This window comes from Theobroma cacao, chromosome 9 (assembly GCF_053813885.1).
Source record: "Theobroma cacao isolate CCN51 chromosome 9, ASM5381388v1, whole genome shotgun sequence".
Lineage (NCBI taxonomy): Eukaryota > Viridiplantae > Streptophyta > Magnoliopsida > Malvales > Malvaceae > Theobroma > Theobroma cacao.
In genome coordinates, this window is record NC_142647.1 from 998,635 (window position 1) to 1,067,535 (window position 68,901).

Sequence of the window (68,901 nt, forward strand, 5' to 3'; positions counted from 1 at the left end):
AAGCATTTTTGGCCTTTTTCAGGGAGTAGGCCACCAACCTTTTCCTTGGCGCTCCTGGAAAAAAAGCATATTGCCTTTTGGATTTTTGCATGACTCACTTGATCCAACGCATCTAAAACAAAGATAAATACCCCATTAGGAAGACAATCTCAGCACACATAATTTTTGGGTTTTTTTTTAAATTTTTTTTAAAAGGTTTAAAGGCCATAGGATTGTCCCTTCCCCAACATTTCCACATGAGATTCTATACACCATGATTGGATACACCATGATTGGCTTTGACTACTTTTTCTTCTGAGGAAGATCTCACCTTTGACTCCTGAGTTCTCACCCTCCCTCTTTTTCACTAAGGTGTGCAATTCAAGGGAAGCCTTTTACAACGAGAGTTTGTACGACAAAAACGGTACTAAATTTTTTTTAACTAGGTTGATCAGAAGGGAGGAAGCACTCCACTTACACCAGACAAACTCTGTTATTTTCAACTCACAACTTGATTTTCAACATCAATCAATCACCAACAGGATTAATTGGCATCAACTCTTTGATTAGATATCTTACAACAGAATTACATCCTGGTAAAATTATTTTAACTGTCTCAACTTTTTTGTCCCATTTCTTAGTTGATTCGGGGGACAGTACTATCACCTCGTGACGAGTTCAAATTTCAAACAGGTTGGCAGGGCAATTTGTTGTTTTAACTGGTGCTAACTATGCATGTAATATTCTTTAAGAACAAGAGAGCAAACAAGTTAGAGATGATTGAGAAATCAAGGGTGTAACAGATGAGATACCATAAGGATATTATTGGATTAGCTATTCATAAGAGCCAAACATAGCCTAATAATGTAAGGGTTCTTGACTTGATTGATTGAGTATACAATGTATATATGTATGTGCAGCAAGAGGCGTTTCTTTGTTTGTTTTTTTTTCTTTTTTGGCTATATCTGAGAGATAAACCTGGAAAGCATGACTTGGGTGTTTCAAATCAAGGTATGTAGGGTACTCCACCCCTTTGGAGGGATACAGAAAAATCAGGGTAAAAACATGATTCTCTTTTGAAAGCCAATAATGGGAAAAGTCTTACTAGTTAATGATAAGGGGAGAGCCAAAATGTGTCAAATTGGCAAACTTATCAGCAATTGATCAGTTTATAATAAAGTGCAACGGACCATTTCTTTGAAACCAGTTACCAAAAGAACATATATATCAAAATCACTCTAGCAATAGCAGGCCATGGCTGTAACTGGTGGAGTTGCAGCATGTTTCTTGACGTAAGGAAAGTGGTAGGTCAGGTTAAAGATCAAGAGGCCAAAGGGTGGCAAAAGTTCAAACTCTTAATGATGGTAAACTCACTAACATGCCATGATTTAATCACCTTTGCTGAATCAAAAGTAAACCAATATAATGAGAGTAAACAACTTTATTTTTTGATGGTTGTGGGGAACAAAATCAATTTCCAAACAGGTGAACCATCATGAAGTTCCATTGATAGAGACTAGACACCAAAAACCAAAAAGCAAGCATTAATTTTATTACCACTTTATATACTTGACCATTAAGGTTACATAAACCATATATACATGCAAATTAATCAAATGTCAGGAGGTTAAATTGCGTAGGGAAGTTGTTTCTTTAACCAGGTAAAAATATCAGTTAAAGACAATTGTAAAACAGAAGGGAAAGAACTGAAAGGAAACAGGTTAATTAGGCCTGCAACATCTTCTTTTCTTCCACCAAATGTGCCAAAAATGGTTTGTCTGTCTTATTAGACAGTAGCTGTTCAGCCATGGAAGTGCTGCCTAATTAGTAATTATGCTGTTTACTGAAAGAAGTTCCAGACTACGAAATGAAAATGACTTTGAGTAAATTTTCAGCCATATTCTTAAAACGAAAGCACCTCATAAGAGGAAAATCGACATGAACCGAGGTGAAAAGAAAATTATCATAGACAGGTCAAAGTTACCATATCTCCTGTTGAATATATCCTTGCAGAAACTAATATATTATTGGTAAAAAAGGGCCAGGTTGTTTACAGATCACAAACATTATTGAAGCCAATCAAGATTTTAATCAATGTTTTTATTTAATAAGGGGTAAGATGTATATCCTAAGAAATGCTTTAGTTTCCTTATTCATGGGATTGTTTAAATTAGCCTACTTACCAAATTTAGAAAGTGGATGCTGCTATGTTTAGCTTACTGTTTTGATAAACTTAGAATAATGCTGGCAAGTGCTTGCCAGCTTACTTAATGTAGAAAGTGTGGGGAGGCGAATGGAAAAGAATTACTTGTCTTGGTAAGTGTGGGTTTGGCTTTGACAGGCTCCGAAACTATGTCTGATGATCAGAATGCATAAGATAATTAACATGCCTTCTTGACCTGAAAATCATCAGAGAGAGAGGGGAGGGAAAAGATGGGCCTACTAAAATCATTAGAACACCCACTCAATCACATTCAGTGTCCCTTTTCTTTAATCTTTAGCAGCAGCAATCCCCAACCAAAAGCCTGCTCTTGGTTGAAAAGGAACCTAAAAAAACCCTTTCAAACCAACAATCGAAACAAAAGTTGGTCAGTTTTCAAACCATCCGTGATCCATCAACAAGGAATTTGATCAAATTAATTTTGTCTAATCCACTTTCCTGTGCATCTCAAGAACTATGAAAGTTCTTTGGTTATATGGTTGTCTGTCAGAATGTCTAGTTCATATTATATCACGGTTTGTAATTAAAGTTTTCCTATTCCTGAAGAACTGCCCTGAAGTCAGTTTGATTTGTTACCCAAATGTGCATAAGACATCAACCTGTTCAACTTCTTTGCTATGATTATTCCCTATCAGCTGTGACAGAAAGAAGCATCTGTCCTTTATAAGTTTTCTAAGCCTTTATTCCGTATCAGTAAGTTCCTTTCATGATCATTGATTAATTCCCTGGAAGAAGTATCTTCTAAGTTCGAACTCTGCATGAGCAAATCATGTTAATGATTTCCCAAGTCCTCACCAACTCCAAAAGACTTAGTTAAGAGGACAAAAACAGAGATGTTTCCATCATTATTAGTTAAAACCGGTGAATTACACAACTTGTTAGAGAAGGAATAAAATTACTTTTAAAAAAATGATCCGCCCATCACGCAAGTCAGGGTGATAGTGAAATATTTTGTTCGATATTATACTTTGAAAATAATAAAAGGGTGATGGGTTTGTACTGTTGCTTTGAAAAGGACAAGCGTGACTTTGCCTAATTCTAGGTAGCTAGTTGCTTTGAATTGTGAAAACATGGCAATGTAAGTAAAGAACTAGCAGCTTCACCTTGCCAAGCACAAGAGTGAAAATGGAAATTCCACCAAATTCAATCGTAAAGAAAGAGAGAGCAGATGATAAATATCATAGTAAAATATATCATAACAGAGCTTACTGTACATTAAGCATATCATCCAATGGGGTCACCTGGTAGACACTTGGACCTAAAGAAAGAAGGGCCTACAACATTTGGAAAATAGTATGTGGGAAGGTTGCGACTAAGAGAAGAATGGGTTAAAATTAGCAAATCAGTGCCATTAGCAGGGAAGAAAATGCAAAGACCAACCAGCCTAAACTCCTCAAGGCTTGGTGTGACAGGGTTATCAAGCCTCAGCCCCAACGTTTTCAATGACTGGTGGAAAAAGAGAAAAGGGAAGAAACATAGAGAAATGAAGAAAGGGTGGTGCTTGATTTGACATCCTTGACACTAGACATTGCAAAGTTCAATGGAGCCATAGTCAAGCAGTTCCTCGATCATTTGCTGGATGTGATCCTCTTCGAGAGGTTTGAACTGCTGGGGGCTTTCAACCTGAGCTTTCTTGACAACCCAATTGGCTTCTGTCTCTTGCGCTTGCAACGGTTTCTTTTCCAGCACTCGAACTCCAATTCCACTGTCTCTCCCTGCAATGCCATTGTTGCTGAAAACATGTGGGGTCGGCGCCTTGTTATGCGGCTCGTGCGCTGATTGCTGCTTGGTCAATTGAAGTGAAGCCATGTAGCATTTGTGTAGTTTAGCCGTCAAAGTTGCCGACAGAAGCTTGGATGTGGACGATTGAGGTGCATTTGGATTGTAAGGGAAGTTGGTTCTGGCCCTCGGTCCGCACATAAGCCTTGCAGCTTCATCGTAGGCACGGGCCGCGTCTTCCGCAGTCTCAAACGTTCCTAGCCATATTCTAGTCTTCCTGCAACAAAACGTAAAAAGCGTTTCACTTAGTACTCATAAGGGAAAAAGACAAAACGTCCCTGACAGGCTGAAACCTCCATGGCTGTCCAAACTGAGGTTTAACTTACAAGAGGGGATGGCGAATTTCCGACACCCAAGATCCCCAATGCCTCTGTCGGACACCTCGATATCGTTGTTGTGGTCTGGCCATGTTAGTGAAAGAACAAAGAAACGTTTCCTTTGGGAAAAAACTTGTTTATGGAAAAAGCCTGAATGAGCAAATGAGGCAAGAGATTGATGATGCTAGGGAGGGAGGGAAGAGGGAAGAGGGAAGGGGGGCCTTTTGTAGTTGACAGACATATGAGGCAATTTACTGTCATCCAACTTGAAAAATTTATTTGGGTCCCACAAAAGGCTTCACTGGTATTCCATCTTTCTTCTTTATCAATTTTGTTACAGTTGGCTAATTGCCCAAGTGATAGATAATTTTCAAACTTAGACCAAATTCAATTAATTCAGATGGATATAATAATAGCTTTTCTTTCCAACAAAAAAAAATAGTTGTAAGAAATGTCGAACTGTTGCTTTTATCACCCTTTTCTTCCCTCATGAAAATCTAAGGTCACATTCCAATAGATTCTTCATGTGAATGGTCTTTTATAGTTCAGATTATGACTTCAGCAGAACCCACCAAGTTGCTCTATATAAAAACAGAGGATACAGAGCCTTTTTCTGTTCTTCTGAACTATAAACAATCTTTGAACATATCATGAAATCATTTTTATTATGCAATTTTGTAATGAAAAAGTTTTGGTTCTAGTGTGTTTGTTGGAACCAGTTGATGACCAAATTGGGTGTCATGTGGGAGTTTGAACAGATTAAATTTTTATTTTCTTTTCATATATAATTGCAGGGCAAATTGTGTTCCTCAAGAAAAGATTCTGTGCATCAATTTGCACTGGAATGATTGGGTCAATCCGATGTTGAATGCATTGAATTGAAGAATCTTGGACTGCAATAATTACCATACCAATCCAAATGATTTGATCAAATCCCCATTCACTATTATCAGATCAAATTTGCCCCCCAAGACTGTCATTCACCTGAGCTTTCATGCTTAAACTCAGCCAGAGAGGGTTTCTTTTTTGTATTTAATCCTTGACATAAACATCACTAACAGGGGTGATGATTCAAGAGAAGGACGATAGAATTTTCTATAAAGCAATGGTGGGCTACTTTACAAGTGGAATTTGTACCTTTTTCGTGTTCATGAAAATTCATTTCTGATAGTAAAGTTGCACAAATTTTTAGCAAATATCTCAACAAAGGGTCCTGATTTCTGCACCCACTACATCTTCTTTCCCCTTATTTTTCTCTATTTTTTTTTCTTCTCTGAGAGTTCTAATCCACCAATCAATAAACCTGGTATTTATTTTCATGAACAGGAGAAGAGATATTAGGTGGAAGGGTTGCTGCAAAATAGCGGCAAGTTTCAATGTATATGGAAAAAACAAAACCATGTGTGTCTGAGATTGCTATGTCCCATATATTTCTGTTTACCCACGTGCATGAAGCAAACCTTCCATGCTTTGAGTTTGTACTCTTTCTGCAACGTCCCTGCTCTCCCTTTAGCAATCCACCATCGTGAGAATAGCAAATACTACAAAATCTTCTATATCTGAACTTGTCTGAAGATTAATTTTCTACTTTTTTTTTTCTTTTTTCAGCTTAGGTTTCGACCCTCTTTGCTTAATTGATGGTTCCTTGAGACTCAAGTTTCTTGACATTTATTCCTGACATCAACAAATGGAACAATATTCAATAGGAACAGTTGTCCATAAATAAAGAATTTCTTTCAATAATTTTGTTTACTTAAAACATAACAAATAGATACCTTTCCTTTTCTCAAAAGAAATTCATTAGAACCAACATTAAATATACTACACCTTAAGCTCTAAGAAAACATGGGATCTCTATTTTATAAAAAATAAAAAGCAAAGCCTAAAATTAATTTTATTGCAGATAAGTTACTTGACTTCTTGGGGTTTTTTTTCCTATTTTCTGTTCTTCATGTTCTTGTATGTTGTTCTTTCTTTTCTTTTTCTTTTTTTTTTTGTGTGTGGTTACCATTAAAAGGCTTTGTTAATGCATGCCAACATTCCAAGTGAAAGGTAGGTGGCCGAGTCACAGAGACAGTTGCATGCAGCATAAATAGTCCTGGACTCCCTTCTTTCTCAGCTGCTATTTCTGACTCTTTTTCCTTCCTTGATGAATCCGCATGACACAAAAAGACACAGCACCTTCATGACAAAACACTTGCTACCTAGCTTTATTTTCTAATTCCTTGGCTGTTTTGTAGGATAATAAGACACGTATCAAGCGTGAAAACAGAAGATTTTTGTTTAACTTTTTGTTGACAAAATTACCAGTTTAACCTATTAAATTAACCCTATATATCCCTAATCTATGAGAGCTACTAGTATTAGCAGTACTATGAGTTTTTTCAAAGCGTATAATAACCGTTGCAAGTTCTTTCACGGATGGAAACAAAGAGGGACAACCACAGCAGCAAACGGCATGTAATTCGACTAGAAAAAACATTGAAAAAGTTGGTCTCACTCCTGGTTTACAGCTAACCTTCGACTGATACAACTCTATATAGCTAGAGAAAGAAGGAGAGAGGGAGAGAGATGGTTCAAAAATGAAATCAGCTAAGACTATAAGGATGAAGACAGATTGAAGAAAAAAAAATCCCAAACGAGAAGAGAAAGAGAGGACCCACGTTACAACCGCGTTAGGAATGGGACCCAAAAGCATAACATGGGTGATGAATGATGATGGAGATGGGTCTTGTAAATTATAAAACCTTCTCGAGGTTTCAAAGGCCCCCTGGTCTATTTGTTCACAAGTTCCCCTTTTTTTTCTTTTTTTTTTTCTTCAAATCCTTGCAAGCTGATCACATGCACACACGGTCCCGTCCTGCAAATGAGGGAAAAACGCAATAAAAAGTTATGAGAAAGTGCAGGGATAAGAACATGGAACATCGCCATCAATTACCAACATTAATTTGTTTGCGTCATGGAGTTTTTCTTTTCCCAGCCCGCATACACACACATCCTCGTAGCTTGCATACGCACATGAACAGTTTTACCTTCCAGCTTTGTTCTCATGGTAAGAAGCTTGCTTGGAAAGCAGCAGGTTTTTGCTTAGGCTTCCAACCCAATTACAATATCCTCATTTATGGATCTCTTCATATAGATCTTTTCTACTAATTTATGTTACATGATATATGATATAACAGTTTACTGTAACCTGTAACAGTATTTCACAAATTGAAGATAATATGAATATTTAAATTTACAACTCTTTTTTAATACTGTAATATCTACACATAAATTGGAATGTTTAGAATGTATAAATATATATGTATATATAACAAGTTTTTCAACAATTATATGTTTAAGTTTTGCTTAAACATGCTCAGAGTCACAGTTACATCTACGATTGTAGAACCCAAAGAAGATTGGGTATGTTTTTTTTCTCTTCTCCTTTTTCTTTTTTTCTTTGGGTCTTTTTTGGATTAGTCAAAATCCCAAAGGGAAAAAGAATTAAATTGGCAACTTAAATACGGACATTGTTTAGCCTGACGCGGTTTCATCAGCTAGCAAGAAAAAGAGGGGGGGAGAAATTTTGGGGAAGGTGATGTGATAGAATGATGCGTTGATGTGGTAGCCCCGCAGTCTATGGGATTTGCCCAGCCTGGTCCTTTGAATTTTTTTGCAAGCTTAGACCGCTTTCCTCATCATTAGCAATGGCATGACAAAGATATCCCAAAGCCCTCCATGTGCATGTCTCTGTTTTGTCTTACCTCTACTTCAAATTTTGGTTCATTTTGACTGAAACCAGAAACTGACAATCAGCTTTGCAATCTCCCCAGTGGAAGTTTGTAAAAAAAAAAAAAAAATCACAAATCAGTGAAAATACGTTTTAATTTCGATAAACATTAACATAATACATTTTCTCGTAAATTCAATGTAAATTTATAAAAAATTTATCAATTTTTCGTTAATATTACGTCCTTATAAATAAAAAAAATAGTAAAAAGTCAATAAATGAAGATTTATTCATGCAGTGATCCTTAACCTGAATATACAATGAAGGTGGTTTAATGTAACAATTTGGGTCAAAATACATATATATAATTGTGTTGTATTGTCTATTCTACTTTGATAAATATGAAAAGGAAAGTAAAAAATTAACTAGCTCCTAAATGGCTCCAAAAAAGTTGGTCAAGCTCATGCACATGTTTAGTAAACCGTGCAACAGTGCTAGATTGAAGGGTTGATGAAGACAATCATGTGGTTGGAATATTGCATATGCATTAAATTAATTACTCGAAATTAAGTTTATCTGTTTGTGACTTTGACATCTTCCTTTTATATTCCTGCTAGAAAGCTAGCATTGCTTAGTAAAATTAGGAAATAGGCCAAGGCCATGTGAATACAATTTTTTAATAAAATATATAAGAAACTTTTTATAAGTTTTCCCACAAAATAAGCATCAAAAGTTTTTATTGGTGTAATTTTTCTACCTTTTTTCACGATTTTACACACATCTAATTTAGCTATTTAACACACGATTGTATATCTAATTATACATTCGAAACAAGTTCGATAAAATTATTAGTAAATATGTGACTTGGATATAAATTCGGTAGTTGAAAATTTGAATAAACTAGTATTACGTGCAAATCAAATTTTGGGAAAAATTAAAATATTAAAAATAAAAATTCGAAATTATTCTTCAAAAAGCTGAAATTTCCTATAATTGCAATCCGTTGTGGGCTTTGTGATGTCTCTCGAGCGCCCATCAACCCTTTAATGGGCTTTTAGCCCATCTTCTTGTAATGGGCTTTGAGAAATCCACTTCTCCGATTGGGCATCTTAAAATGAATCGTTGGAGTCCAATGAGAGAGGTCCATTTTCTCTTTTCTTATGATAATAATTTAAAAAAGGAAAAAATAATTTTTTTTATTTTTTTATAATAATAATTTTAAAAAGAAAAAAAGAACCAGTAAAAAATAGGCGGGGAACAAATTGTTTGGATCTAGATCAAGTGTGTAGTAAAAGCTTCCAAGCATATCTAATAGCAATGAAAAATATAACTTATTTCTTTAAATAAGGAGAAATATACATTTATTATTAAATTAAATGTCTGGATGTATTATAAATTCAGATTTTAATTTTTTATTTTGTAAATAAATTATAAGTGAAAAAAATATTATTAACAAATTGAATTTTCTATGGTAATCAAAAGAAACTTTTTAATTACATGCTTTTTGATTTCGAATTTAAGTACCAACGATATAATTGAAATTTAAAGTATCTTCTAATTATAAATTGAATTTGGGTTTAAGTTATTCATGCTTTGATCTTACATTATGCTAATAATTCATATAATTTAATCCATAAATGTATTTTTATAGAATAAGTAAAACAAGTCCCATATTTTTTCCACTCTATTTCTCCCTTTATTTTTTTCCCAAAGAAAAAAAAATAGGGTATATTAAGTCTTTCTCTTATTTTTTTGGCCAAATTTTATTTTTTCTATTTAAGGACTCTTAAATTTTATTTGGTTTAAAATTCATTTTAAAATCCTATTATTAGTTAAAAAAAAGAAATTTAATCAAGAAAATATATTAATAGTTGGGTTTTTCGGACAAGTGGAGGCCCAAAATGTAACCGACCCAAATGGCTGTTAACCCGGGTCTCTATTCACATCCTATATAAACGGCCCATTTTCCATTTCCATCTCCCTAGGGTTTTCTTTTCTTACAAACGGGGTTTTTCGCTCCTCAGTCCAAACACAGCCGCAGCCGATCGAAAATGGTACTGAATATTTTATTTGATCGTTTTTTTTCTCTTCCGATGAATTAATTTGTTCGTTTACATGCTGAATATTCCATTCGATCGTGGTGAAATTAAATCGTTGAATTAATCTGGTATTGATTTGATGAATTGAACTTGAACAGCCGTCGCACAAGACTTTCATAATAAAGAAGAAGCTCGCCAAGAAGATGAGGCAAAACAGGCCCATCCCTCACTGGATTCGGATGCGCACCGACAATACCATCAGGTTTTTTCTTTTCTCTCTTTTACTCTCGCTAATTACGGTATTTTCTTTAAAAAAAGTTTTTAATTATTTTTATCTTTTTTTTTTCAGGTATAATGCAAAGCGCAGGCACTGGCGTCGTACGAAGCTCGGATTCTGAGGTTCTTGGTTGCTGTTTTGTGTCTCTTACCTTGTTTTTTGAACTAATTGCGGTTGTTTAGTTTGCTGTTGAAGACAATGATGATACAGAGCTTATGGTTTTGTGTTTAAATTAAGCATTGTAGTTTGTGTAAAGAACTCATATAAGTTCTTTTTAAAGAGCTTTTCTTTTGTGTTCAAGTTTTGTTTCAGTTATTTTAAATCATGGGTTAGTCTTTGTTTACTCTACTCTACTGGTTTTGTTTATATGATGATTAAGTATGATTTTGGTTGCTTGTTTTATATCCTTTAACACTGGCATCGAGAAGAGTGATTGGCATATACCAGTCGACAGTGTTTATCGTGTTCTTGAAGTTCTAATTGAAATTACAACTTGTTAGTAGGGTATATAGCATGTTTATTTCGTTAAGTGACTTGAAAGATCAGTGGTTTGATTTTGAATAACATTTGAGTTGTCTTTTGGATTAGTTGCACCTTGTATGATATTGCCCAAGAAGTTATGTAATTGCTGTCAGATCAGATCATATTTCTTGTTGTGGTGCATTATTTGCTGAATTACTTGAGTTTTGCTAGAGAAAAAGACATTTGATGAGCATTATGTTTTCGCGAGAAGTTAGCTTTTACAAACTTTAACTGAAGGAGACCTTAGAATAGTTTGCGCAACTACACTGGCAACCCAATTAGCTTCATCAACATATGTGTATGTGAAACTAAGGTGCCATGTGCTGTATTTGTCTTTCTAAATGCATATATTAGTATCATCATCTCCCAATGGATTTTTGAATTATGCTTGGATAAATGTTTGTGCATATTTCTTCTCTAGAATGGAAGAAAATTTAACTCATGTCAAAGTGTGTTTTTTTTTTTTTCACTTTTTCACCAAGAACGAAAGAATTCTGTATTACTTTGATCATCTATGAGCATTGAGTATTGAAAGCAACTAATCGTGGCTGGAATTGCTTCTTTTTCTATGCGCTATTACCTGATAAAGTTGCCCTCAGGTTTGGTTTTGGGAAAGAGTATTGGCTTGTGTGGTGAATAGTCAGTGAAATGAGAACAGCCCTGCCATCCTGTATAAGTTGATTCAAAAACTCAAAAATCAATGGCCAATGAAGGTTGGAGTAATTTGTTCTGGCTTTTCTTTTACCATGTTCTAGGTTTGATATGTTTGAGTTAATGAAATGATGCATGGTTGAGTTTGCCTTGTTTGTTAACCACGGGTAGTGTTAAGCTTAATTTCTCTATAACATGTTGTCATTGGGAATCATTGTCGAATTAAGTTGGACCAAGTTGTGAATGTCACCTGCATCCAATTATGGGGCAAGAGACAGTCTTTTGGAAGTTTGAAGTCTATATTTATTCATTACTTGAGTATCAATATTCAGTTGCAATAGAACATGTTAGAAATCAATATGATCTCTCTTGTTGAGCCAAATTACAACTGAGACAGAGCTTGCTTTCCATGTAAATCAAGGGCTGAATCCATTTCATCTCTTCTCAACTTGAAGATACTTTGGTCATAGACGATGAAACAGAGGTTTACCCAAATATTCTGGAAAAACAAGGGGAATATTCGGTACCAGTTTATATTAAGAGGACAATTGTTGTACCTAGAAATGGCAAAGGCTAAGATGCAAATTCGATTATATAATTTAATATAAAATTAAATTTTATTTATTTAATTGAAAAATGATATGGGCACTCTTTAGAAAATTGACTCGACTTGAAAATAAGATATGCTTACTTATCTGCTGACAAGTGGCAATTGACTATACCCTACTTTCGAAAATCAACCACAACTTTTTTATTTAATGACCATTTTACCCCTCTACAATCTCGCTAATCACACAGCCCACAGGTCTCAGGTATCGCCATCGCAATACCGACGGTGTTTCACAGTTTTCATTATGTTTCTTAGCTTAAAAAAAAAAAAAAATGAAACATAAAATCCGAGTTGACATTATCGAGATCACTACCAAGTACCAAGCTTTCTCTTTGGATTCATCGCCTCTTTTGCCTTTCCAAGTGAGCTCCTTTCTTCTCGTTTTCATTTCCAAATTTGTTTCATTGAATCCCGGATTAGATCACTGTCACCTTTGTCTTCTTTCCTCGATCAGTGTAATCACACTTAGTACGGTTTTGTTATTGATCAAATACTTTTGCAGAGCGATTTCTAATTCCAGATGGCTTCGTCGTTGCTCTCTTTGGCTTCTGCATCGCCCTCTGCCTCACTTTCTTCTCATGGAATTAGCAAGGTAATTCTAATCCATCCCTTTTTTTAAAATTTGGTCTTTTTTTTTGTTTTTATTTTAGTTTCTGAGAAATGGGAAGATGTTTTCTACAGGGAAAATTGAATCTTGGAAACACCAGCTTGTGCTTTAACAAGGAGAAGACCAACCCCTTTATCAAAACGAAGGTGCTTCTCTCTATAAATTTTCTTTATTATTTTCTGTACCATTCCTGATTGAAGATATTTATAATTCCCAGTTGTCTAGTTCTTTTAAAGGGTTTGTGTCTGAGTTTATTTTGTTGTTTGCAGTCTTTTGGTCGCATATCTATGGTTATAACTTCCAATGTGTCTCGTTTTGAGGGTATAACAATGGCTCCCCCTGATCCAATTCTTGGGGTTTCTGAAGCTTTTAAAGCAGACAACCATGAGTTGAAGCTCAACCTTGGAGTTGGGGCATATCGAACTGAAGAGCTACAGCCCTATGTGCTTAATGTGGTTAAAAAGGTTAGACTTCTTTCCTAAACCAGTTGGTACAAATTTCATGAGTGATGGCCTGCTCTAGGTTCTCCATCGACATAGCTTTTAATTTGCTTTGCTTCTTGCTGCCAAGACTGAGTATACATTTGTTGTCAAATTAGATTGAGTTGATATTAATATTATTTTGTTGTCACTCAAATTTCCAGGCTGATAAGCTTCTACTGGAGAGGGGGGAAAACCGAGAGGTAAGTTAATATACTAATTTGCATACATAACCAGAGGTCGCTCTTCTCCATTAAGTCTACTCACTATAGTTTAATTTCAAATGTAGTATCTCCCAATTGAAGGCTTGGCCGCTTTCAATAAGGTGACGGCAGAGTTGTTATTTGGAGCAGACAACCCAGTTATAAAGCAACAAAGAGTATGTGAGAATTTAGGCTATTATGTCATAAAAAAAAATTCTATTTTACCTCTATATGATGAGGTTTTGCAGGAAAAATTGGATTGGAAAAGAAGGAAATTTATTTCTTGTTAATTTATGTATTTGACTTTTTCCAGGTTGCAACAGTTCAAGGGCTTTCAGGAACTGGTTCACTTCGACTGGCTGCAGCTCTTATAGAACGATACTTTCCTGGGGCAAAAGTTCTGATATCATCTCCCACATGGGGTGAGTACTGTCTTCCTCTTAAAGTTTGTTGTGAAATTTGTTCAATATTATGTATTGTTGTAGTTAATGAAATTCTCTTACAGGTAACCACAAGAACATTTTCAATGATGCTAGGGTTCCATGGTCAGAATACCGATACTATGACCCAAAAACTGTTGGCTTGGATTTTGAAGGGATGATTGCGGACATCAAGGTCATCTTCTGGCTAAAAATGCTCACTAGAATAAATATCAATGTGAAATAAGTCAATTATTTAACTTTCATCTCTCTTTTTAAAGACTTTATTCTTCAATCACACTTTGCAGGCAGCTCCCGAGGGATCTTTTATTCTTCTTCATGGTTGTGCTCACAACCCAACTGGTATCGATCCAACCCCTGAACAGTGGGGAATAATTGCGGATGTCATCCAAGAGAAGAACCATATTCCATTTTTTGATATTGCATACCAGGTATTAGTTGTTTGAATTCTGGATATAAATCTTGGTTTCAGGTGGTCTGAAATTGCAACATTTTATAGAATTTAGACAAAGTTGATATTTAAATGAGATCTCCTTGATTTACTTTTGGTGATAGGGATTTGCAAGTGGAAGCCTTGACACTGATGCAGCATCTGTGAGGATGTTTGTGGCCCGTGGTATGGAGGTTATTGCTGCTCAGTCATACAGCAAAAATCTTGGCCTCTATGCAGAAAGGATTGGAGCAATTAATGTTGTCTGCTCATCACCAGATGCTGCTTCAAGGTACAATTGTGTTTAATGTTGTGGTATGTGATTTAGTGGGCCTTTTCCTAAATTAAGCTACCAACTAGAAGTGCATGGAAATGCACTATAAATCATGTAGCAAGGTTTCTATTATTTTCTGTAATTTTGCCATGTCAGATTCTCTTCTTTGTAGATACATTCTGGAAAATATTCTTTTAGTATGCCATGTCTGTGTAAATCCTTGAGAGTGATGGATCCCAGCATTTTTGTAATTAATGTCTTAGGCTCTTATCTGTAAGATTGCCCTTAAGTTTTAAATATGGAGTCATATGTAGTACCCTTTGTTTTGTGATGGACAGAGGGCCCTGTTCTCTTCGTATCATTTAATAAAAGAAATGATGGTTATGTTCACTTTTGCATCTGAAAATCTGTTGGCAAAGTTATACCATTGAATTATTTTTACGAGACCAGCTACTGATTAGTTGTATGTCTTTTCACATCATAGGTTCCTTGACCATGTGCCCCGATGAAGTTTGATTCAAATGAGTTACATCTAATACATAATTCAGTTCTGGTTTCTGGTCCCTGTGGTCTGATACATTGCTTAAGGACCAGCTTATATTGTACGTCTGTTTCAGGGTGAAGAGCCAACTAAAAAGAATTGCTCGACCAATGTACTCAAATCCTCCTGTTCATGGGGCTAGGATTGTTGCCAATGTTGTTGGGGATCCAGCCCTCTTCAAGGAATGGAATGTGGAGATGGAAATGATGGCTGGGAGAATAAAGAATGTGAGACAGAAATTATTTGATAGTCTTTCTTCCAAAGATAAAAGTGGGAAGGATTGGTCATTTGTTCTTAAGCAGATTGGCATGTTCTCATTCACAGGCTTAAACAAAGCTCAGGTATTAGCCTGCTTCCACCTTTTTCTTTAGCTTGACTTACAAACTTTATCCTACATTACTTGTTTGGTTTTCTTTCCACTGAATCATCCTCATGTGGTGAAAGGTAGTTCTGAATTATGGACATTTTCAACTGCAAAAAGTTACTGAATAAGAACATATAGTTCTTTTTCTCCTCTGTCAATGTGTGCATTCCTTGTTCCCTTGCAATTCTGTTCCATACCTTGAAATTTTGCCCAATCAGAAATAGTTTAGGCATCAACTGATATTTGCTCACCATGGGAATGTGGTTTGCATCGTAACTGGAAATAGAGTCTTCTATGCTGCACTGTATATGATACTTAAATATAGCAATGTGTAGAACCATATCTTTGATAATATCGTGTTTATTGTTTGTTTTTCATAACAGTGTGATAATATGACGAACAAGTGGCACGTCTATATGACCAAGGACGGAAGAATATCCCTTGCAGGATTATCTTTGGCCAAGTGTGAATACCTTGCGGACGCCATCATCGATTCATACCACAATGTCGGTTAAAATCAAAGGAATATTGAAATACATGTTAGAAGTTGATAGCTGGAAAAATTTTGTTGAGTTAAGCAAAACCATGAGTAACTGAGGTGATTTTATTGAAAGAAGATGTTGTAATAATGTATGTTAACAGTGTGATGATCTAGAGTTCTGATTGAGGCAATTTGCTGCCTCTCTATTTATTGGAATTGAATGTGGGAATTCTTTAAGTTTTTAAATCATTACAGCAAATCTAGAAAGTATTATTATAAGGTTGTCTCCCATAATCAATATTCGGTATCATACCCTAATGAAGACACCATTAAGCAGATTTAGGCTTATATTGTTAAGTTCCTGTGATGATAGGGATATGTGAGCAAGTCTCAGGTCCTGCAACTAAACTGTCAATGTCCCCCCAAGCTCCATGGGAACAAGAGGGATAAGTGAGTGCAAAGTAACGGTTATCAAGGGGCAATAGGTTTGTGATTGTTACGGGTTTCATATCAGTAAGTTTTCTGAGTTCAAAATGTAAGTTCGTGACAAATGATATTAGAATTGATTCAATTTTTCACTGATATGAAATTTTTCACAAGAGAGATTAAGATGTTACTCTTTTTTACAGATGAGAGAACCCGTAACTTCGGTTGTCTCTTCTACAGGTGAAAGAACCCAGACTCTCGATTGGATCAAATCAAATTTTAATCCCAGAAATTAAAAACAAAAAGCATTTTGTTCTCATTTTGTGCTAGTAGTTAATGTTTACCAACCTGGTGTCAGTGGTTCACATCCATGGTCGCTCTGCTCACGGGATCCACGATGTTTGGCATGACATCTCCTTTAGTGAGCAGATAATCTACCCAAGGAATTGTATCTACCTAAGAATGGTGATAATGCAAGCCCATATTCAGCTTCTTCAACCAAAACAAAAGAACAAAAACATCAACACCTTTAGACCATATCCACAAAAAGGAGGTGAAAGGGTACCTAAGCCATCCTGCTTGACTGATTTGTGTGAGTTCTTCCTAGAAAAAATCCACAAGCAACACCACAAAGACAATACGATTGCAGCTAATTAAAAGCACACAACCCTCAGTGCTGCTATTAGCATTTTCTTGCCTGGATCCAGTTCTTTTATTCCTATGAGAAAAGAGCAATCAGCATTTGATAGAAACAAAGACTCTGTGGTGCTTCCGGAGACAAAGAAGCCATTGAAGCACACAGATGGGTTATAACAAGAATTTGGTGCATAATGGGATTGTTTGTGGGAGCTCAACTGAAAATTTTCTTGACTATTACAGCAAATCAGTCTAGATTTTTTTGTTTTTTCTTGGGGTTGTCTTTGACAACAGCTGTCCTATTGATTACTGTTGTATTTCTTCCCAGGGTGACAAACCAACATGCATCATTTTTAGCCACATTAGATCTCTCTTTTTTTTTTTTTTCCTTTTTTTAAATGTTTGCATTGATGATAGCATAGGAAGAATTAAAATGCTCGTATAAAGCATCTCAATTATGGTGCAATTTACAAAAATTTATATGAACAATCAGAAAATCTTCTCTTCTGGCCCAACCGACCACTCTTCAGACTTCACCCCAAAGGTATGAATTATCATCAAGAAAATCTTTGCACGTAATTGAGCAATGGAAACTGATGTGGATGTATGATTCAGTTGACGCAAAACCCAAGATTAATCACATGGCAGCACAGCAGAACAACGATCTTGATTTCGACACATGTCAGGGCACAGGAGGCAGCTTGTAAGGGTCAAGGGTCTGCAGGTTGTGTTATTCTTAGAGTCCCTCCAAGCTCCATAGGAACAAGTGGGACAAGCGAGTGCAGAACATCAGTTATCAATGGACGATAGCTTGGTTCTGGTTGCACACATAGCACAGCTACAGCAGCAACCTGCACCATTACATTTCCAATTTGCATTTAATCAAAACAATAATAGTAGGGTAAGCAAGCATATTAGGCAATGGCTAGTGACCCCCAAGCTACTACCCCTTATTCAGGCTTAAGACATCAAACTCCTATCCCCGAATCGATCCCAGACCAGCCAAATGAAGCCTTGCTTGTGCAAAATATGTCAAAACAAACCAAATCAGTTTCCAAAAGTAAATAAATGGGTTATCAGCCTCTCTCATTCCTACCTAACCTACCAGTGAGACTTCTGTGACAGAAAGATAAGAAAATTTTTTCTTCAACCTTGCATTAAGAAAAGACTAGTTGGCTCAGTCCAAATCAATTCGGATTTTGGATCAAATTAAGTTTCCCACCAAGAAAGTAATGACACTCCCAAGAGGTTTTTTTCACTAGTAGCTTACCAACCTGATACAAGTGCTTCAGATCAATGGTATTTCTAATCACAGGATCCACAATGTTTGGGAGTTTAGATCTGTCAGTAAGCTGAGGCATGGCCTGCATTCATAATTAGAGCTATATGGCATTAAATTCTATAACATTCTATCTTTTTTTCCACGTGAACTAACATAAGAGCAAGGCATACCCATGTGACAATAGATTGGCACTGAGCTGGTGCCAGTTTTTCTACAGGCTTTCTTCCCAATAGAAGTTCCAGCAGCACAACACCAAAAGCATAGACATCACTCTTATCTGTTAATTTACCTGGAAAAAGCAGGTAACAGATTTAAGTTTCTTATGAAGAATAGCAGACCCCCATTTCAGAGAAATTGCAGAACTTCACATATAATTCGTACTTTTGGACCTCTTCTATCTCTCAGGATGGAAAATGAAAATGTTAACACTCATGTGAAGCCAACTTTAGAATAAAAGAGAACACAGCATAATTTAGTCCAGATACCTTCCAGTGGCAGCATATGTGCGAAAGAGTAACTAATCGTATAGCATATATTTATTGAGATCCGAACATGTAAAAACATTATTGAAGTCTCGAGGATCCAGGAGAACTTTTTTATTAACTCCTAAAGAACGAAGAGAAACTATACAATAATGTGAATAACAACCTACCAAAAATTGATTGTAGCAATTATAGCAGATTCAGTGTGCATACCATCTAAAAGGTATTCGGGGGCTACATAACCTAAAGTGCCCGAAAGCTTCAAATTATTCTTGTTTTGAGCTGCATCAGTTACTGCAAGACCAAAATCTGAGAGCTGTATCCAGACAAAAAAATGAGAGAAAGTGAGCCTTCACTAAACTTAATAGAATCCCAGCAGCACTAGTACAAACACACTAAAGTTTTAATACTAACAAAAGTAGGTGATCTAATAATTTACACTATTACCTTTGCATTGAAGTCTGAATCCAAAAGTATATTAGATGATTTCAGATCTCTATGGATGACTGGTGGGCTGCAGTGCTCATGCAGATATTCTAATCCTCTGGTCAACAATGGAGATTTATTTAATGTTTCCATTAACTAATAGCAATTAGTAAAATCAAAACAAAACCTGACCTTGCGGTATCCAGAGCAATCTTCATCCTCCTCTGCCAAGTTAACGACGATCCATGAGAAGGTCCTAAAATATAATTAAAAGTTTCCACAAAGAAAATTATTGCATTTTCCCCTCCATTACCAGAGAATATATCTTTCATTTCTTAAGTTGTTTGTGAAAGACACAGAGAAAGAAGGTTCTTACCATGTAGTTGAGTTTCCAGAGAACCATTTTGCATCAGTTCATACACGATAAACCTTGTCTCATTGTCACTGCTATAACCTAACAGTGAAATTATATTTGAATGCTTAAATTTACAAAGCAAATCCACCTCATTCTGCAAGTCCATGTAACAGCTCAAAATCAAAAATGAAATCCCAGAAAACACATAAAATGAACTGATCAAACTTTAAAAAGAAAAGGAAGATGAATTTCCCGCAGAAATAATACCTCAAATTCTTTTTCTGCATCATGGCTTGCACAGTCCAACTTCTTAACAGCAGCATAAGAACCATCATCGAACTGTGCCTTGTAAACACATCCAAATCCACCCTCACCCAAAATATTACCTTGATGAAACTTGCTTGTAGCTTTTTCAAGTATCTTATAATCCATAAACGAAGCATCACCCTCCTTGGAAACCGTCCTGATGGACTTGAATTTACCAAAAAATGGTGCCAAACGATTCCCTTTCTCAGCATCTTCGAATTTAAAATCACAGAAAACAGAGGAAACAAAGATAAAAAACATCAGTTCTTATGTGAACTCTCAAAATTCCAGGAAACCATGAAGAAAATCTGAATCGGGTATTGGTCAAAAGAAGATACCTGAGCTCTTAGCATCATTTTTCTTAGATTTGGGTGAATTCTTCCTGTAATAAATCCATAAACAACACAACGAAGAGATGATTGCACCCAAGGAAGAGCAAGCAAGGATGAGAGCCATAAACATTTTCTTGGGTGGATCCATTTTTTTGTGCTCCTCGCTTCCCACTTGAATTCCTGCTATTGCATTAAGCACTTCATAGAGTTAAAAGTACAACCCTTTTCTAGCAGAACAAAAGAAACGTCCTCCAAGGAAAATGCTTTCAGCTTTTAGAAATCTGAGGAAATAAGGTAATTTGAGAATTAAACAGAGAGATAAACAGGGGAACATCTTCATCATTAAAACAAATTTTAAAAATAATAACAAAAAAAAAAAGATTGCTATTAACTGGGATATCGATTGCCATGAAGCAAAACAATTCTGTTCACATTTCAAAACATTAAATGCACCGAAATGTGTGGTTGTTTTTTCAAAATTTGAATCTTCTTTTCTTTTAAATAGGAAAGTTTAAATTTTGGACTGAGATAAGAGTCTTAAGTCTAACCAGAAACAAACAAATGTGATTAAGTTTGCCACTACTAAACAGGGTAGTGAAAAAAAAACAAGCGGTTTGTACCCACTAGTTTAACAGAGAAAAAACAAAAGAAAAAGGGCAATGGGCAGTTGCAGAAGCAAATGAGTAAAACAAAGTAGTAGAACCTGGAGAGAAGGCAGTCATTGAATCAGAGATAGGACTAGAAATGGGTGATGAAACAGGAGGTACGGCAACAACAATAATGGTTTCATGAATAGAAACAAGTGAAAAAAGAAAAACAAGCAGAGGCAGAAGCTTCATTCTTGTTTCCTTTTCAAACAATAAATACTATTACTGTTCAGTAATAAATTTTCAGCAAAGACATGAAGATAGAGAGAGGAATGAGGAGCGAGTGTCCCTCTGGCGTGGTGGGTTCAATTCAAAAGGGACAGAGAAAGAGAAAGAAGCTATTTGGTTGTGGATGTTGTAGACTTCTAGCCTCTCCACCAGGCTTTGGTGTTTTCCCTTTTTTTAAATCTCTAAATCCTGCAATACAATTTTTTTTTTTCTCTTCTTTTCTCAGCTGTCTTTATCTTGGAATGTAGAAAAAGCTAAAAGGAAACAAAAGGAAGCAGAGGAAATGTTGTTTATGCTGGAAGTGGGGGCAAGCTAACACTACAATCATGTAAACAGTTATCTACAAAAATAAGCTGAAGATTACCAGCTTTTCTCTTTCTCAGTTGCATGATCTTCAAAGTTCCCTCACAAAAATGTTTCTTGGCTTTTTCTTCTTGATAAAAATTATGCCAAAGAACAAAGAAGGTGAAAACTTTTTTCAGGTTTTCTTGATCATTAAGTCCCCAAGAAAAAAAAAGGGGTCAAAATTCTTCATTTTCAGAGTTATTTTCACTCATTAAAGTGCTGAAATTTAATGTAAATAAATATGTTATTATGTTTGCTTAAGATGACTGGTTTTGAGTGCTAAGAAATTTATACCTGAAAACACTCCTCAAAGGATGTTATCATGGTTATTTTCTTTCATTTATATCCTTATAAATCAAGACAAACATCAATCTGAATTTTCCATATCCAGATGAAAGAAAACACATTGATTGGGGGCAATGGGCATTGCCACATTGCAGAATTGTCAATGATTTCCCATATATCTCTACTGTGTTACAATGTGGTAATCTAATAAAACCACGTTAAAATGCAATTTTTACTCTAGAATTTTGGGTTGAAAGAGAAATCATCCTTCCTCAAATTGACTTAAGAAATGAGAAAGCATGACTTACGAGGATTACCCTAGCTTGTCTACAATTGAATGTATGCGTATGAACTCTGAAACATCCCACTAAGAGACAGCTTTCTCACGTGTTAGGTGAATAGTCAGTTTGAAAATCAGGCGGACACCCAGCAGTTCACAGCTGTGAGATGAGACAAGTACCCCCCCAGGCCCCCACCCTGCTTGTTTTGCTTCGTTCTTTTCTTTGGGCGTGGGTTTCCATTCATTTTTGAGTCTGGTTCTGAGACCCCACCTTCATACTGAAGAAAAAAATAATGGCAAAACCAGGTGCTAAAAATTCTTCGTGTCCCCCTTTGATCAAATGACTTAGTCAGATATCTCGAGGGTGGTTAACCTTCACTGTCAGCAAAGTTTATCCGAACCTGCATTTGCATGTAATAACAGAGGAATGAGTTTAAACAATTATGAGAGATGACAAATCACCTTATGCTTTCTACGCCTACATATGATTTGGTTTTCTGTCTGTTTCTTCAATATCGTTGAGCTCAAATTCCCATATGAAAACATGGTTAATTGCAAAAGGAATTGGGTTTTTTTATCGTTGCGTGACTGTAACTTTTCCCCATTTTATATTGCAAATGAAAATGCAAATCCAACAACACTTGGTTCTTCCAAGTTCCAAATGAGACATTCGATTTAAGTTAATTAAATTCTATCTATTTCGATTTTTCATCGATTATCTTTAAATGTGAAGAAATAAGTTAACTGTTTGAATTGATGCTGTAACATGTTTTACGAGAACAAAATTTATAAACAAAAAATTAATATGAAAAAAAATTAAAATCACATAAAATATAGGTGGATTATGATCAAATTACCGATTGTTTCTCCAATATAAAAAGAGTAAAATAAATTCATATTACGTAAAAAAAATGTAACAATGATAAGATTTATATGTCTTGCGACATATATTATTTTAGAATAAAATGTCAATTTTCAATATTAATGGACACGTTTATGTTTAAATTTATTAGTATATTTATTGATATATTACAATCAATCAAACCATTCAATTAGTAGGAGAATGGACTTGTTTATTCTTACCATATTAAATGTAAAATCGATTTCAATGTAACGAAGTGCCTTGATTGAGCAAAAAACACATTGCGGCCAGGCCTGGCAGGAATGACAATGAAAGCTGTTGCCGCATGCAAAGTAATTCGATCAAAAGTTGCTTTCTAGGGGTTCATCAGTCAAAACCCACAACGCCTTTTCCACGAGTTGTGTAGATAATCCATTCTACCTACTTTTGTGAGATGAAATCCTAACCGTCTTTTACTTTATACAAATATGAAAGAGGGAAAATCATTATTTTTTTTCTTTTTATTTTTTTAACAGAAAATTAATCGTCGTTAAATAATTCAACATTAATTACCCATTTTTTAATTTATTAAAAAATAATAATAATCTAAGAATAATTAAATTATACTAGTTGTCACATGGCTAGATTATGTAAGTCTTAAAAGAACAATGGGGTTAGACAGACACTTCTAACAAGGGGAAGTAGATGACCCTACTTTATAAAGCTACAATTGCTAAAAGACATGTAGCTTTAAATTTTTTGGATCATTTGATTGTAAAATTCCTATTGTATAAATTAACTTTATTGATTAAAGTTTGAACAATTTGATCTCCTCCCGACGATAAACAAGTCGAACCGACACGTTTATGAAAATTAAATCAAGTTGAATGAATCATGTGAGTAATATAAAGTTGAAATGTAAACAAATTGTATAATGTTTACAACTATAATAGAGTAGTTAGGAATTTTGTGACATATTCTTTAATCAAAACTCGATTTTTTTTTATTTAATATTTAGCATGATTAAACGTAAATGATTAACAAGAGTTGTTAAGATTATATTGGATTAAGTACACTAGTGTCTACTAGTATACCATTTTTAATAATTCACTTGACAATTGGGAGACACATGAATTTAATGGGGTATGACTTATGAGCATATACTTTAGACATTGAAGGGCCAAGGTAATTTAAAAAATGCCAGAAATTAAAGCAAGTCAATTCTTTAATTTAACTTGTAAGAATAATCTAGCATTGGACAGCCACGAAAATTAATGACAATTTTTAATTAGTAGCTTTTATTTCCCTCATATCAATTAGTGGGCCATTGGTGCTTCAGCTAACTTGCCGGATGAGCAAACAATTTAATCAGCTTTTAATTTTGACACCATAATTGATTAAATATAGAGAAAGAGAAAGAAAATAGTAACCTTAATTAGAGGTACATACTCATTATTTATTATTATTTAAATGTATAGACCTTGATATTAAAAAACATTATGTCACAAAACAAATGCAACACGCCTTTCTACCCTGCTTGTGACCTTAATAGCACGTTTAATTCAGGAAATAAATAAAAATGAAATACGATAGCTATTTTGTGAGAATATAATAAAATAGTTATTACGTAGTTTGGTAGAACGAATGGAATAGGATATGAATGACTTATTACTGTATTTGATCGGTTAAAATAATTTTGGAATAAGAAAAAAATAAAAAGATAAAAATACCTTTTATTATAATATATAATAATTTATTTTAATTTTATTTTTTAAATTTTAATGATTAATAATTTATTTAAAATAGTAATAATTGATAGTTTAAATATTAATATTTTATTTTATAATTTAATCATTATTTTTTAAAATGTTAATATTTTATTATTATTTAAATATTATCATGATTATTTTATTTTTTAAATATTAATAATTTATAATTTATTTAAAAAAATACTAATTGATAATTTAATTATTAGTATTTTATTTCTAATTTAAATGTTGTAATGATTATTTATTTTTAATTTATTTTATTTTTTAAAATATCAATAATTAATAATTTAAATATTAATACTTTATTAGAAGTTGGAATCAAGAGAGAGGAGGGAGAAAAAATAATATTTTTATAAAAATAGGGTTTTAATTTTTTAAATTTGTAAAAAACATTTTGATCTTTATTATTTTTTAAGTTTATTCCTCAACCATGGAAAACTAATACCATAGAGTTAATAACATGAGAGAGAGTAGTATTAGCTATTTTTCAGTTTTAAATAATTTCGAAAAATAACCATTCTAAAGGAATAACTATTTCTTGAGTTATTTCACAACCAAACAAATAAACAAAAGTTTCTTAGGATTAAAATGGTAATGGCTTAACCATTCCTCCAACCAAACACGAGGTGAAAGTGTGCAGGTAACCCATCTACTTGCACACTCTAAAACACTAGAGCACGATCTCAAAGGAGAACTATAAGAACACAAGGTGGTTTGCGGGCAAAACTCGCTTGAACAGCACTACACAAGACGGTTCGAAAAGGGTCTTGAGAGGTTTGCCAATTTTTTTATAATAAGCTCCTAAAGAGTATAAAAAGTTCCACTCTCTTTTGTACAATATTGAATTTACAAGCAATACACATTTCCTTGCCTAAATGTGAGTGCTACATACTCATACGAGGAAATCTATCACAAATGCATAGGAACAGGACAGAAGGCACTCAAAATGGAGAGAATGGAAAGCAATATCAAAAAGTTATCTCACTCTTATAATAATAAAAAAAAAAAGAAAATAAATAAACTGGGCTTGAAAACGGGTTTAAAGCTTTGACGTTTGAACTTGTATAAGCGCATTGCTAAAACAGAAAATGAAATTCAATTTGAGTAAAGACCAAAATCAAGCCCAAGATATTGATTTTTGGGCAATATATATAAATTATGCCCCTCATTCTCAGAACTAGATTTGTGATGTCACATGGACAAAACATACCCAATCTTTCAAAACATAAAAGCACATTGACTTGGGGCCTGTTTGGGAAAAGGGCCTCACACTGGACCCATATTCCAAATTGCCCCTTATTATACAATAAAAGTCCTCATATGGGACTCTAATACAGACTCAGGCAAGTAGATACTCTTGCAACCATGACAGACCTTGTAGAGGAACCATCATAAGCATTGCTTTTCTGAGTGTTGCTGAAGTTAAAAAGTATAGATCCTCATGCAGCCACCAACAGCAAGTAAGTCTCAAAAGGATTTCTTTTCATAAGAAACCAGACCATGAACTCCACCTTCAACCTGTGCTGCACCGGTCCGGACCTGTTCCAGTCAACATAAGAGCAAAGTTAAAAGTGAATGGTACAATGGTACCATAAACAGGCAATAAGAAGATACGACAAAATATATTGCAAATTGTGCAAAGATGGAGCTAATAACAGGTATAAACTTTTAACCTCTAGCCTCAATGTGCCGGATCTTAAGAGCTCGTGTGCAGATGGTAAAGAGGAAGCACCAAGGTCCTGGAACCCTTGCTTGACTGCTTGCATTGCGTAAGGTATAAACTTTAGTACAGAATCTTTATCCGCAACTGCTCCAACAACTCCCTGGGCAATCTTCAGCTTGGCTGTATCACCCAAATATCTCTGATCACTCCCCTTAGTCATTGCTTCTAGGGAGCCCATGCCACGATATTTTTTGATACGTTGACCATTCTGGCAAAGCATAACATTACGATTGTAGAAAAGGATTGGTTTAAGTTAAATGCAAAGTGCACATGTATGTATCTTTGTTCCATTTAGGCACCATTGCCCATATGCTTTGAAACCCCCCAATAAAATAAAATTTTCAATTAACAAATCATAAATGCTTTATCCAAATATACTACAGATTCATTGAGATTCAATTTGTATATTTGCTTCAGAACCCCACAAAGAAATAAAATTTTCAATCAACAAATTTTTAATGAGTATCCAGAAATACTGATATTCTACTGTTCACTAGAATCAAAGTATCTATGAATGCTCAGATTCTAAGATCAACATACATCCAGGATGAAACTACATAAGAAATCGACTAAAAGAAAACCATATAGACAAAAAATTAAGCAGAAAAATTATGCCTCCATTGGATAAGATTCACAAACAAAAGAATCAGATTCTCACTAACTCCTGGCTGGTGGACACCATAATATAAAATGATTGAAAAGAGATAGCGCCCAAAGGCTAAAGCAGTGTCATACCTTATACTCATAAGCTCCAGGAGCCTCAGTGCTTCCAGCTAAAAAGCTTCCCATCATAACAGTAGATGCCCCCAAAACCAAAGCCTTGACAATGTGTCCAGAGTTTGAAATCCCACCATCAGCAATGACAGGCACACCATGTTGCGCAGCAATAGATGATACCTTGTAAACAGCAGTTGCCTAGGAGGCAGCAAGACAAGAGACCACATAAGATGAAAGAACAGTATGATAAAATGATATTTTCAATTAATTTTGTAACATTTTCCCTTGGTATTAGTTTCTGCAATAGATAATAGATGTAGTTATGTGCAATATCACACATGTAGTAAAATCCCTAATCATTAAAAGAAAATTAGTAGTTATTTAAACATAAATGTTTGCATAAACAGAAGATTGTCTACTGTTAAGTACAAAATTAATGGAAATGCTGTTTTGGTTGCTCCAACGGCTATCTGATTTTGCATAATGGACACTCCTTATGGATACACAAAAGCATGCCATGCAAAGTAAAAATTGACCTCATGATCTTTTAGAAATTTAGTATTATCTACCAAATAAAAATCAGATATCTCCACCAATGAAATTCATTCTTCCAGTGATGGCTATACCACACTTCATTACCATTTAAGATATATTTCCAGACACTGCCACCCTTCAAATATGGGAAAAAGTTTGCAGCGCAAAAAGAAATTTGAACATATAGAAACTAACTATAACTAATGGACATAAAAAATATTTAAGAACTAACAATTTCAAGACTTCAAGCAATAAACATATTTCTCACAAACGAGAAGCATTTAAATAACAGACTTGGTCACGTTGCAAAGCCAACCTACCATCAAGATGAGTACCAATATCAATTGAAAAATTTATTCAACAACATTTATTGAAGGTAAAGCTGCTAATAAAGATGTTTTTACCTGTCCTCGTCCAACAGCACAAACCTCTTGTGTGGTGCAAATTGACCCAGATCCCATCCCAACTCGTAACCCATCTACACCTGCCTGAATCAAATTCTGTGCTTGATACATAGTCACAACATTCCCACCAATCACATCCAGCTGAGGATATGTCTTTTTGATGAACTTGATCATCTCAATCTGATATATAGAATTCCCCTGAGAACTATCCAACACCACCACATTGGCCCCTGCCTTCACCACATGCTCCAACCTCTCCTTATCAGACTCCCTTGTCCCCATTGCAGCCCCTACCATCCATTCTCCATCAGGCCCCACAGTCCCTGCCCCCAATTTTGGATACCCTTTTAGCCTCTTCAGATCCTCCTTGATCACCACATTCACCACCTCACCATCCCTTTCCAACACCACAATATCACTTTTCTTTTCATCCAAAATGGCCTCAATCTTTTCCAGATCATAATTCCAAGGAACATACTCCACACTCTTACAATCCCGCTTGCAATCAAAGATTTTCACTTCTTCACCTTTCAAGTTCTCACAATCAGAAGTTGCAACACAACGCAACAGCTTGGATGGTAGAGTGCCTGTTAGAAATATTTCGCAACAATTAATATGCACAAAATTACTAATCATTCTTGTGAGTTGTGACAAAAGACTGAATCTCAATAAATTGTAGCAGCAAGATAACTTATCATTATATTACCTGAGTCGGTAACAAAATTATATCTTCCATGAGGAGCAGCAGCAGGAAGAGTATCTGGCGACGCAAATGCAACAGAGGGAGTAATGGGGAGACGGAGAGACTTGGCAAAGCGGATGATGGAGGCTTGTTGGGCAGAAGTACAGTTGGAATGGACAATAGCGATGCCACCAAGGGCAGCCATGGCAGCAGCCATGTAGGCTTCGGAGACAGTGTCCATAGGAGAAGCAACGCAGGGGATAGAGAGGCGGACGTTGCGGGAGAGGTTGGTGGACAAAGACACGGCATCGGTAGGGAAGTCAATGTAGTGAGGGAGAAATATACAATCGTCGTAGGTATAAGAGTAGCCTTGGCTGAACAGCTTTGAGGCTGCGAACCCGTCTTCCATCAGTCTGGAAAACAAATCAAAACACAAAAAAAATACTCAACATTAGAGTACACCTGCAATCAAAGGCCACAAATCCCACAACAACACACAACCCTGCAATTTCTCAAGTTCCCAAATCTCAACCAAATTCTAAAGAAAACCAGAAAAAGCACAAGTTGTCTTTTACCAACATCAGGAAAAGATAATCAGAAACTGGAAGAATCAAAGCTAAAGGACCAACCATGAATCTGACCTGAAAAATCTTGAACTTAAAATCTAGGAGCACGTCGGGTGTCAGAACGAAGAAGAAGAAAGATGATCGTAGGCGGCAGCGGCGTGCAATATGGGATTCGCTTTTGGTCGCGTAGAAAAACAGTAGGAACTGTTGACTACCAAGACAGTAAAAAACTACCCCTTAGGCTTTGGGGTTGGGCTGTTAGTTTGGATTGGGTTGAGAGAGAACAGTACAAAATCTCTCCGCAGTTTGATCTAAAATAGAAGTTACAATGATAGAACTAGTGATCAGTAAATAATCATATAAATTAGTAACCTATGTTTTACTATATTACTATGTAGTTTTTTTTTTTAGGGGTAATACTATGTAGGTTTTAGTCATATCTTTGAACCTATTATATTATCATAGTCTGATATTGATAGTATTCGTTTTTTTAACTGTAGTAAGACATGTAGCTATCAAATAGATTCCAACGTATCATTTATGATTGAATAAATTGTGATAAATAATCAATCTCGTAAGTCTATTTCAAAAATACAATGATTTGATAAAAATATCTTTTAAATTATTTTAAATAAATTAAATATCTCGATTTCTCTCTAGTCTTTCATATCTCTCTAATTTGACCACGATTATCACCTCTTTCTATCCATCTTATATCATATTGTCATATCGTTGTTGATTTACAGACCAAATATCATAAAATAACATCAATGTATATTTTTTAATTTATTAGTTTATATTCACATGCCCTTAACATGTAAAAAATCTATTGAACATGGCATGACATGTAAATTTTTTTTTTTTTTCAAAATGGCATATAGCAAAATTTTTTCGAACATTACATGTAAGAATAATATTTTTTCAACATAGCATGTAACAACTTTTTTTAACATGACATGTAATAATTTTTTTTTTCAAAATAACATGTAATAAAATTTTTTTGAACATGATATGTAATAATAATATTTTTTAATATGTCGTATAACAAGTTTAAAACTTTTTTCATATGACGTGTAATAACTCTTTTTCAATATGATATATAATAATTTTTTTCAACATGATATATAATAATTTTTTTTCAACATGATATATAATAAATTTTTTTCAACAATACATGTAATAATATTTTTTTTACATGTAAATGAATATGAAAATAATTCTTTAAGGGCAATTTTATCTAAAATTTCAAAAACACCTATAATCAAGTAGGATTTTCCCAACCAATTAAAATTGTAACTTGTAAATAGGTTGACAGGACTGTCGGGCTTTGAAACTTGCAGAAGCCCAAGGCCAAGCCTAAAGCTTTGTTCAATATCCAACTTTTGAACTTCTAAATTTTGCTTAAAGATAAAAAATTTTGCTTAAACAAAGAAAATTCATGTTAATGGTGCACTCACCTTTTATAAATCTAAATAAAGGTATGCGTTTTGTATTAATCTAGTCAAAGCTAATACACCGAACAAAAAGTAACACATATATGAATTTATTTTTAGCAATGAGATGTGATCGTGATGATACGAAACACTTTTTTAATCACAGAGATATCAAAACATACTGATATTAAAAAATAAATTTAAGATTTAAATATCGAGAAAAATGACTATTGATTTTGAGAGCATTTTAAAAAATTTAGAACATAACATATGTAATATGCTAAAATTCTTTGATCAATATATTAGATAATAATATCCTTACCTTTCTTAAAATACATGAAATTATATAAATAAACTCTAGTGATAAAATCATCTATTACATAAGTAAAAAGAAGTCCTAAAGAGAGATAGAAAAAGAAAAAAAAACAGGTAAAAAGGGGCCTGTGTGCAACGCACGAGCTATAGTCTATTAAAATTTAAAATGAAAAAAGTACGAGGATATGAAAAGAGGTAGATTTCGCCATAAACATCCAATATTAACAAAAAGAAAATGAATCAAAATTTACTTGAAAAGCATTAAACATTGAGTTTGATTCTCCATCATATTATACAAAAGAATGCAACAAGTCTTTGAGCTAGGAACTAAGATTCTTTTTAAAAATACCTCTTATATATAAGGTGTTTTTAAAAATAGTTTTTCTATAATTTTAACTATTTTAAGTCAAGAGAAATTAATTTTAAATAAAATTACCCTTAATGAAACTAACTCATATGTTTAAATTCATATCTCCAACCGATTCATATCTTTTGAACTTTAATTATCAAACCATTCATCTCAAGAGTATTTTTTGATAGAAATAAAAACCTTTAAGTATTTTGAAATATTTTTTTATACACAAAGAAAAATCTTTGAGCATTTTTAAGCATTTTTTAGTAGTTTTTTATATATGAAGAAAAACTTTTCAGTATTTTGAGCATTATTCTAAAAGTAGTCATGTTCGTTGATTATATTGTTAAATGAACTACGGTGTATTGTTTGAAGTTGCTAATTTTGTTAAATGAAACTCAGTAGTTTTTGTATTTTTAGGCATTGCATAATCGATTTTTGGATATTGAATGATTAGTTTTTTAAGCATTACATGACTGGTTTTTAAATATTGTGTGATTGGTTAATATGGTATTTCGTGATTGATTGATAGGCATTGCGTAACTGATTAGTAAGGCACTGCGACTAGTTTTTAGGCATTGTATGACTTAGGCATTATCTAAAAATTAGTCACGTAATACATAAAAAATAGAGACGTAATGATTAAGTCACACAATACTTAAAAATCAGTTATATAATGTCTTAAAACTAATAATGCTATACCTAATAACTAATTGATTTGCTTACTTGTAGTTAGGTTTAAGTTGTCAAAGTTATACAATATTCTAATTTACAAGTATGTATAATCAATTTCAACTTGTCAACTTTGAGATTTTATAAAAAAAATCAATAAACTCAATAACGTAAAACACATACATTGATATCATTTTTGCCTTTTTGGATGACAAAAAAGAGTTAAATGACAAGATAGACAATATTCGATAAAAGAGAAAAATTAAAATTTAATTTTAAAATTTTTGTCTGGATGGCAGTATAGAAAAAACTGAAATCATTTTAATTTGTCTGAAATTGTTTAAAAAACATTGTTATTAAATCATGTCAAAAATTGATTAAAAATAATTAAAATCGTAATGAAAAATCTTTTGAATTGAGTTTATAAGAAAAATTGTTTCTCACAATTTACTCTAAGAACTATTACCCTCTTAAGTAAATAAGTATAACAACATTATATGCTCATATATTTTGATTTAAAGTCGAAATTATCACATTATTTGGATTTTAAAGTATAATTTATCCATTTAATTAATTTTTTTTTAAAATTTAAAACCTAACGGATTGAACAATCTAAACTTTGTGTTGAAAGCTTCCAAGCGAAGGGCTTCGACCGGTTCATAAAAAATTCCAGCCAGCCTAGCAAATAGCCGAATATGCAAAATTACCCCCAAAGACCATGCAAGTCGGCTAACCCACGCGGCACACGTCTTTTTCATAACGTCTACGTCACCCAATCCTCGTTCGACACGTTGACATATGGTTTAGCTCCAGCTGTCCTCTGAAGGGGTAATCCCAAAGTCATGTCACGTTCAACAAATGCCCACTGGTTTCCAGGAAAATTACGAAACCTAACCGGCTAACCTTCAGTCACGGGTAAGCTTTGATTGGCTTGCTTTTAAAAGGTACATTAGCCGTTCCATTGACCAAAAGGAGATTTGAATACGTGGCTTGTAATCACAAGGCAAAGCAAACGTCGAAGGTTGTCGACCGTGTCAGCCATCCGTTAGATATTTTCCATTTCCCCCCCTTTTTTTTTATAGTGTTTGCCACAAAAGACGTGCTCACTTTCGTTTTCGCCTTTTATTATTTAATTCGAGAATTTTGTAGCATATATTATTAATTTATTAGTAAAAAAAGCAATGCTTAAATAAAAAAAAGAAATTGTGAATTATGTTAAAGTTATATAATTAAGTTTTTATTTTTATATTATATTCAAATAAATTTTTTATTTTGTAATTGTAATATTTCATCTCATATCAAATCTAAATATAAATATTAAAATTTATATAAATTTTAAAAAAATAATTGATTTAGACCCAAAAATTATTATATTCTCGATGTTTAAATTTGGATAGTTACATTAACGTACGACACTTAACTATAATAGAGTGTTAACAATTGCAAATTGAATTTCAATTAATTTTTTCTTTAATTCATGTGGTATATGATTTGATTACATGATTTTTTTTATATTAATTATCATATAATTATCATGTTGATATATAAACTAGCAGGTTATAAGATATGTGACATTCGATAGTGATGATAGTTAATTTCTCGTTAAAATTAATAGATTGAGCAAGTAAAACTTATTCGGATAAAAAAATAAAGATTTAATTTGAAAAATAGAATAATTCAATAGGTTTTTTAATCCAAAAAACAGGGAAATTAAAAATTTTTCAACTTGACACATAACCTAAACCATGGACAATCATTCTTGGGCGTTTTTGTAAATAAAGTGGAAGTACAGGGAGGAACTGCTAAGGTGGTGGATAATCATGCCACCGGTTGTTTAGCATCCACGTCAGACAGCTCAACCCTCGTAACCAAGGTTTCTGTGGACTCTTTCCTCCAACCACTACTTTCCACGCGCCTAATTCTCCGTGATCAATACACACACGAAAATCCTGAATTATTTATTTATTTTGCCATAAATGGCTTATTTGTCACGCCCTAAAGCCAAAATCAAAGAAAAATTCTACATCTTGCCAAAAATTTTAATTAACAATTAATTTCTACTCTCAATTTTAATACCACACCAAAAATAATTGGTAGTATCTAATTTTTTTTCAAAAAAATAATCTCGAGATCCTTTCATTTTTTTATCATTATATTATCGATATATAATATCATTTAATGGTAATGTATCACTTTATAAAAGTATAAAGTTAAAAGTTGTTATATTTTAAAATAATTTTTTAAAATTATATATATTTAATTTTTAAAATTTTTTATTTTTAAATTTATATGTAATTTATATATGTGCATCAACTATAGATCTTTTTAAATAAAATAATATGTAAAAGATTATAAAATTATTTTTATTTCAATATTAGAAAAAAATTTCAGATGATTCAGTCACATGAATTGTTTCTTTTATCAAATTTAATCATTCCTATGCATTTATCAATTTTAAATTTGAGTGTTAAATTATTCTCTCTTTAATTTTTTTATTTTTTTGAGATGTCTTGAAATGATTTTTATTAATTTTTAAATACCTTATATTTTAGATTTTCGTTTTAAAATATATTAAAACATTTCAAAAAATTATTTTTAATTAAAAAAATTAGAGAGAAAATGAGTATTTTAAATTTTTAAAAATCATTAAAAAAATGCTTAAATATAAGAGGAATTAAACAAGGAAGACGAAGTTGTTCACCGCCATGATGAGAGTGGAATGGAAACCGCCATAAGCGCGTGTGGCGACGCGATCAAATTACTTTTGGCTCTCCTTTAAAGGCCCTCCTTCTCCCTTGTAACCCTAATTTCATCTCTATGTCTGACTTCTTCCTTCTCACTCTCTCTTCAAAGTCATTTTCCTTGTAATTTATGAATAATCATTTACATATCTTTCTCTGATTCTTCTCTTAATTTTCGTCTGCAAATCCTCAATCAGATTCTCTTTCCCAAGCTTTAAATTCTCTTTAATTGTTCTTCATCCCTTGTTCAACCTATAAATCCCTTGTTGATCAGCCATGGGTGTTGCCGTTCTAAAACCAGAAGATTGTCTAAAGCTTCCGCTCCCTAATCCCTTGAAGCAACCGAAAAACCGAGTTCCAAATCCTGCCCGAACTAACCGGGCACAACCCAACCGTAAGAAGAGATCTCCGAACACCTCCCCTCCATCTCGTCCCACCGTGGACCCCAAAGTTCCGGCCAAAAATCTCGTGATGGGTCAAGTCAAGATCCTCAAACGCGGCGAAGATTTAAAAAAATCGACGCCGGAAAAGTCTGTTAGTTTGGAAAAGGAAAACGTCGGTGTAGATCTGGGTTCCACTAACCGTTTAGGTCCAGATCCCGGGTCTGTTCCAACCCAGATCCGCCTTACTGAGTCAAACAGCAACAGCAACAAGGTCGTTGCAGCCGCTTTTTATGCTGGGTCGGCCTTTATAACATCGCCTCCGCCGAGTTCGGTGCCCATGCCGGCTTTTTTCACGAAGAAGAGTAGCGTTGCCGTGAAGAACGATGATGCTACAAGTGATTTGAGGAGGATATTAAGGCTGGATTAGTAGCTAACAGCGACGAAACGTGGGCTGATGCTGGAATTAATCTGTTGCTGTTTGCTGATAACACTCGTTTGGGTTCTCTAATTTTCGATCATCCCTTATTTTTTCAAGGGGAAAAAATCGAAATAAGCTAACTCAAAAATGTAGGTTTTTAGTCTTCCTAATCAAAGTTCCTCCGCTGTATAGTTTTTATGTTACGTCGTTTGCTTTTATACGTAGGGTATCTCCTGGGTTTCTGCTGTCTCGTTTTCTTCTTCTTTCTTCGTTAATTTGCTGATGGGTAAAATTTCATTTCCTTTTTACTAGTGTTGGGTAATATATGTAAGGGTAGATTTGCTGGGTAGATGTGAACTAGTGTTATTGTGTGAAAAAAAAATATATATGTAAGGGTATATTGGCTGGGTTTGTGTTTGAACTAGTGTTATTGTGTTAGGATGTGAAATCATGTAATTGATTTATGTATCCCTCCTGCTTATCAGTTGCATATGATGTAGTTGCCAGTTGATTTATGAGTAAAATTTCTAGTTGTTTCTTAGTGTTAAGCTGATGATTTTTCCCAATGATTGTTAAGCTTGTTCTGCCTGAAGAAGGAACCATTTCAGATTTTGGCCCAGGAAATGAATATTTCTGATACCAATTTTTTGGCAGAATCATGGGCTAAAGGCTGAATTGATAATATAGTGGTTATTGGGTACAAATTATCCGAGTTTAAAGCTTTTGTTAATTGAAAGGAATTGCTAGTATTTAAAGGGTTAACAAACAAATTCAGTCAACTGCTTTTTGTCCCGGTGGTGGTGGTAGTTCCATCCCTGTCTGTTGTCTTGGTCCACCTACTGAACCTCGTCTTGATTAATCAATTGAGACGGGGTAGTTAAGTTCTGGCCAAGGGTCAAACGAGCCTGCGGGACGTTGAGAACGAGAACAGGCAATTCTCATTTTGTCAACACGCTCCGAAGTCCAAAACCGTGCAAGACTGGAAATGTCATGTTCAAAGGGATGAGCAAGATCCTGGAAACTTACACTTGACGGTACATTACGAAAACCCGAAACGAGCCTAATAGTCAGAATATAGAAATGTTCTGGAAGGAAACTAAGCCGGTATCAGCAAGATCCTGGAAACTTACCCTTTACGGTACATTACCAGAACCCAAACCGGCATAACAGTAAGAAAATAGAAATGTTTTTGAGAGGAAACTGAGCTGGTTGATGAGGTCCAGATGGTGATGCCCCGTCCGGCTTCTCCGGTTTACAGCAAGGAGACGGGTCCGTCTCAGGGTCTCAGACTTTCTTAGACAGACAGGGCAACGCTTCCTTGGGCTGTATTAGGCCATTATGGTTTCATGACTATCCTTTTCTGTATGTCGGGGCCAAAGCCCCAAGGTGAATTGGGAGGGAGGCTACCTTACCTTGGATTCTACTGGGAGCAAGATATTTGCTATAAATAAATAAACAGTAAAAGAAAACGTTATGGACAGTCGTGGGCAGGATACAGTCCCTCGCTTTCATCCTGAAATAAAAAAAACAGAGGAGAGTTTGAAATTTACATTCACCCAGATTGACGTTCGATGAGGACAAAAAGGTGTCCATGTCAAGGACTCCAAAGTCGCATAGAGACCAACAAACCTCAACCTAAAAGCAAGGTCTAGTGGATTACTTAAAACCCCATTTTCTGACAAATATGGACTAAAGCAAGCATCCTTAGCTCTGCTTCTTTTCTTAAAGGTGGGTGGGGGGGAAGAGGGTATTGTCTCATTATCTATGCTGTATATAAAACCAAACATGCTGTCCAGGAAATGGAGATGGTTGGTGTCTTGCAATTTAATCCTTAAACCAGAATGTCACACAGACCAAGCTGCAAGTGGAGGTTCCCTCAGTTGTTCTTTTAATATGCTATCTTGTCCTGCTTCATCAAACCGGGCCACCTCCAGTGTACCCAACATCCAATTGTACATAAAAAACAGTGTAGAAATTTGTTCAATTTTTTTACAAGTTCTTTTTACCAGGCATAAAGGTGAGGGCTTAGCCAAGTTACCTGTTCAGCCATTACTTCATTTCTTTTTGGACTGTAAACTATTAAATGATTGTTCTGGGGTTTGCATTTATTATTAAAGATCATCATCAGATCGATTTGTTCTTTTTCTTTTGTTTTCTGATCATGATTTTCACTGTCCAGGTTTAGAAGCATCCAACATATGCCTGATGCAATGTGCAGGAAAAGTTGAGATTTACACCCATTCAAAAATTTTACAGAGAAAAAAAAAAATCATAGCCTTTGGTCCCGGAAACCGGTTTCTTTTATTGCTGAATTGATTGAACTATATCTATAATTTAACATTCACCAATTTTGGCAGGGGCTAAGTTTTGCAAGTGGGTGGCTAACTGGCTTAATGGCAATGGCAGAGTTACTCTCTGGTAATGTTTTTATTCCATGGATCCTCAAAGGCCAAAGCTATACATAAATGCACAGATAGGAAGGAAAGCAATGTCTGAGAAGGCTGATCCGTAATGAGCCAGTAAGGGGTCATGGATGAGGTGACCTCAATAATGGTCCAAAACTGCAGGGTTTGGTTCTTCATTTTCTGGGTTTACCTACTGCATTTTTGTTCTTCCCACCTAATGAATCACTCTCAACTACTACTAAATTTATGGTTTTTGTTTAGAGATGGGTTTCACTTCATTGGATAACATTCTCCTTGAATTTTTGCCATTTTGTTACCTTCTGTTAAGAAATTTCTAAAAGAGAAACTTACATGCATTGACACTCTTCAATTACATTTCAAGTTTCTTAGTTCCCAAATGTCAGTTTTTAAACTAACTTGCAATGTGTTGTTTGTTTTGAGGTAATCAATCTCACGAGTTTATCTCACAAATGACGTTTCATAAATTGAAAATATTATAACCACTTAAATATCTAATTATATTTTAATACAATTTCCCTGGATCGTGATACTAAACATCGTCCTAAGGTGATAGATTGAATAAAAGAACAACAAGAAGAAGAAAAAAAAAGATTGGGCCTTTTAATTGGATCATTAGGCTAAGGAAGTTAGAAAATGGTCTCCTTTCTCCCCACGGCCTTACCCTAGTCTTCTTGGGTTTTGCTCTTCCTCTCCCCAATCTCATATTGTAATTTTCTAAAAAGCTAACCAATTTATTTAACTTACAATGCCATTGAATTCCAGAGAAATTTATTTGCATACATTGCATTCATGCTACGGTAAGAATTAATAGTCTACCTAACACATTTTTATAAATATAATTTGCACAAACAGAAGAGAGGGGGCAGCAATGAATGCAAGCAAAGCTAAAAGAATAGGCTTAATTAATAATAAAAACCATTAAACGATATCTATTTACGTAACTAAATTTTTATTTTTCATTTAAATCTACACTATCTTTAATTTTAATGAAAGATTAACAATTGTCGATCCCAATATTAATCAACATTTATTGTATACTTACCTTGATGACGTGCCACATAATCTCTTAACCATATCGACAATCTCGTGTACAGAAAATGATAATTATTTCATATCCTACAAATCAAGAATAATTGGTAAAAAAAATTTACTTCTACTCAGATAATTTAATAGTAAAAAGAATCAACAGTAATAATCACTGTAATAACGTTGAAGAAACAAAAGAAAGAGAGAAAAAAAAAAGCAGGTGCAACGGTGGCGTTTGGAGGATTAAAACTCTCTAATCCAATCCACTTTGACGAGGCCGACAGACAGTACCCTAAAACAAAGAACTAAAAAAAGTGAGAAGAGAGCGCAGGCAGAGACTTGCACTCGCCGAAAGGCAGTCTTGTCAGCCACGCTAAGCCCAACCTTAGCCTTCCCCTTCTCCCTAATCATCATTATTCTTTTTCTTTCCTCCACCGGTGCCGTTTCACCCTTTCCAATTTTGCGTTTTTATTAATATCTACAAAAAAGGACAAAATACAAAATCTAGTATTTTCTTATTTAAGATAATTAAAATCCCTTTTTTTTTGTTCATTACACATCCAACAATCAGTAATAATTTTCCATATATATGTATCATACAAGTAGTTATTTATTATTAATAATTAAAAATTTTTATATTTATATTTGATATATTATCAGGATACATTTTTATAAGTAAACAATTGCATCTCATTGCCCACCAAAAATTATTGCTAATAAATATATTAGTATTAATAATAATCGAAATAAAGTCATACCCCATACGTACATGTGACAAAAAAAAAGAAAAACTATTAAGAAAAACCCCTGAAAATTTCACAGTAGCAAGTAAGAATTTAGTAACGGTTTGTGAATGTAAGAGAATTTATTTATTTTTAATTAATTAAGGAAATCCAATTAGTATCGTGAATAGGAGATTAGATTCCGAGGATGCAATTGATGACATTTTCAGGAAATAAAATATATAAAATTAAATAATAAATAAAATTAATTAAAAATTTTTATTTTGATATATAATTAACATTTAAAATCTATTAAGTTGATCAACATAAGTTATGATCTTATTTTACTTTAGAGTACAGTTGATTTCGAATATTTTAATAAAAATTTGATTAATTTAATTTTTTAAAACTTTAAAATAAAGCTCGTCCTCAGATACACTAATACTAAGTACTAGAAAAAGAAAGAAAGAAGATAGATTTAGATTAGAAGGTAATAGAAGCAAGAAGAGGTAATTGCCTCCTATTGCATTTTAATTGCAAGTACTATTTTATTTTCATATATATATATATATATATATAATTAACTCTTATCATCAGAAGACATTTCCAAACAAGAAAAAAAAAAAAAGAAAGAAAGAAGGGCAATGAATCGGCAGTGGTGGGTTTATCAGTTTCCGCAACCCTAGAAGCCAAAAACAAATGAAACCCTGTCAGTGCCACATGTCATCTCTGGACCCCACCATTTTTCTCATCTTGAAAAGAAAAATTAAAGGTCAGAGTCAGACCCCCCACACACATATCACCCTCCCTTCTCTCCCGATCCTTTTGCCCAACGCGAGAGAGAGAGAGAGAGAGGGGGGAAAGTGCTCGTTTATATAAGAAAACGAGAAACCAAACCGAATAACTGGAATCTACTCCACCACACAAACAACTTTCAAAAATATTTACTAATTAATTAAATAAATGTTATTTGTTTTTTATTTTAAGAGAGAAAAAAAAGTGAAAGAAAAGAAGAAAAGAGAAGAAAAGACACCCTCGTATATATACATTGCTCACACCTCATCTCCGTCACTTTTACACATTTTTAACTTTTTTCTCTCATTCCTCGCCACCCCTCCCTCTCCCTACCCTTTCCCCATATCTTCTCACTTCTCTCTTGCAAACCCCATATATTCTTTTTATCAACATCTGGGGCTCTTTTTTTTTCTTTCTTTCCTTTGTTTTCGTCGGTTGGTGGTGGAGGTGGTGTACGATGATGATGACGATGGTGAAAGATGAGTGGGTTCGGGCGGCGATGACAGATGACAACGTGGTGGTGGAGCTTCTGGTGAGGCTGAAACAAGCGCAAGCAGTACCATCGGCTCCGAAATCTGCGGTGGCTGCACTTAGATGGGGGATGCGGCAGCCGAGGTCTAAGTCCATGTCGATGCGATGCGACGCCAAGAAAGATGGGGATTTCAACGTCGGTACCAGAGGTAGCCCCACCACGCCTCTTTCTTGGAGCGGCGGAGGCGGCGCCGCCTCTCCTTCCACCGCCGGTGGCTTCGAAGAGACCAGTAGACACGCCCTTCGCTCTCCTCCAGCTGCACCTTCCAGATCCAAGGTTTCTTTTTCACTTACTCTCTCTCACTCTCTCTCTCTCTCCGTCTGTCTGAGATAAGGAGCTGGTCTTTCGATGTGTCATACTTGGGTTGGAGTTGACGGAAATGTCCCCGTCTGGCATGTAAAAATTACGTGACCACCACTGTTCTTCGGATTTGAAGAAGTGGTTTTGGTTCTGGCTTTGTCTTTGTTTTATCGTTTGTGTCCCGTCGACGAGACATTCTTGTCTAACTTCTTATACACCCTTTTTCTTCTTTCCTAATCCTCAGGTCAAATGACCATCTAACCCCTTTTTAATCTTCTTTATTTACACTTATTTCTTTTCGTGTCACGTAAAATTTATGCTCGGTTTTCCTCGATTGCATGGATTTCTCCATATCCAGCTGACGAAAATGCCCTTTAAAAAATTTCCCGAAGGTCAAATCTGCCCATTTTTACGGTTTTTCTCATCATCTTCGAACTGAAAGGTTTTTATGGGTTCGATCTCTCCGACCATCGGTTTCTGACAGGATAATAGTAATAAAAACAGCAACAAGTGTCAACCTTTTTATGTTTGGACTAAAATGCCCTGGTGCTTTTAAGGGTTTTACGTTTTTCACGTGAGGTCAGCACCCATACGCAGATTGGAAGCGCCTCACGTTTTCTTCTCGCCTCTTTTCCGGTCACCTGTCATTCTTTTGTTGGCTTTTTTTAGATTTACCAAATCGCCCTTCCAAAACCACACCCCCCTTAGATTCTACTTACCAGGAAGTCCAGTACGCTTTTCAGTAAAAGGACAATTTCGTCAGGCAAAAAAAATTCACTGGGGCCCATCCCCCACCGTAAGAAGCAAGGAAGCTTCCCGTAGAGGATCCCAGGGTATTTTGGTCATGACGTGAAACCAGTTTGATAGGTGGGGTCCAGTAAAAGGAGGGGCTGTAGGTCTGCGTTCTTTCGGTTTGGTGTAATGTTGTTGATGATCAAGGGAGAGAGCGATTATCAGGTGTGACGCGGGTGCAATCCAATTTGGTGGGTCTTCCCCCTCCCATCGCTATCTGTAACTGTACTTGTATTCGCATCGGTTTTTCCCGTGTTTATCTACTCTTTTACGACCCTCACCTTTTTCCGGGATTGGGATATCTTTTAGTGTCTGGGTCCCACAATGTCCAACATTTATGATTGGGGATCGGATCGACCATGGACCGTCTGATTTGGAAAAAAAATGAAAATAGTGGTGAAAAAACTTGAAATTGGGAGGTGAGAATTTTAATTAGGTGTTGGGGAGCTTAGGGTCATACAGCTAGTGACCCAATATCTGCCGGCCATGTCAGAAAGGATCACGTGGGAGTAGTCACGTGAGGTGAAGATCGGAATTAGAGGAGAGCTTAAATCATATGCTAACGTGCCTGTGAATATGACATGGCTTCTTCTTACTGGTTCACTTGGGTGAGAAGGAGCGGGCATTTGGCAATATTCAATTCCGTGCCCTTCCACCACTCAGATTGTCAGCTGTCCCCTACTTGGAGCGCTTTCAAAGGTTTACATGTTTTTTGGTTGTGACCTTGTGAGAGTGCCATCTCATTTTTCTTTTCCCATTTTTTTTAGTTTTAATAATAATGTTAATAAAAAATGGTCTGTGTAAATGTGACGTGTGAGTCAGCTTCTGTTAAGTATTTATGGCAATTTGGATAATGTCAATGCATGCATGTGTTTGAGTTTCATTAGATGGGACCCCAACCTTTAACTTTTAGTTTGAGTGTTCATCCACTTTGGATTTTTACTCCTTTCTTTATGTTTATTGATTTATGATTTGGCTGATGGATGTTGCAGGGCACTGCTGCTGCTAATGAAACCACTAGCACATCCACCAAGAGGACAAGAAGGAAGAAGGTAAAAAATTTAGTTTGATCTTCACTCGGAAATGTTTTATTGAGAAAATTCTGATGATGATTCATGGGTTTCTAATCTGGTATTGATTGTTGTCATTTTTTCAGACATTTGCTGAACTTAAGGAGGAGGAGACTCTGCTTTTGAAGGAAAGGGTTTATTTGAAAAAGGTGTGTTTGAGTTTGAGGGTTCTTCATCCATCATGTGCCTTCTTGACTGTGGTCAGTTAATCTTACAGTCATCTTCTATTCATTGAACAGGAGATTGCATCCATGCGTGCTACTTGTAAAGAACAGAGAGTCAGGAATGAGAACTTGAAAAGAATCAAGGTGAGCTAGACTAACTTTGATGCACTAAGTTGACATGATTAGTATAGATTCATTAATCAATATCTTACGAAAAGATAGGTTTAATGATGGAAATGTGAACTTACTTGTATTGCAGCTTGATTTGAACTTCCATACTGCAAAGAACTCGAGTTTAATTGTTGATGAACCGGAGGAGAAAGTACCTTGTAGTAAATTTTGCCAGAGAGTACCCTCTTCTCTTGACTACATTCCCACGACCACCTTGCCATCACATTCCCTGGATGATCGAAAGCCACTGTTAGATTCTTGCGATGCAGGGAAGGCTGATTCTAGTGGGGACAGTTATTTCTTACTGCCTGATCTAAATATGATGCCTGCTGAAGATGATTCCGGCACCGAAATGTTATATGGGACTAGCTGAGAAAAGATGAGCTGACTACTTTACCTCTTCTCGCAGCCAAAGGGTGTGAGAAAGTGGAGGGGTTTTACTGGAACAATGGTGACACTGGCCAAGGAGCTTATTTGCTGATGTAACTAATACCAAAACTCCGGCCAGGCAAACAGATTTAACAGTTTTAAGTTGCTCCAGTTGCCAACACTCGAAAGGTTTACCGAGATGAATTTTGAGGGTAGTGTAGAAATCCCTTTAGCCTGTAGATGGTGTAGAGATTCTTGTCATGGGTTGCAGCAGGTTTCCTACATTGCTCCGGAATTCGTTGGGGTAAACCCTCATTACTTCTCGTTTCGGAATTATGTAGAAAATAATTGCGATTCTTTGTAGGTACAAATCCCACGATGGCCTCTCTGTGTAAGCTTCTCGAAAACTAATTTTCACAAGTTTTGTTGTTAGAAACTCGGCTTCCAGTACCCCCCTTTACCAAATTATTCTGTAAACTTGAGGGAGGAATTTCGGAAAAGGACTTTCCAACAATCTTTGATACTGTTTCCTTACAGCCTAAGTTACTAGTGAAATTTCTTTTATGGACCCATTCAACCATTTATATATATATATGCCTTAGAATCACAATTCAGTGCGAGAGGTGTTGATCCACCACCGGAATGACGGTCAAAGGTAGAAAAGGGTAGGCAAGCCGTTTCCGGGATGTTTCTTTTGACGAGGTAAAAGGTACTGATACTATGTTGGGAAAAGAATTCTCCCCTTTAGCTTTTATATCTCGATTCCCGATCCTGGCGGAAAAGGGCGGCAGATGGAAACCTTCATTGCAAGCAAAACAAGGAGCTTTATAATAATTAAACACAGCTAAAGTTTAAGAGTATTATGTCATAAAATATTTTTAAAATTATGTATAAATAAAAATAATAATATTTGATTTATTGATAATAATATGATATAACAAATATAGAGTTAGAAAATATGTAATTAATTTATCGAAATAAAATTATGACACCTGTTTTTTATTTAAGCACTTTGGATATAACGGTGAAGGACGGCCCTAAATAGAGGAAAAGGTTTTTGGCCTAATAGATTCAAATATTGAATCCAATCTAGCTAGAGAAGTATAGCTTCGGTACCAACTAGCCAAGAAAAGGAGTTAATCAAAGCACTCTACATGGATGATGCTGTAGATTATAAGACCTTAATTTATCTTTAATGCATGGTTCTGAGAGAACAAATCCAAATTCCAAAATCATGTTTTTTTTAATTATCATCTAATATATTATTGATGGAATTTTTAAATTCTACAAACAAAATTAATGTGATAAATAAGAATCTAGGAATGAATTCAAAAGTCATCAGATTAAAATTACGCAATGAATTTTGTTATAGAATAATTATCTACACGAATAAGTTTGATGTAGGGGAGACAACCATGAGGACAGATTTGATTTGATTAATCAGTCCTAACAAACTCAACATTTCACAGCAAAGAGATGGACCATCCTACCATGCCCCAGTAACTACTGAAAGAGACAAAGGTATCCCGACCGGTCTATGATGACTAATAAGGAATCCTACGATAAAACCATTTTTATCCATTTCGCATCAGGCACTAAGAGCACAAAAACACCTTACGCCAAAGGAATAAAGCAAAGCAAAAATACAAATTTAACTTAAGATTGAAACAATAATTTTTGAATTGGCTACACCTTCCTAATGTTTTAGAACTCTTAGTTGTTGTTTCGGGTTGTGGGGAATTTCCCCAATAAATGGCTTGAGCAAGAACAGTCAAGCATGCTGGACCGATGTCATGTTCGAATGTTTCAGTTTTTCTTCAACAAGTTCAATACAGCGGTACAAAACCAACTCAACCGGGTTCAGAGCACATACAGTGTCAATAGCAAGTTGATCATAATCGCTCTTATTCTCTGCCATCATGCCTGTCACAAGGGTTCGAAGAGGTAGGAGCCATTCGTTGTAGGCCTTTTGCAAATTGTTCTTGGACAGCACTCCAGTGTAGTTGGTTTTCCCTGTTCCATTTGCCACCAGGTCAAAAATAAAGAGCAATATGGATGATGACTGATGAAGCACCTTTAAAAACTCCACTGGCTTAGACAGTAAATATCATATTATAAAGAGGCCAAATCTTAGACGGTCAAACTGACCAGGAGCTGAGTCTTGGGACCGAGATCTATGAGAATAGTATTAATTCTACCCATGACTGAATTTAAATGTTTAACATGGACTTTGTTGATGGAGGGAGAAAGCTGGAATTAGTGAATGTGTTATAACTTTTCTAAAATCAAACTCCAGGGCCTTGACTCATTACATAAATACAAACACCAAACTTAGTAATAGCACATTACCACGGAAGTGCTATGCTAATATGCAGAAAACAAAGAGCACACACTGCAAGAAACATGAGCATCTAAAGCCTTAAGTTCTCATCTTCAATAAACCAGTAAACTAAGATTTACCTGCTGATTCTGTCATCAATACAAATCGGTACAAATTAAGGGCGGATAGAACCTGTAACACATCATAATGAATCTGTTACATACAGGAAATGCCTAGCGTGATAATGACACAAGAACCATTCAAGAAGACCTTAAAATGTGAAGCAATAGAAAAAAATACCACAATCCAAGCAAGACAATAATACAAGAACCATTGAAATGCTCTAAGGAAGATAACTCCAATAAGTTAAACATCAACAGGCAAAAGATGCAAAAGAAATACCGCATCGCCATTTTCTGGAAGGATTGGAGGTCCTCCATTCAGAGGCCTCAAAACTGACTCCACCAACTCAAGGATGCTTGTACTCCAAAATAATGTATTTTTACATGCTTTATCGTCAGCCCCTAGGACTTCATTTTTTCCTATTGACGTCCTCAGGGTACTTTCCATGTGCATTTCCCCTCTAACACAATCTAGAAGAATTGCAACCTACACAGAGTTGGAGGAACTACCTTAGGTAATGTATCTTCAACTATAATCACATCAAATAATAGTCATGTACACGGAATTTTACCATAGAGGAAGATTCGCTCTTTTCAATTAGAGCTTTTAAAATGTCAAATCTCTGAGAATTTGGAATATCAGCCAAAACCTGGTATTTAGTATCAAATCAGTATGAACCCTAAAAGCATTTGTAGATAACTGAAGATATGAACTTGATAAGATAATAAATTTCAACATATTGAGGTAGATTGACAGAGGAACCATAATATACAAAATCCTAACCCTTTTAAGCGCTTCAAAGGCATTTTTCCTTAGCACTGTGTCAGATGCATATATGATAATCATTGTAATAGCCTGCAATGTTCATTTTGGCCATCAGAACAAGAGAGTGCAAAGGAGGATGTATAAAAACAAGATGGAAGGAGACTACCTGCAACGCAGAAAAAAGGCTAGTCATGTAAAGAGAGCAATCGTTATGTTCATCATCTAACGTCTTGGAGTTATTTCCATTTGTTATATCAAGCAAGAAATCAACAGCATGTCTCTTAAATTCCCATGGAAGATCAACAGATGAGAATATGTGCTTTAACATGCCGATTGCTTGCCACCTTTTGGTCTGGATAATTTGAAGTTCTCCCTTAACAGCACTCAAATCCTCCTTCGCAACCTGAGCAACTTCATCGCACATTTGGGCCCAAATCACTGCATCAATAAACAACAAAAATTCTGTGCATGTCAAAGAAATAGGCAATGTTTTCTGTAACTGATGATGTCAGATGAGGAAAAAAGATCAACAAAATGAGGATATTTTGTATATGCAAAACACAAACCTGAAATTGATGCACCAAGATAGACATGGGATGAAAAAAACATACTATCATCTTCGTTCTCTGTGCATCTCATAATTATGCATCAAACAAAACGTGTTAGAGAAATAATAAGAACAAAAGAAGGTGGAGATCTTAATTTAATCTTGTAATCCTTTAGGAAACAATTATGAAGGAAATTAACTCAGCAACTCATGAACTGTACCTCCAATAACAATGCCAGATATTTTGTCAACATCTGACCCAGTTATCAAACCACAATAGGACAAACCACAATATGGAAGGAAGCATGCCAATCGCACTGCAAAGGGAAGATGATTTGAAGAATTACATCTACTGCTAACTGAAACCAATGCCTGCACATCAAGGATGTATCTTAAAACCAACAAAAACAAACAAATACATGATTTGATAAAACTAAAAAAAATTCAAGAGATCAAGAATGGAAGTCAACCAATCCCAAAAAGACAAGTAGATTTAAAAACAAGGTGACTATTGGAAATTAAATCACTTGTAGATCTACTGAAACAATAAACACCCAACCTAGAACTTTGGTTCAACATAAGAGCACCAACCAAGATTTGCAGAACGTATAGACCAAGTAGAGCTTGAAGCTTTTCATTTACTCCAGCCTCCTATTATAAGGAATAGCAAAGAATTATCAGGAACTAACAGAGAAACACATCAAGAATTTCAAAAATGGCCTAACATGAAGTCAAGTATTGCAGACCAGTTTTGTAGAAACCACTTGTATAGAGTGACCAATGTCGACAGCTCTGTCAAACAAAGTCTCCAGTTCTGAATCTTCATAGTCTGATTCTGAAGAAATGGTGTTCACAACTTTAACAACAACCGGAACTGCGACTTTAATTTGTTCAAAATGGCGCCTTTGAATGGAAAGAAATACTGAAACAAGAACACGAATATTCATGAATATTCAAACAAATAGATTCAGTAAAGAAAATCACTCTTGAATTTTTCAGATGACTATGATTGATTACCTTTTGAAAGTCCACTTAAAAGAGGAGAAACATAAACAGAAGCTTTGACTGTCTTATTTGGGGAATCTAACGCCTGATCCATTAAAATTCAAAAATCAACAAATACTTGTGACCATTAATTCATAGAAAATTTAAAAGAATGCAATTTAAATACACAGACCTCGCAAAGAATCGAAAGCATATCGCGAGGACTGCATGTCTGTATGAAGCGATCAATGATGTTATCAGCAATCTCCAAACACTTAAGCGAAACTCCTGAAAATTTTGAAACTGACTTTGGCAACTCAAACGAAAGCGCATCGAAAACCTCCTGTGAAATGATCCATAAATTTCATAAGTAAGCTTAATATAAGAACAAAAACATTAGTAAACACTTGATCACGTAAAATGATGCGATAAAAACCTGATCCAGAGAAGGCGAGCACAAAAAATTATAAGTTTCAGAGAGAATTTCGAGCGCATTGGCGCTTGCATCTTCGTTTTCTGGCTCCGAAATGGCGGCGTCTGATAAGGAATCGAGGAAGTTGACGAGCTCCGCGACTGAGGTTTGAGATTGACCAAGGTCTCCTCCGCCGTCGATTGACTACGAAAATGAATATGGATGGAAATTTAACTATTCTCGACAAAACGAATTGGATGAGAGGCTTGCTTCGTGCTTACCTCGGAGCAGGAAGTTAGAATCTGTTGGAGCTGAAGAAGGAGAGGATTAGCAGAAGAGGATCTGTCAAGCTCCGTCTTCTCTGCTGACATGGTGTCCTTGATACGCTGCGTTTCACGGCCTCTAAACACTCGACTCTTCGCCTGAAGTGTGTCTGCTCTCGATGGCGCCGGGCTCTGTTTCCTTTTGCCGCTAAGATTTTTTGCGAATCTGCCTCTCAGGAAATGGAAAAGGAAGTTGCTGGTTCACTTTATATATTTGAAATTTGAAATTTTTGGTTCTTCTTTTTCTCCTCTTTTTTGTACTAATAAAATTTTGGCAGCCGAAAGAAATTTAATTCAATGGAAAAGAAGATTATGGTTTTCTAATCTCGAATTTTACTTTAATCTTTCATTCGTTTTTAATTTTTTTTTATTTTCGTGAAAATTAAGAAAAATATTATTTTGATATATTTTACATTAAAATTTGTTTTTTTATTTTACAAAATATAAATATATGATTTTTTAAAAAATATAAAAAATCATACATAAGAAAATGAACAAACAAATAAAACGGAAGGAATGATCATATGGTTGAATTTAACCGATGTTAATTAATAAATAATAAAAACAACTGAAATAATACTAATAGCTTATTTGTGGTTATGATTAAATTCCTTAAAAAGGGTTAAAAGTTTCAATTCTTATCCTAAGACTAATAATGATATTTAAATATTAATTAAATACATATATATATATATATATATATATATATATATATATCCTCAAGCATTTTAAAATTCAACTTTATTTTATTTTCATGCATGAGAAAGTTTATTAATTATTTGTTAAATTTTAAACAATAAACACATCATAGTAGAATTTGAAATTGATTGCAAAGTTTATGCATTCATAATACAATTGATTGCAAAGCTTTTGTCAATTTTGAATCGAAATTCTCATTTGCTAAAAGATATCAAAAAATTAAATTATCAAAATTGAAAATTTTTAATTATTCACATTTATTGTGAAGTCAATCAAACTAATGACTGAATGGTCACACATCATAAAGACCTACCTATAGGCCTTCATAATTTTGAACGTCCTCCCTTAAGAATTTTATGTTATATTTTTCAAATAAGTTAAAAATAAGTTACTTTAAAATGACGTAATCGTTTTTTATTAACTGTTTTTTCCTTATATGTATATAAAAAGAATCCTTATTTCAAGTTTTATATAGCATATAAAATATATGGTGTATTGCATAGAAATATATGAAAGTTTTGAGATTTAAATCACCATATTTGAAAATATTATATTACAAAATCTTTAATTTTAACATATGATTGATTCAATTGATTAGGTCTAAAGTTTATAAAAATCAAATTAATCAAATTATATTATAAATAATTGAATTGTTTGAAGTACATGAAAGAATCAGAATAATCAAAATAAAATTATGTCAATGAATTCAATTAATTATTTTGATTATAATTACTTCAATATTTTTATTAACAATTATTTAAAAAATAATAATTTACTCATATGCACTTTCTATAAGGATAAATTCCATCTATAAAAATACTTTAACAAATAAATAGGAGAAAAATATCCCTTTAACTTACATCAAGTAACAAATAGTGAAATAAATCTAACATAATATTTTAATACTGCATGTAATACAAATCAACTTAAAGAAAATATACCAATTTAAGAGAAACAAATTCAACAAACATTTTCAACAAATTACATCAATAATATCATGAATTTTAAAAATATAAAAACTTTAAAATATATATTATTTATAGTCAATTTGTGGGCATTTATAAATTTTGGATATAAAAAACCACTAAAATTGATTGAAATATTTAAAATTTCTAATCCAAATCGAAATAATCAATCTGAATTAACTAATTCAATCAATTATTTCAGTTTGATTGATTAAAATCTTCTCAACCTTATAAATAATTAATTGAAATGGTGTCCTTCATAAATTTTTTGAAAAATCTTGAAGTAATTTAATTAATTATATGTAGTAATAAGATAATGTCGATCAAATTTTAAAGAAGGATTTCATTTATTTATGTTTAGAGAGTCGATGAGATCTTAACGACCAAAACGAGTTCAGTTAACCCACCCGAGACAACGGTCCCATTTCTCAACCTGCTTTTTACTCTGCCACCCGATTCGGATGCTCCTAATCTGATACGCCCGCCTCCACGCTACAATCTCTACGCCTCCCTCTCCCTGACGGTCCGGTCTCACCGAAATGGAACCCGACGTGAGCATCGAGACCTCCTGCATGATCCGGATCGCCGTCCTTCCGATCGGCGATGTCCCTCCTCCTCTCCTGCGGGACTACCACTCCATGCTGCTGCGTCACCACGCGATCCCTCTCTCGACGATCAGCTCCTTCTACACGGAACATCAGAAATCCCCTTTCGCTCACCAGCCTTGGGACTCGGGCTCGCTCCGGTTCAAATTCGTGTTGGGCGGGGCTCCACCCAGCCCGTGGGAAGATTTCCAGTCCAACCGCAAGATCCTTGCCGTGATCGGCATCTGCCACTGCCCTTCCTCGCCAGATCTCGATTTCGTCATCGATCAATTCAATGCCGCCTGCAAAGGTTACACCTCTGCTCTCGTTGAACGCTGCTTCGCCTTTTGTCCTGGCGATTCTCAAGTGAGTTCTCAGAATTAGGGTTTTTTCTGTTTACTTTATTAAATCAGATGCTAATGTGCTGCTATATGATTAAGATTATTATTAGTTATAGTTATTGGCAATTAGCTGGAGGAATGCTGTGATTCGTGTTTCTCAAACCTTTTCAATTTATTCAATATTTGTTTGTTTTAACAAAGTAAATAATATCAAGCTTTTGTGAATTTCATGGTCTGATTCCTTAATTTTCTGCTGCAGCTGGAAGATGGTAAGAAGAGGGAGAACTTGGTTTTGTTTCCTCCTTCTGACCGTGCAACGCAGGAGTTTCACTTGCAGACAATGATGCAGGATATCGCTGCTTCATTGTTGATGGAATTTGAGAAGTGGGTTCTTCAAGCAGAATCTGCTGGAACTATTTTGAAGACACCTTTAGATTCTCAAGCTACTCTTAGCTCAGAGGAGGTTTATGTTTAGGTGTCCTAAGCTTTTTAATCTGTATTTTATTGTATGAAAGCATTTATTTATTGTTGGACAGTGTGATTTTTGGAATCTTCTACTTAATCAGTTTGTTTTGATAAAAATGTCAATGCAGGTGATCAAGGCCAAAAAGAGAAGACTTGCCCGTGCACAGAAGACAATAGGGGATTACTGTTTGTTAGCAGGATCACCTGTTGATGCAAATGCTCATTATTCAACTGCACTTGAACTAGCAAGGTTGACTGCTGATTACTTCTGGTATGCTGGGGCATTGGAGGGCAGTGTTTGTGCCATACTGGTAATTGTGGCCTCTGAACCAAGCACATCTGCTATTTATGATGTTTGTTTGGATCCTTAAAAGTGATTAGGTTACTTACAATACATACATGTGCATGAAAAAACAAATGGATAAGGCCTCACTATTTTTGAAATTCATTGTAAATGTTTGCTTTCTTACAAATATAATTAATGAATAGATATATTTACAATGAGGCCTATCTACAACATCTCTGAATCTTTATATCATATTAGTGTTGTGGCTCACATCCAGTTATGGCCACTGCCAATTTTAGTGACTAGCATTGGCTTTCAGGATTTATCGCATGTTTAGAGACCAAAAATTTCCTCCTTCATTTGCATCTCTTTTTTTTTTTTTGGCCAGAGGGGGGGGGGGGGGGGGGGGGGGGGGGGTGTTGTTCAGATGTATTTGAATTACACTCTTCTAACTTTTTCCATCCTAATGGCAAGTTTGCTGGTGATAATATAGAACAAACACATTGAACAACTGATCTGCACATATGTATTTATTCATCTATGTATGTATTTACTTATTTGTCTTGTCATCAGGTTGATCGTATGGGCCAGAAGGATTCAGTTGTAGAGGATGAGGTTAGGTATCGTTACAATAGTGTCATCGTGCATTATAGGAAATCCTTCATACAAGACAATGCTCAAAGGTATATGATGTCTTTTTCTTTTTCTTTGTTCATTTCTGTTGATGCATCTTGTTTCAGTAAATTCAATTGCCAATATTTGTAGAATGCTCTTGGCATCTGCTCTCTATCTTCCTTCTTTGAAGTTATGTTTATGTTTGTGTTATAGCCTTTTTCATCTTAATTTTCTATGAAGCAAAAATGATGCACCTTAGTTTTGTCAGTCTAATCTTGTGAATCACAACCTAAAGTGTTTGATTTAGGTGCTTTTTTTTTCTTAAAAAAAACAAGAGTGAAATTAATCTTTCCGTCTTTAACCTTATGAGAACTAACTTTAATATTTTTTAAATGCAGAGTCTCACCTCTTACTTTTGAACTTGAAGCTACCTTGAAATTGGCAAGGTTTCTATGCAGGTATGTTTCAATGCATTATGCCATTATGATCTCATTGAGTTTGCTTGTAAATAACATGTGAATATTTCCTTAGTATTCTTGAGATCAATTTTTGGGAGATGACAAGTTTATGGGATATATTAGAATTGTCTTGTTATATTGGCAATGTGGATGTATTATGTTCTTTTAATTTTTTTTATTTTACTCATTTACTCTTGTTTTATATCTGATAGCTGATATTTATGTCATTTTATGAAAACAGAATAAGATATAAGGAACTTTTAACTCTGGTCCTGTCCAAAATTCCAAGTTCTTGTACATAGTGTTCTGTGTTAAGCATTCTGTTCAATATACTCTCTTAAAAGAATTTTCATTTTTAATCTTTGTGGTTATTGTAGGAGAGACCTGGCTAAGGAGGTAGTGGAATTGTTAACCAGTGCTGCTGATGGTGCAAAATCTTTGATTGATGCCAGTGACAGACTCATATTATATGTTGAAATAGCTCGTTTATTTGGTACTCTTGGTTATCAACGAAAAGCTGCCTTCTTCTCAAGGCAGGTAGCTCAGTTGTACCTACAACAAGAAAATAGATTGGCTGCTATTAGTGCCATGCAAGTCTTGGCAATGACCACCAAAGCATATCGTGTTCAGAGTAGAGCGTCCATATCAAGACATCCACTTTCCAATGTGAGTATAGAAGTATGGAGGGAACTATGTAGCGCATTATTTATCTGTTTCTTGAAACTTTTTTTATAAAGACACCCCAATCTAATTGAAATTCGTTCTCTCTTAGTAAATTATCCTATTATAATAAGCATTGCTACTTTTCTTTCTTTTATGACAGGAAACTGAATCAGGTCATGCTGATGGTGGGAAAATGCATCACCAGTCAGTAGTTTCATTGTTTGAGTCTCAATGGAGCACCTTGCAGATGGTTGTGCTGAGAGAGATACTACTATCTGCTGTTCGTGCAGGAGATCCTCTTGCTGCCTGGAGTGCAGCAGCAAGGCTACTAAGATCTTACTACCCTCTAATTACACCTGCTGGTCAAAATGGCCTTGCTAGTGCACTGTCAAATTCAGCTGAAAGGTTACCTTCAGGAACTCGATGTGCTGATCCTGCCTTGCCTTTCATAAGGTTTGTCTCACTGCTTTTAATTCATCTAGATTTTGGAGGCAGAATTTAAACTCATTCCTTTAATGGTTATTGTTCTTGTGCTGCACTTAATATGGAGACTATGTAGTCTCTTAGGTTTTGCATAGTATCCCCTTGTATCAAGAGGTTCTTTTGCAAAAGTCCCAGTACAGTTGACTTCCATGTTCCTTTATACCTTGGTATTCAGGGATGTTAATGGTTGTTTGTTATTGCAGGTTATATTCTTTTCCTCTCCATCCCTCACAAATGGACATTGTGAAACGCAATCCAGCAAGAGAAGATTGGTGGGCAGGATCTGCTCCTTCAGGACCTTTTATCTATACACCATTCAGCAAGGGAGAGCCAAATGATAATAGCAAGCAAGATCTAATTTGGATTGTTGGGGAACCGGTGCAGGTCTTGGTGGAGTTGGCTAACCCTTGTGGATTTGATTTAAAGGTTGATAGCATCTATCTCTCAGTGCAGTCAGGGAATTTTGATTCTTTTCCCCTTAGTGTGGATCTCCCACCTAATTCATCCCAGGTGATCATGTTATCTGGAATCCCGACATCTGTTGGGCCAGTGGTGATTCCAGGATGTACTGTTCATTGTTTTGGTGTAATTACTGAACACCTTTTTAGGGATGTTGATAATTTGCTTCTTGGAGCAGCACAAGGACTTGTACTTTCTGACCCTTTCCGATGCTGTGGTTCGCCAAGGTTGAGAAATGTATCTGTACCAAATATTTCTGTGGTACCTCCATTGCCATTGCTAGTGTCACATGTTGTAGGTGGTGATGGTGCCGTCGTTCTATATGAAGGTGAAATTCGAGATGTATGGATAAATCTAGCTAATGCTGGCACGGTTCCAGTTGAGCAAGCGCACATTTCACTGTCTGGGAGAAACCAAGATTCTGTCATCTCAATTGCGTATGAAACATTAAAATCTGCTCTTCCATTGAAACCTGGTGCAGAAGTGACCTTACCTGTGACCTTGAAAGCCTGGCGACTTGGCCTGGGGGAGAGTGATACTGCAGCTGGTAAGAGTGCCTCTGGTAGCACGGGTAGAAATGTGAAGGATGGAAGCAGCCCCTCATTGTTGATCCATTATGCAGGTATCTTTTGTAAAATTTATACAGTGCAACCACTCACCCAATGTCTCACATCACTTTCAAGCATTTAACTTTCTTATTTTCCTTATGTTGCTGATAACCCTTTGACGCATTTACTGCAATATTGTGGAATTTCCATTACCTTTGTTAAAGGATTGCTGTTGTATTATGGGATTGGATTAAATGATCGTCTATGACTTCCCTCATAAGGTAGTAAGACTGTATAACTAGTGCTGGCAGCTATTAAACATATCAAAGCCCATTTGTTGTAGCTAATTATGCACAATTATAATTTCAAAAATTGAGTACTTTTTGAACTTTTCATAATTGATTATTAAAACTGATAAATAAGTTCATTCGTTAAGGTGGAGTCATATCCATTAAGAACAACCCTTTCAGAAATGCTAATGAGCAAGTTTTGTACTGAGTTCCTAATACTTTTGTACTTGAGCCAAGCGTCACTTCATTTGGAAGCTGTACATAACCAGGTCATTTGACTTGATGACTAGTAGCTTGCCCTTATTAGAAGCATTCTTGAATAGCATGTAGCTAGGCCACTGAACTTTCTGAACCACTGAGCCTCTTCCTAGTGCTTAAATTCATCATTCTTTTCTCAGGGCCACTAGGAGATGCTGGAGATCTTGAAACAAACAAATCATCTGTTCCCCCAGGAAGGCGCCTGGTTGTTCCATTACAAATCTGTGTTTTGCAAGGTTTGTCTTTTGTGAAAGCTCGTTTGCTTTCTATGGAGATTCCTGCACATGTTGGTGAGAGTCTTTCCAATCTGGCTAATGTAGATGGTAACCCTTTGGATGAAACTGTTGGCTATGGAAATAAGATAGAGAGATTGGTGAAGATTGATCCCTTCAGAGGAAGTTGGGGATTACGTTTTCTCGAACTAGAGTTGTCTAATCCAACTGATGTTGTGTTTGAAATTAGTGTCTCTGTCCAGTTGGAAAAGTCAAGCAATGGTGACGACCTTTCTGTTGATTATGCCGCTGAATATGGCTATCCTAAAACAAGAATAGATAGAGACTACTTTGCAAGGGTATTAATACCCCTTGAGCATTTTAAGTTACCTTTTCTTGATGATTCAATTTTTTCGAAGGATTGGCAATCTGATGGGTATACTGGTGGCAGAAATCCTATTTTCTCAGAAAGGAATACAAAGGCTGAATTAAATGCTTCCATTAAGAACCTCATTTCCCGAATAAAAGTCAGGTGGCAATCAGGACGTAACAGCTCTGGAGAACTGAATATCAAGGATGCTATACAGGCCGCCCTTCAATCATCCGTCATGGATGTACTATTGCCGGATCCTCTGACTTTTGGTTTCAGGCTTGCTAGAAATGGTTCTGAAAATGCTTCAAAACTGGATTTACCAAAAGAATTAAATACAAGTATTCAGCCCTCTGCATCAAAGAATTTTGTAATAGCACATGATATGACTCCTATGGAAGTTCTGGTTCGAAATAACACAAAGGAAACAATCAAGATGAACCTTAGTGTTACATGCAGAGACGTAGCTGGAGAGAATTGTGTTGAGGGCACAAAGGCAACTGTCCTATGGGCTGGTTAGTTTCTTTTGTTTTATGGTATCATTGTGTGGCTGTTTCGTGTGTCAGTTTTAATAGGATCATCTGTTAGTCTTTTGACTCTAAATTTATCTGATCTTTTTTATCAGGTGTTCTAAGTGGAATCACCATGGAGGTTCCTCCACTTCAAGAAAGCAAACACTGTTTTTCTTTGTACTTTCTTGTCCCTGGTGAGTACACATTGGTTGCTGCTGCTGTAATCGATGATGCTAATGATGTTTTAAGAGCCAGAGCAAAAAGCGAATCGCCTGATGAACCTATTTTCTGTCGTGGACCTCCTTTTCATGTGCATGTGGATGGTACTGCGTGATCATTTTTTTCCCCCCACATGGTTATGGTTTATTAAGGTGCTCCTCAAAATGGACAGAGATGCTTAGCATCTTCGAGCAGCGTCCTTGGTTACATGTCCTCAACTGTTTCCCGAACCACCATTTTCTTTCCCCTCCATCAACAATGCTCTTCCATTTTCGAAAGCTGATCTGCTTCTATCAAAATCCAGTTACTGCAGAAATTAGGGATTTAGTGCTTGTAAATGGTATACATTGAAGCCTTATTCTGAGATGGGATTTGGATGCTTGTGATTCATTTTAAACATTTGTGTTGTGAAATATATTTGACATTTCACATTTACTTATACAGTGATCTGAGTCCGTCTTTATTTCTACTTTTTTACTTCTACCTCGTCTAAACTGTAAATGGATGGGATTGAATTCAAGTTTTTAGGTTTCCTATCTGGTTTTTACCCAGAACTTACAGAAGCAGGGCCCTTCAATCAGTAAATACTACGGTTGAGAATTGTAAACTATGAGTGGTTAAAATTTCTCCGCCTTCCTTTTGGGACCTTCCCAATTTAGGATTTCGGACTCCTAATTCCCAAAGCCTTACAGATTCAAGCCAGAAATTGATAAGGCAGTCGAGAAAATCATGGGCGTTCAATCACTGTCTATCATCACACACAATTCAAAAATATCTGATGCCTGCAACATGAGCACTGGCATATGGCCATGTGAATCTGTTCTTGTTGAACAGGATGTTACCAGTCATTATGATTATATATAAATGTGAATGGCATTGTGTTAATTGTTTGAAATAGACCAGTCTTCATCATTCTCCATTTTCCAGCTAGCTTCAACCCGGAATGCTTCACTGTTCTTTTGTTTGGATGTCAGGAATAATTTGTAATGAGAATGGTGAAGAATTTTTCATGATCTTTGTTTTATATGTTCTTCGCTTCCAAATCTTTTGCCTGACAACATGTAAATCATGCAGACAGAAAGCTGGGTGTTTTCACCCAATGGGTTAAAAACAATGGTCTCAGAGGTTGAAGTTTTGCCCCCCCTATATTACACATAATTATTTGGTCTTCCTTTTGGAGTTTCAGGAATTGTTGTTTGCCAAATTGAGGCAGCAGACTGACGGAAGAGTGGGGCTCTTGGTGGGTGGCAATGGGTCTTTTGATCTGATGCCCATTTGGGGGAAGTAGGAGACATGACTGTGCTTGAAAATGAAACTGGAAAGCTCCAAAAATGTGAAATTCGTGTATGAAGGTGACTGAAAACAGAATCTTTGAGAAATCATGAGCATTTATTTTTTTTTTTTTGTTACAGCTTCAGGTTTCTTACCAGTTCCCCTGCTGAACTTGTAGAAAAATCCCACACCCAGCTTCGTTGCCGAGAAATCAGGACAGACGCAAATATTTGATTCAATGAACTTGCCCTTTAAACAGGAAATTGTTACCAAGTTTCCTGCATGATTTGATTCATATAACTCTTTGGTTTATCAGGATTCTCTCCTTCCCATACCAACCTGGCATTTTCCTTTGTTACCACGTGTTTTTAATTGGTTTCTCAATTGCATTGCAAAGTATATGTTTTTGATTTGATGGTGGTTTGGTTCTTCCTCTGTCTTGTTCGCAATCATTCATGTTTCTTCTTTACCACATTTATGTTGTCGACAACATATTGTCGACCAGGAAAAATCTGGATATCTCCCAAGGATCATGTGAAGTTTCAGTCTGTTTTTCTCCATTGGCAATGAATACTTTTTACATTTTTCTAGTTTCTCGAAAAAGGCAATTTGTCCTTCAGAATTCATCCTGATTTAATTCCTGTTGATCCCAACGCCAAATACCCTTTTTCCCCGTTATGTCCAAACAGTCTTGCACCTCTCAAATCTCTCTTAAATTTATTCTTGATTTAATCTATAAGAAGTCTTGTTATTGGAAAAGGGCAGCCTAGCTTGAACTCCTCCTTATTAAATTACTAATTGACCTTCGAAAATATCTTGATTAGAAGTGATCCCAACACCAAATATCTTAACATTTTTTCATCTCTCAAATTATTGAATAATTTATTTTGGACTTGATTTATTCCCATTAAATAGTTATTTCATTATGCGAACTGCACTGCAAAGAACTCTTGTTATTGGAAAAGGGTAGTCCAGCTTGAAACAGTGACACACATTTGATGAAATATTGACTAATTTGGCTAAATCTGAGCAAGAATGTAAAAAGCCTCCCGTCCCCCACATGTTCAAGCTTGATATTCAATCCCTTTCCATGGGTTATTTCCATGTGGGCGAGTGTGTGTGCGTTCCATCAACATCAATGAATAGAGAAAACCTGCTTTCATCAAACAGTAATTCTCGACATGAAACTGTGAGTTTCCTCAAGCAAGGAAAATGTTGTGACATCACATACGAGTGAAAGTGAAGAAAAAGAAAGAGAGAGAGAGAGGAAAACATAACATCATCGAAGCCATCCTCGTGTAAAACTTAATGTCCTCTGATACCTCTCTTTCTTTCCCTCATCTATCATGTCACCTACGTTTGCTCTGTGGGGTAGTTGCTGCCCCTTTACCATGTTCTGATGGCTGATTCCCGTCCCTCAAACGCTCTTCCATTCAAACAGTTTATCATGCTTTGCCCCCCTCCCTCTGCCCTCCACCAGTATTCTTCTTGACTCGGTCATTTGCTTGTCTCCAATTGCTTAGGCCTGTCTTAAGACAAAATTTACTGAACTTCTTTCATTAGGTACAAACAGCAGTAACTTGAAAGACTGTCAAAGCTAAGAAGTTGGAAAAGGAAATCCTGGCCAGTCACAGGTGAAGTTGACCTAGTAGAAAAACAAAGAAAGTTACTTAATTCATAACAAAAAAAAAAAATGATAGATTGTTACAAGAAAGGTAACTATGGGAACCGCAACCATAGGCTGACAAGTTGAATATGAAGATTAGAAAGTGAGAGGTGAGGGATGTAACTTTTCATTTTCTTTTACATCTTCTAGTAAAGCCCAGCAATCCCGAAACAATAAAAGAAAATATTCAATAAGCTGAAGAGATTTTGGGTTGTCCATTGAATTGGATATAGGTCAAGAGACTGAAGATTTTTGCAAGTGGCTTTGTGGTCCATGGAGAGAGTGCCTTAAAAGTGCTCTTGTGGTCCATGGAAAGAAAGAAAAGCCTAATTTTGAGGGTGAGAGAAGGGGGGGCAGTGAAACACGAGGTGAGAAAGGGGAGGAAAGCCAACCATGGGCACAAAACTCATCCAAATTTAGGCACATCCTCATCCCCCCCTCACATATTGTCAATTGAATCTTATCAAAAACAACAATCTGTACACACAAACATTTGATTCAAAAACCCCATATCATATCATCTAGTAGCAGTAATGAAAAGGAAAAGCATCTTCTTCAATCGAAACAAAAACAGCTACTGACCCCCTAATGATTCAACACTAAGCTTTTCCTTGGAAGAACCCAAACTTTTCTTTTAGCCCCAAATTCCCCTCTATAATTGTCCCAAATTAGATACCCAAATTTTTGTTTCTCTCCCCCCTCCTCCGTCCTTTGCACGATTGTTTTAGTGACAAGTGCACCTTGAAAAGAATAAACATCAAATGAGTGCAAAATAAGTCTTCCCAACACGAAAACACAAACGATTTCATCATTATGGATAAGGCGAATCACATCGAGTTTGGTGGGGGGCAAAAGCAAAACAAAAACCAAAGAAAAAAAAAGAAAAGAAACCCTTTGTCACGCGTAACGGAATTTGACAGTTCCATGTCTTTCTTTTTCTCTTTGATGCATTAGAAAGAGAAAAAAAGAATTTGGGACTAGTAAAAAAATTGTTTGGCAATAGCAACAGTTGGTGATTTGAACTGTTTGTCTATTCTTTCACCACTTTGTGTGTGAAAAAGTTGAGGGAAAAAGCCAACCTTTGCTTGGTTCTATATGGCCCCATTCCTTGAAAATAAGGCTTTTGGTCAAGGTTGAGGTTATCCCAAAATATCACATTCAAAAATCCCAAACCAACCTGCCATTTGTGTTAGGTTCAAACACTTTGTATTACCTAATATCAAATGATATTTTTTCTCCCATGAAATCTCGCCATCACTCAAGGATCATCAATACAGGATTCTTCTGATAAAGAGAGAAATAATGTTACAACAAGTAAAGTAAGATGATATGTTACTAGAGCCGTTCTTAAAGTGTTAAGTGCTATTTTTCTATTGTTTTAAAAGATTCAGGAAAGTGGTTTTCAGGGAAATAGCTGGGGGGGGGGCGGGAGGGGTTTGATATTTTTGATGTTAACAAGAAAAATTTACTTTGAATGACTGTATGTTTGAGAGGCATACAGATTCCAGGAGCAGGAGCAGGAGCAGGGGGGGGGTACTTTCATTTTCACAGAGTGGTCAAAACCCTCCAATAATGTACCCACATACACAGAGATCATATTGGAATCCCACCAATGTTCCCCCGATCATATCATCAATGAGATACCTTTTTGCAATTTACTACCGTAGACCTTTTTAGCAACACCTTCCAAAAAGCAATGCTGCCCCCACACTCCCTTTGTAAATAAAAATTTAAAAAAAAAAAAAAAAAGACCATTGCTATTTAAGATCACCTTTGCATTACATTTTTCTTACCCAAAATCCCAAATTCCATTCATGGGTTTGGGGTTTTCTTTTTCTTCTTTATCAACTCCACTTTTTATATATATTTTTATAATTTTAACTTATTATTTCTTTTCAATTAACACTGTAAACATCTTTTTTTTTTTCTCGATTAACATTACATAAATAAATTTTATTCTTACAATGGGTTATAAATGAGGTTGTTTTGGGTTTTTTTCTTTTTCTCTAGGAAGCTAATAGTTATGGGATTTCTCTCCGACCCAAGGATAAATCCAGGAGAAAATAATTAATGCCATAAATATTTTTCGCTTGTTTAAGGATCAGCAAAGGCTATCCCTATCCTACTCTCTTTCAGCCCATTGAATTTGCATTTTTATTGATTAAAAAAGGTGAAGCTGTAGAAAGTTACTGAAAGTGACACAGTGCAGCAAGTAATACCAGCAGCACTACTTTTTCTTTGAACCAAATATCTGCAGCCCCAAACTTACATCCCCTCCCTCTTTCCATCAATTTCCCTAAAAAGTTTTCCTTATAATCAACTGAAACTTCTGCAAAAACTTAAACCTTTCGGCCCTTCTTGATTTATTGAAATCATCATACAGTCTTTTGCACCAAAGGCCATCTCTTTCCCTTTCTCCATTATCTTTTTCTTCTTTTTTTTTATAAATTCTTCGACCCAAAACAAAAATATAGACATACGAAATACTCCATTCGTCTTATTTTATTGAAATTTTTTTAAAATTTTAAACATTTATATTATAAAAAAATCAAAATTTTAATATAAAATATAAGAAAGTTAAATTTGTCTTTAATCTTCGTTTATGTGAAAGTTGAAGAAATATAAATATTTAAGAACCGAGGAAATATATAAACGTAAACATTAATTAATTTAATTGAAATTTTGAGTTATGTTGTTTTATTGTAAATATAGATCCTACCATAAAGGACAACAACTTTCACCCTTGAAAGCTTGCACCAAGGGTGATGCTATCACTTGATCCTAAAACAAGATATTTTAATATTCAAAGGATTTGGCTACTAAAGAAAGACAAAAGCACAGACAAGCCTTACATAAGACTTTTTCCCACTCCCATAATACTATTAATCTTGGGTTTCAATATTAATTAAAAAAATATAAAAGGTTGGACCCACGCAATTTTAATACTACAATTAAAACAAGTTTAATTAAAACCTGCCAAGTGCCACCCACATAATCTTATATATTATTCAATTGGTTATACTAATCATCATCTCATCAACCTACTAATTAGTGAATAATAATAATAATAATAATAATAATAATAATATGTCTCCGTAAATATCATATTTGGTGTTATTTTTATAATTTTATTTCATATATTTAATACATTTTTTATATTATCACTATTTTTATTGTTAAATTATTTATTTTTTATGTTACAATATAAGATTTATGATTTAAAGTTGGGAATTTTAGATTTAAAAATTAATATTTAAACAAGAACACTAAATCGACTTATGACGTTAGGGAAGGTTGAAGATTTTTATTCTGTAAAACGTGTGGGTCCGTATAATTGTTTTGAAAGGTGCAGGTGGCGACATCCAATTGGTGGACATTGACAGCCCCGAGAATTGCACGTTGGGTTGCAAAGGGGCTTGCGGATGCTCCAGGAAACCTAGGTAGCGTCGCACTGGATTCTGTTGTGTTTCTGTGAGATTGGAGTTCGACACGTGTTCGTTTTGGTAACCATTCGATCAGCTGTTTGGATATTTTGATGGAGTTTAAGTAAGTTTTGCCCCCTCCAAACTCGCCTTTAAATCGCGTGGATTACACTCTCTTCAATCATAAAATAAAAAAAATATTCTTTTTTAGGTTCTCAGCATATTTTTAATAAGACATTAAATTTGTGCATTTAAATTTTATTAATATATTTTAAAATCTAAATTTTATTTTATTAATCTTAAATATCACATGAAAATATGAGCAAACATATCTAATTAAGGACATGAAGTATATTATAAAAATAATGATTTCAATATTGAATGTGATTCTTAATGTATTAAGATTCTTAATTTTTATGATAATGATAAAATAAGTGAATAACTTACTTGATCAATTTTCCAATTTTATAAATTTTAATTCGATTAATTAAGCATAAGAATTTTGATGGAGTGTAATGAAAATACTGTGATTAAAAGATTTAGATAATTTTAAACATGATACAACAAGATATAAGTTTAAATATAATTTTATCACATTTTATATATTAATGATTGATTAATAAAACTTTTATTAAGAAAAAAAAAAGGAAATTAGTTGTAGGTCACGTCGGGTGAGCGTGAAGCAAACAACACGTGACGGGGAGTCTTAACTTTCAACATGAATAGTCTTAGGAGCCCGGAGGAAACCAAGATTTGGGTCGTTGGAAAGCAAACAAAACAAACTAAAAAAAGAGAGAGAGAAAAGGTTTGGAAGCCGACGTGGAAAATAAGAAGCATGCGTGGAGAGAAAACAGAGACAATTTGACAGATGAAAAGGGACGTTTAACTGCCAATCCCAATGTATCGGACAGTGTCCAGATCATCCCCCACGGCACTGTGCACCCTTGCCAGGATGATCCGCAGCCACGCACCTTTTCTTCTCATTAATTAATCAACACATGTCTGCCGTCCAATTTTTCATCATCATCGTCCACCTGTTTGCTTTATTCCTCCCCTTGCTCCTTGATTTTCACCTTAATAATTAAAGGCGAACAATTTGATATTAAGTTTAAATAATAATAATAATAATGTTTTTATATATCAAAATATATATTTAAAAAATACATTCTAAATAACATGCTATCGATGGGTTCAAGTCTAAATTTTAAACACACAAAAGTAATCAAAATTTGAAATGATGGATAAATCATTTTTCTTAACCAATTATTATAAAATAAAAAGAAAACAAAATCAAATTAACTGAATTTAATCACCTATAAGAATCTAACTTCGTGGAATCTGTTTCGAGAATCAACAAAGTTGCTATAAGATGCCTCATTGCTTGAATCATTGGAGCATATCTAAGTGTCATGTTTTAAACTAAAAATTAATAAAAAGATTTTGTCTTGTGTCTTTTTAATCAAAAAAATTTAAAAGTTTGTCTCATAAAGTGAAGTTGTCCTCTACATAAACAATTATCTAGAGACATTTTTGGAATGTATATAATCTTTTTTTTTTTTGGTCTTGAAAGGAATATTGAACTTTGATGTGTTTAAAGGTCCAAGTTGTTAATTTAAAAAAAAAAATTCTTTAATCTATGATTAATTAACTATATATGAAAATATTTGATCTCTAAAATGATTGTTTACTAGCACAACTCTAGAGAACTGGTGCCGTTTTTATAAAAATTAATTTTCACACAACAATTGTAACGAAGAAAAATAATTTTTTAATGTATTAATTCGTATTCGAACATGTTTTTTGGCTCCACCTACCCACTAGCATTTCAAAATACTAAAAATTTTTATCTATAATTTCCCACCTAAAAAAAATTATCACAAAAAAAAAATCAAAAAATAAAGGTGTACACATGTTGGGATAATGTTAATGGCCTTATCCCTTTTATATTTACATTATTTTTCAGCCCATCATTTCCTTCATTTTTTTTAAATATTTAAATAAATAAATAAAGCATGTAAAACTGACAAATACAAGCAGTAATTGTTGTATCAACTATGAAATAGTTCAATCGTGCGTTGTGTAAACGTCAGTAACTATCATAACTATTTCCCTGATGTTCATGTGATAAACATGCATTGAATTTAATTTATTTTAATTTTTTATGTGCAAATAGACAAATATTAAAAATATATAAAAATTATATAGATTTTTATAGATAAATTATTAATTTGTTATATAAATTCATAAGGGTGTTTTGATGTTTTCAATATGTTAGCAAAATTTTTAATTTTCTCACTATGTCAATTAGTTGTGAAAACAAATAATAATTAAATAAGTCGATCGCATTTAAATTAATTAATAGTGTGATATTCAAATAGCATTTCAATTAATGTATAATTAGGAAGAAACTTCTGCTTCAAATAGAAAAGTCGTATACGATACTTCATCTGTTTATAATATTTTTTATTTTTACAAAAATTAAGATAAAAATTTTAAATTAAATATATTTTATATTAAAAATGAATTATTTAATATTTTTAAAATGAAAACTAAATTTATAATATTAAAAAAAGTATCAGGTAAAATTATTACAGTAAATTTATAAACATATGTAAAATGTAGGTATTTAAAAGCGGAAGTACATGTATGAAAGTGGGTACTAAAGGACCACAACGCAACATAAATTGGGGGAGCAAGGCTGAGGGAGACAGACAATCAGACATTTCCTAAGAAATTACGTAAGCCGCTCCCTCCTTTTTACCTTTCTATGCCTCTGCCGTCTGCCTGACGACAGGTCATCACCACCTACAAAAATGAACAGCAAAAATAAATCAAAATTTTTCTTCTATTATTATTATTTTAAGGCAGAGAAAACAAGTAGGTAGGGGACCATCCTTTCCTTATAGCTGGACAGTTTGCCATAAAACCCAAACAGTACCTTCCCCTTCGTGGGCCCCACTTTCCCTTTGTGGACCCCTTCTCCTCTCCTCTTTTATTTTATTTTTTATTTGAGGGTTTTGGGCCCCGCAGCTTCGTTGAGGGGACCAGTAACAGTTTGCATTGATTAAGCCGGCGGCTGTCAGAGAAGTCAAAATTCTCGGTGGTCCCCGCTTCCCCCTATCCCTCATCAATCCACGTGTACGGCTATGATACGCTTTCTCCTGAGCGCGTGCTTAGAACTGGGGACCACCCGGTGGTCCAAAGACCCCTCCTCTCGACGCGTGTCCCCGAGTCGTTGTCCCCGCAAGTGGCGGAGAGAGAAGCGACGTAATTTATGGTCCCCGCCCCCGGCGCCCCCCCCTCCTCTCTTCTTTCGTTTTCGCGCGATGTCTCTCTTTCTCCACCTCCTCCTCCTCCTCCTCCACGTCCACTACCTCATCATCTTCGGAGAAACTGGTGGTCATGTGAAACCGTACGGAACTGAAAAACTTCTACTGCAAGACATTCCCCCCCCGGTTGCCTTTTCGTTAATGGTCGGATTTTTTATTTTTTAACCAACTGCTAATCTCGTCAGTCTACAGTGCCCGTGACGTGGAAAGCATGCTCCCAGTTTTAAGGGATACAGCTGCTTACTATGAAAATTACTTACTACGGACCAACTTCGCCTACTCTTTTCTAGATACGATGATGTAGTTTGTTGCTGTAAGCACTTTTGACATGCATGGTACGCTCCGCTAATGTTCTTCTTTTTCCAGTACAAAAAAATGACCGTCCAATCTAACCAACTTTAGATTTCTGAAAATCCTACTACCAGTATTTTCCTAATTTTTTCTTTTTTTCCCCTGTTTTTTGGGTTTTCCGAGATTTAATCATGCATCATTCCCTGTTAATTGAGTTTAGATTTTTAATTTAAAAAATTAATTAATTATAATTATTATTGAAAACTCGATATAGAAAAAAGATATTTACAATTATTTAGTTGAATAATAAAATGTTTACCATTATCATTATTTTCGTGTTAAATCTCTATTATGAAAATATATATTCATATAGTATTTATATATGATCATGTGTAATGTCTATACTTTGGTATTTCAGTTCTATTCATAACTGATTAACAGTTAATGTTGATTCCCATTTAATAACCAACAAAATATTTATTGGCAAACAGATTTGAAAATTGTTCATCAATGTGAACAGTGCTTTGGAACACTGTTTTCCAATGGTTTCCAACCCTATTTTGCTATTGCGGCTCTGCAAACTTTTCCAGCTTTCCCTTCATTTGCAGTAAATATTAAATTATTATAAATTCAAATATTTGATTTATTAATTAATATATATAAAAAAAATTTCACCACCAATTTATTAAAAATATTGAATTGATCAATATAATTTAATTTTTATTATTTTTTATAAAAACTGTAATTAATCTAATGTACCTTAATTTAAAATCGAATCCATGGACCGAATAGATTCACATTTATAGCATTTTTTGAAGAAACTATAGGAGGAAAAAGAATAGTGATCCAGGAACATAAAATACGATTGTTGCAACAGTTTAAGAAAGACCGGAGCAGCTTCGGCGGTACGGCAACCTGCGCCTCTGCCACTCATCTACATATATGCTTCGGTTTGGTCTGAATGCAACCCCGCACTTTACGTTCCAATTTTTTTTTCAAAAAAAATTTAAAATAAAACCCTGGTCCCCACTCCCAAGGATTGCCACGTGACAGTTCGGAAACCGCCAGATCAAAATCAATCAACGCCTTCCATCGGCCAAGCCTACGACCCAGGAAGGTCCACGCATGTTTTCGATAGAAGTTC

The 68,901-nt window shown here is 34.9% G+C and overlaps 9 protein-coding genes across 14 annotated transcripts; 5 read left to right on the forward strand and 4 right to left on the reverse strand.

The window, feature by feature from the left end:
- Positions 1 to 3,369: 3,369 nt before the first annotated feature.
- On the reverse strand, positions 3,370 to 4,497 carry LOC18587730 (protein PPLZ02-like). The gene is made up of 2 exons (XM_007011695.3): positions 4,306 to 4,497; positions 3,370 to 4,196 (listed from the first exon to the last, which is right to left on the reverse strand). The coding sequence occupies exons 1-2, from the start codon at positions 4,386 to 4,388 to the stop codon at positions 3,722 to 3,724; spliced, it is 558 nt and encodes a 185-aa protein (XP_007011757.1). The 5' UTR covers positions 4,389 to 4,497; the 3' UTR covers positions 3,370 to 3,721.
- Positions 4,498 to 9,973: 5,476 nt separating this feature from the next.
- Positions 9,974 to 10,627, forward strand: LOC18587731 (Ribosomal protein L39 family protein). The gene is made up of 3 exons (XM_007011696.3): positions 9,974 to 10,065; positions 10,209 to 10,312; positions 10,400 to 10,627. Exons 1-3 carry the CDS (start codon positions 10,063 to 10,065, stop codon positions 10,446 to 10,448), a joined length of 156 nt encoding a protein of 51 aa, XP_007011758.1. The 5' UTR covers positions 9,974 to 10,062; the 3' UTR covers positions 10,449 to 10,627.
- A 1,656-nt stretch (positions 10,628 to 12,283) lies between these two features.
- Positions 12,284 to 16,175, forward strand: ASP5 (aspartate aminotransferase 5). Its single transcript, XM_007011697.3, has 12 exons — positions 12,284 to 12,472; positions 12,613 to 12,702; positions 12,792 to 12,863; positions 12,987 to 13,181; positions 13,361 to 13,399; positions 13,486 to 13,575; positions 13,713 to 13,821; positions 13,905 to 14,014; positions 14,127 to 14,270; positions 14,395 to 14,561; positions 15,161 to 15,425; positions 15,832 to 16,175. The coding sequence occupies exons 2-12, from the start codon at positions 12,631 to 12,633 to the stop codon at positions 15,961 to 15,963; spliced, it is 1,395 nt and encodes a 464-aa protein (XP_007011759.3). The 5' UTR covers positions 12,284 to 12,472; positions 12,613 to 12,630; the 3' UTR covers positions 15,964 to 16,175.
- A 1,235-nt stretch (positions 16,176 to 17,410) lies between these two features.
- Positions 17,411 to 21,430, reverse strand: LOC18587733 (putative receptor-like protein kinase At1g80640). 4 transcript variants are annotated; one of them, XM_088810223.1, is made up of 10 exons: positions 21,414 to 21,430; positions 20,181 to 20,354; positions 19,804 to 20,054; positions 19,558 to 19,690; positions 19,374 to 19,437; positions 19,203 to 19,299; positions 18,969 to 19,071; positions 18,444 to 18,562; positions 18,266 to 18,355; positions 17,411 to 17,842 (listed from the first exon to the last, which is right to left on the reverse strand). In XM_088810223.1, exons 2-10 carry the CDS (start codon positions 20,320 to 20,322, stop codon positions 17,702 to 17,704), a joined length of 1,140 nt encoding a protein of 379 aa, XP_088666349.1. In that variant the 5' UTR covers positions 20,323 to 20,354; positions 21,414 to 21,430; the 3' UTR covers positions 17,411 to 17,701. The 4 variants fall into 4 exon arrangements, with proteins under 4 accessions (XP_088666349.1, XP_017983712.2, XP_007011760.3 ...); XM_018128223.2 differs by lacking the exon at positions 21,414 to 21,430 and adding an exon at positions 20,878 to 21,239 and having other exon boundaries at positions 18,262 to 18,355; XM_007011698.3 differs by lacking the exon at positions 21,414 to 21,430 and adding an exon at positions 20,878 to 21,232.
- A 4,244-nt stretch (positions 21,431 to 25,674) lies between these two features.
- Positions 25,675 to 29,449, reverse strand: LOC18587734 (Aldolase-type TIM barrel family protein). 2 transcript variants are annotated; one of them, XM_018128179.2, is made up of 6 exons: positions 29,259 to 29,449; positions 28,654 to 29,042; positions 27,948 to 28,534; positions 27,028 to 27,207; positions 26,243 to 26,500; positions 25,675 to 26,108 (listed from the first exon to the last, which is right to left on the reverse strand). In XM_018128179.2, the coding sequence occupies exons 2-6, from the start codon at positions 29,036 to 29,038 to the stop codon at positions 26,037 to 26,039; spliced, it is 1,482 nt and encodes a 493-aa protein (XP_017983668.2). In that variant the 5' UTR covers positions 29,039 to 29,042; positions 29,259 to 29,449; the 3' UTR covers positions 25,675 to 26,036. The 2 variants fall into 2 exon arrangements, with proteins under 2 accessions (XP_017983668.2, XP_017983667.2); XM_018128178.2 differs by having other exon boundaries at positions 29,271 to 29,447.
- A 5,321-nt stretch (positions 29,450 to 34,770) lies between these two features.
- On the forward strand, positions 34,771 to 35,999 carry LOC18587735 (serine/arginine repetitive matrix-like protein). The gene has a single exon (XM_018128243.2). The coding sequence runs from the start codon at positions 34,985 to 34,987 to the stop codon at positions 35,516 to 35,518; it is 534 nt and encodes a 177-aa protein (XP_017983732.2). The 5' UTR covers positions 34,771 to 34,984; the 3' UTR covers positions 35,519 to 35,999.
- A 4,710-nt stretch (positions 36,000 to 40,709) lies between these two features.
- LOC18587738 (uncharacterized) lies at positions 40,710 to 44,446 on the forward strand. The gene is made up of 5 exons (XM_007011703.3): positions 40,710 to 41,286; positions 43,095 to 43,154; positions 43,259 to 43,321; positions 43,412 to 43,480; positions 43,596 to 44,446. The coding sequence occupies exons 1-5, from the start codon at positions 40,936 to 40,938 to the stop codon at positions 43,878 to 43,880; spliced, it is 828 nt and encodes a 275-aa protein (XP_007011765.3). The 5' UTR covers positions 40,710 to 40,935; the 3' UTR covers positions 43,881 to 44,446.
- A 93-nt stretch (positions 44,447 to 44,539) lies between these two features.
- On the reverse strand, positions 44,540 to 49,609 carry ALF4 (aberrant root formation protein). Of its 2 annotated transcripts, XM_088809854.1 has the most exons (15): positions 49,309 to 49,609; positions 49,052 to 49,231; positions 48,809 to 48,958; positions 48,649 to 48,721; positions 48,378 to 48,553; positions 48,223 to 48,282; positions 47,853 to 48,003; positions 47,651 to 47,710; positions 47,251 to 47,522; positions 47,103 to 47,174; positions 46,891 to 46,968; positions 46,599 to 46,805; positions 46,337 to 46,388; positions 45,750 to 45,889; positions 44,540 to 44,675 (listed from the first exon to the last, which is right to left on the reverse strand). In XM_088809854.1, exons 1-15 carry the CDS (start codon positions 49,396 to 49,398, stop codon positions 44,628 to 44,630), a joined length of 1,809 nt encoding a protein of 602 aa, XP_088665980.1. In that variant the 5' UTR covers positions 49,399 to 49,609; the 3' UTR covers positions 44,540 to 44,627. The 2 variants fall into 2 exon arrangements, with proteins under 2 accessions (XP_088665980.1, XP_007011769.3); XM_007011707.3 differs by lacking the exon at positions 44,540 to 44,675 and having other exon boundaries at positions 45,507 to 45,889; positions 49,309 to 49,605.
- A 1,769-nt stretch (positions 49,610 to 51,378) lies between these two features.
- On the forward strand, positions 51,379 to 58,216 carry TRS120 (transport protein TRS120). Its single transcript, XM_007011710.3, has 10 exons — positions 51,379 to 51,964; positions 52,199 to 52,402; positions 52,533 to 52,715; positions 53,264 to 53,373; positions 53,704 to 53,763; positions 54,141 to 54,429; positions 54,587 to 54,879; positions 55,113 to 55,990; positions 56,605 to 57,561; positions 57,672 to 58,216. Exons 1-10 carry the CDS (start codon positions 51,554 to 51,556, stop codon positions 57,890 to 57,892), a joined length of 3,606 nt encoding a protein of 1,201 aa, XP_007011772.3. The 5' UTR covers positions 51,379 to 51,553; the 3' UTR covers positions 57,893 to 58,216.
- The last annotated feature ends 10,685 nt before the right edge of the window (positions 58,217 to 68,901 follow it).

Bases quoted from the DNA above. Each gene is read 5' to 3' on its own strand.
- LOC18587733 (XM_007011698.3), bottom strand. From the start codon at position 21,013: ATGAAGCTTCTGCCTCTGCTTGTTTTTCTTTTTTCACTTGTTTCTATT. The intron at 19,691-19,803 runs GTATTATTTCTG...ATGGACTTGCAG, and splicing joins ATGCAGAAAAAGAATTTGAG to AATGAGGTGGATTTGCTTTG. The intron at 19,438-19,557 runs GTAAGAACCTTC...ATTATATTTTAG, and splicing joins TCTGGAAACTCAACTACATG to GACCTTCTCATGGATCGTCG.
- LOC18587730 (XM_007011695.3), bottom strand. From the start codon at position 4,388: ATGGCCAGACCACAACAACGATATCGAGGTGTCCGACAGAGGCATTGG. The intron at 4,197-4,305 runs GTAAGTTAAACC...GTTTTGTTGCAG, and splicing joins GAAATTCGCCATCCCCTCTT to GAAGACTAGAATATGGCTAG.
- ALF4 (XM_007011707.3), bottom strand. From the start codon at position 49,398: ATGTCAGCAGAGAAGACGGAGCTTGACAGATCCTCTTCTGCTAATCCT. The intron at 48,283-48,377 runs GTCTGCAATACT...TCCTTATAATAG, and splicing joins AAGTGGTTTCTACAAAACTG to GAGGCTGGAGTAAATGAAAA. The intron at 47,523-47,650 runs GTTTGTGTTTTG...TTATTGATGCAG, and splicing joins TCTTGGTGCATCAATTTCAG to TGATTTGGGCCCAAATGTGC.
- ASP5 (XM_007011697.3), top strand. From the start codon at position 12,631: ATGGCTTCGTCGTTGCTCTCTTTGGCTTCTGCATCGCCCTCTGCCTCA. The intron at 12,703-12,791 runs GTAATTCTAATC...TGTTTTCTACAG, and splicing joins CTTCTCATGGAATTAGCAAG to GGAAAATTGAATCTTGGAAA. The intron at 13,400-13,485 runs GTAAGTTAATAT...TTTCAAATGTAG, and splicing joins AGAGGGGGGAAAACCGAGAG to TATCTCCCAATTGAAGGCTT.
- LOC18587734 (XM_018128179.2), bottom strand. From the start codon at position 29,038: ATGGAAGACGGGTTCGCAGCCTCAAAGCTGTTCAGCCAAGGCTACTCT. The intron at 28,535-28,653 runs GTAATATAATGA...TATTTCTAACAG, and splicing joins TAATTTTGTTACCGACTCAG to GCACTCTACCATCCAAGCTG. The intron at 26,501-27,027 runs GTATGACACTGC...ATGCTTTGCCAG, and splicing joins CTGGAGCTTATGAGTATAAG to AATGGTCAACGTATCAAAAA.
- TRS120 (XM_007011710.3), top strand. From the start codon at position 51,554: ATGGAACCCGACGTGAGCATCGAGACCTCCTGCATGATCCGGATCGCC. The intron at 51,965-52,198 runs GTGAGTTCTCAG...TTTCTGCTGCAG, and splicing joins TTTGTCCTGGCGATTCTCAA to CTGGAAGATGGTAAGAAGAG. The intron at 57,562-57,671 runs GTTAGTTTCTTT...CTTTTTTATCAG, and splicing joins GGCAACTGTCCTATGGGCTG to GTGTTCTAAGTGGAATCACC.
- LOC18587738 (XM_007011703.3), top strand. From the start codon at position 40,936: ATGATGATGACGATGGTGAAAGATGAGTGGGTTCGGGCGGCGATGACA. The intron at 41,287-43,094 runs GTTTCTTTTTCA...TGGATGTTGCAG, and splicing joins CTGCACCTTCCAGATCCAAG to GGCACTGCTGCTGCTAATGA. The intron at 43,322-43,411 runs GTGTGTTTGAGT...TTCATTGAACAG, and splicing joins AAAGGGTTTATTTGAAAAAG to GAGATTGCATCCATGCGTGC.
- LOC18587731 (XM_007011696.3), top strand. The intron at 10,313-10,399 runs GTTTTTTCTTTT...TTTTTTTTTCAG, and splicing joins CGCACCGACAATACCATCAG to GTATAATGCAAAGCGCAGGC.
- LOC18587735 (XM_018128243.2), top strand. From the start codon at position 34,985: ATGGGTGTTGCCGTTCTAAAACCAGAAGATTGTCTAAAGCTTCCGCTC.